We start from the raw sequence: 61697 nt of genomic DNA on the forward strand, positions 1-61697 counted from the left end.
AGAGAGAGAGTTCGGTGATGTTACTCTGTTTGGTGCTTGGCCCATTAACGACTACCATCTTCAATATGATACGATGATGCACATCTACCTCTCTCATATTCAATAAGAAATCCCCAAGTTTTCATATTTTCTCATGAATACGTTTTTATATTCAAATTTTACCACCACAGCGAGAAAGTTTAGCATAAAAAAAATCATTAAAAATGGTCGATCAAGTAAACAATAATTAAATAAAAAATTATTAATAAAATAATAATATTATTAAATTTAATATGACTACATATATATATATAGTCATATTAAATTTTAGTAGTAATACTTCAACCGGTTAGTCTACTATATGCTCTATTTTTTTTAGTTTTTTAGTAGTTATTTAATGTTAAATCGGTTATCTCTGACCGAACTAGCTATCTTTCTGCAAATTTAGAGAGGTTTCCATCTTAGAGAAGTTTGCAACTCAGAGAAATCTGCAACCCAGGGATCTGAACTTCAGAAAACCTTCATTTGGTTAATCTATTATCCCAACTATTAATGTTTTTTCCCATTTAAATTTCATCTAACCGAACTTTCAATGTTTCAGATCAGTCTACATCTTCAGAGAACTTTGCAACTTATACAAGTCTACAACTTAGAGAAGTTTGAAGTTCAGCAATACTTCAATTGGTTAGTTTACTATATACTCCATCTTTTTTTAGTTTTTTAGTAGATATTTAATGTTAAATCGGTTTGATCTGTTCAATAGATAGGGTTTAGTCAAACTAGTAAATTGGTTAGCTCTGTTCACCGCTTGCTGTTATCACAACTGAATTGTGTTTTCAATTCATAAATGTTTATAATTTATTAAACCACTAAACTGGTTTTAGTAAAACCAGTAATAGCAATAATGCTACTCATAAATGTTTATAATTTATTAGAACTTATTAATTGCTAAAAAATCACTGATAATATCAAAATTAATGTCAATATTAGAAAAATAAATTTAATTTTACTTGAATAAAATTCCCAACGAAAAGTTATCAATAATTTTTAATAGTGAAATTTATATTTATTAACATTTTAATTAATTATTAATTTTCCCATTATATTTGACCAAAATAACCGAAAATATTTATATATACTTATTGCTAAACAATTAATGCTCATATAAAAATTAATTAAATATATATGATTAAATATTAAAAATTACTTATATTACTGAAATTATAACATATATATTAATATTAATGATTTGAAAATCAATTATATTAATAATATATTAATTACTAAAAATAATATTAGTAATTATAATTACTGATATTAAATATTATTCATTATATATCTATAATGATACTAATATCAGTAATTAACATTATTAATAAATCTGAATATTAATAATAGAAATAATTATAATATTAAAATTACTGATTTTAATATCAGTTATGCTATTAATAATATTGAAAATAATAAATTACCAAAAGTGGCTTTTTTATTAATAAATTGACCAAAATTACTGTAAATATCAAGAACTAGTTATTGCCAAAATGTTACTGATAATATCAAAAATAAATTCAGTGTTAAAAAAATAATTTCAATTTTACAGAAATAAATTTTCCAATGATAATTATATATTTTGGTTAATTAATTACTGTTATTTACTGTTAAATGTATTTTTGGTAATTAATTTTAATTTTATGCTATTTATAATTTAAATTATAATTACTGTTAAAAATCATTTAGTTACAATTTTTAAAATATATTATTTTTACAATTAGTAAATTTTTTAAATAAAAAAATTACTGTTAATTGTTGTATGATGCAATGTTAATTAATTTTAATTAAGTGAAATTTTCTGCTAATTATAAAATAATTACTGTAAATTGTTGTATTAATTTTATTTAGATTAAATTTTCTGGTAATTATAAATTAATTACTGTAAATTTTTGTATGATGCACTGTTAAATAATAAATGCATTATTTTTATTGTATTTATAGTAAAATTTTAATTTATAGTTAATTATCATAAACATTAAGTGTATTTAATAAAATACGGTTAATTACAATTTTAAAATACCATTAATAGTTAATACAATGGTATTCGGTTATGTACCATTAAAAGCATTAATAATTATCAAAATACTGATATTTACATTTTAACATACCATTAATAATTATTTATCAATACCTATATCAGTTTAATTCTTTACATAATATTTTGTTACAATTTAATTACTGTTAATTATTTATAAATAAATGTAATTTTCTGTTAATTAATTAACACCAAAATTATAGATAAGCGCAGAAAATTCCGAATAAATAAAAAAACACAGGAAATTTTATAGATGGTAGAAAATAGAAAAATGTAATAATAATATAAATATGTAACAAAAACATAAATTATACAAACATAATATATATATATATATATTAAAACTTTCAATTATTCATTGTTTTTTTACTGAATGAATTATATTCTTTTTTACTAAATGAATTATTCATTACTGTAAAATGTAATTAAATGTATTTTTTGGTAATTAAGTTTACTTTTATGCTATTTATAACTTACATTATAATTAGTATTAAAAATCATTCAGTTACAATTTTAAAAATATATTCTTTTTACAAATAGTAAATTACTTAAGTTTGTTAATGGTTATTGAAATTACTTATTTTAATTATTGTTATGAGTAATTATTATTTTCAATTTATAACATTTTCAGAAATTAGAGTCATTAATTAATTACAAATTAATAAAACCAGAATAGGTTGATTTAAAATAATGTTTTCAAATCTGAAATTATTGAAAATAAAAAATGTTAATATCAAAATACAAAAAATTAAATAATTATTGGGAGAATTAGTTAGAGTAGTTCTATAATTGGTGAAATTAGTAGTATTAAGATCTGAAAGTTCTAATGATAATTGATTTTAAATATTGTTTTGAAATCTGAAATTATTGACACTAAAAATAATAATATCAAAATATAAAAAATCAAAATAATTACTGAATATTTATTACCATTTCAAGTATATTTTGGAATATTTATTATATTTCAAAATAACTAATAATTACCGAATATATTTATTATAACTAATATCAAAACTAAAAATTCAATATAATTATTAAAATTTTGTACTACTGAAAATATTATTACTGTTAATTAATAACTACATTATTTTTCATGTATTTATAGTAATGTATTAAAACACTGTAGTTATAAAATAACTTACTATATTATCAAAATACTGTTAATTACACTTTAAAATACCATAATTATAATTACTTCTACTTACAATTAAACAAATATAATTGAAATTGCATACAAAATGAAAAATTATTTTCAAATTATAGAAACTATAGAAGTTGAAAAACAAAATCATAAAATAAAAATTGTAGAATATCACCAAAATTATATAAGACCACAAAAACTTGCAAATAAATAAAAAGTATAGGAAATTATCCATTATTTTTACTAAATTAGTTACAAAAATTAATACTTCATTAAATATGTATATATATGATAAGTATATATCATTGTTAATTAATTACTGTTATTTACTGTTATTTACTATTAAATGTATTTTTTTGTTATTATTTTAATTTTATGCTATTTATAGCTTAAATTATAATTACTGTTAATTTTAATTTTATATATTATTATGATGCCTTCATTAATTTTTAATTTATACTATAATATTTACACTCATTGATTATTAATTGAAAACTAAAAGATGAAGCCAGAACACAACATGATGCAACATATAAGAACTGTTAGTAACATGTGCTAACAATTAAGTTGTAATAATATACATCTTCCCGATGAAAGGAGGATCCAAATACTTTTGAAATCTTTACGAGATGAATGGAAGCCAATAGCACAATCTATATAGGAAAAGTATAAGAAAAAAAAATACGAAAATTCTTTCAAGCTGCTTTTGAAATTGAACTGGCTGAAGAACAACACATTTTGCAAGGTATTAGGAAGACTGCCACACTTTTTCTCTTTCCAAATCTAAGTAGTGGAAGACATGTTGGCTATTGTAGCAATGGAAGACATGGTAGAGACAGATAGAATACTAGATGATGAATGGGCACTTGATGTGTGTAATGAGTTAATGTATCATCCCTATAGGAGATTAAGTAAAAACATGCCCGGTAATAAGGCAAAATGATATGAATAAATATCCTTCTTATTCTATAGGAGATTTTGTAAATATTGATTGTTGATATTTTTTTAGGGAAAGTATAAATGTTACTCTTATTGAATAGAACCATGTTTCTTGATCCTATTAATTAATATTATGTTTATATTTTCATATAATTTTACGTATTTGTTATTGTTTCTACTACAATTTATAAGAATACCATATCAAATTAATTGAACAATACTTTTTGTTGCCAAGTTATTTATGGAGTTGGAATTGAGATTAATGGGTGACAACCGTACTTTAATATAATAAATTCTTGGAATAATCAGTTAATTATATAATAAATATAATTAACAATATTTTAATTAAATCAATGCCAGTTAAACATTAATAATCACTAATGATTTCAAAATCAATAATGAAAGTTATATGATAACAATATGTATATACATATAAATATTAATTCTTTATTAATAATAATCATATAAATTCGTGTAAAATTATACACATGAACAAATAAACATTAGAACTTTCATTAATATTACAGATATACATTAATAAGTTTATATGCATATACATATAAACTCTTTCATGCATATAATTTTATTAATTATATCAATAATCATTCCAAAGATTAATAATTAACAATAATACTTATTACTGTAATTGTTAATGTATATTAATGATAATAATAACATTAACAATGATACATTAGTAATAATCATTAATAATATAAATATAATTTAATCACGTTATTACTCATGAATTAATTATAATGTAATCATTATATACAACAATTGTTATTAATAATAATGATAATAATTATTATTATAATTATTAACAATTATATAATCATTATTAATAATAATGCAACAATTGTACTAAGTATAATTAATGATAATATGCATATAATAATTAATGATTATTAATAAATTAATGATATTTTTGTTGTTATATTAATGATTAATGATTATTAATAATCAATAATTATTGTTATTAATCAATGATAATTATATAATGTTATTAATAATTAATTATCATTATAATTATATACATTAATTATCATTAATGATTAATTTATATAATCATTGATTAATTTATTATATAAAGATAATAAATGATTATCATTAATGATAATAATATTGTTATTGTTATATTATCATTTATATGATAATAAATCAAAATTAATCATTATATAATCATTACTAATAATCATAGCAATTAATATAATCAATAATCATTATTATTAATATAATTATCCAATGATTATATTAAAGTAATATAAATCAAAATTTATTGATAATTATAATAATCATTATATTAATGTTATTACTCTAATAACAACAATTAATTATTAATGATTTATATAATTAATAGTTATATTAATCATCAATAAATTATTATAATTATATAATAATTAAATTAGACAATTATATTAACATTAATATATAATCATTGATTAGTAATTACTAATATAATTATAATTATATCATTAATTTAATTATTTAATAATAATGTTTATTAGTTAATAATTAATATGATATAATGATTATTAATTTTTATTGATAATGATTAACAATCATTAAATTATAATGATATTATAATGATTTAATAATAAGAATCATATTAAATTATTATTATAATTTAATAATAATGATTGTTACTCAATCATTATTTAATTAAATTAATAATAATAATGATATAAATTATTATTTATTGGATATAATCAATCATATAATTATTATTATGATTGATTATTGTTAACAATAATGATTATTAATAAGTACGGTATTATTAATTATTAATGATAATAATTTCTATTGATATAATAACAACAATGATTATTAATTATTAATGACTATTATAATCATTACTATCATTAATATTTATTGTTATTATTAACAATAATAATATTATAATTGTTAATTATATCATTAACAATAATTGTTACTAATATTATTATTGTTAATAATAACAATCATTATTGATTAATAATTTTTTTTCAAAAAAAAGTTAATTTGAACAATAAATATAATAAATTTATTATTTTTATTACAATTGTTATTTTAATAATATTGTAATAAATAACAATAATGGTAGTAATGATTTATCATTATAATAGTTAAAATAAATATTAATTATTATTATTGTTAAATAACAATAATGATTATTTATTATTATAAAAGGAATACTCAAGGTAAGGGTAACCCATATCTCACCAGTTGCAATAAATTTGTTACGAAAAACACTAAGAGTTTAATTTTCAATCAAGGTTTTGGGTTATTGCCTGAGTGATACATTTCAGCAAAATCTAAGCACAGTTGATGATCCCTCATATCCCCCCATCCACCCCAACCCATGAATCCAGGTTGATGTAGTGTTTTATGCTTTACCAAATGTATTTCCCAATCTGAGTTGATGTTCACAATCTTATCCGCCTTTTCTAGTACTATGTTCACGGATCCATTATTAAAGCAAGCAGCCTTCTCCTCTTGTCCCAGATGCAAGCCACAAGTACCAAAGTGAAGTGCACTTGCCCTAGGTCCCCTCAAAGTATAAACAGGGCCACCAAAGGAGGGATAAACCTTAGCCCACAATGTTACGTCCCAGTTGTAATCATCAAATGAGCAGAAATCTCTTGCCTTTGAATGGATCTTCCTCCAAACAGTCCTGTTAAAAGCATAACCAACATTTCCAATCTTCTCTACAAACAGACTCGCCAAACCTTCTCCTCTTGAGCTCACATCAGCAGGAGCCAAATTTACAGCATAGCAATGAGGACATTTCTGAGGCTTTAACATGGTAAGTAGTTGGATGTTCCGGTATGCATTAGGAAGAATGAAGTGGTCTTCCTCTATGAAGAGGATATGACCCAAATGTTGCATAGTCTCATTCAACCCATCCCATACTGTGTTCATCATCCACCACCAATGATGCTTTAGCGACACAATTCTTGGAGACCTATAGTTCCAATACAGATCACGATCTCCCTTGCAGTTCTTCTTGGATGATAGATCATATTTACCTTCACAGTCTCCGGGGGAGACACCAGGAAAGCTATTGGAGAACAAGTGAGGTGAGTATGGGGCAAAAATTTGTTTTACTTGGCAGAACCGAATTCCTTCAACTATCTCATTCATTTCTTCAAAGTACCCATCATGGCTAACTATCAACAGAGTTTCACCTATACCCTCTACCTCAGACAGGCTTTTTACAACTATTTTTAGATACTGAGGTCGATTGTGAACGTACAGAACAATCACTATATGGTCTGTTACTAGATTTGGGAAAAGATCCAAGTTTCTAGGTGGCAACCCATTCCTTTTCTCCAATGAAATTGACAAATTGGTACGTTCAAGGAGCTTGGGTTTTTCTTTCAGATCATGGGTTCTATAGCTCAGCGCATAATTTTCATCAGAAACCCATGTGAAATGATAAATTTGATAGAGGAAAACCAGCAACAGAACTCCCCAGAGAGCAATCACAATGGGTGGTACTAATCGGCGGAAAGTCGCATGCTTGATGCGAGTTGTCCTACGCAAGATCATGAATTTATTTGTTTGAAGAGCCTCCAAAAGAATTCCAGTTACAAGACTAACTACACCATCCACGTCCTCACCACAGAGGGAAGCAAAAACTTGACAAATCAATGGCCAAACCCGATAAACTTATATCAAACGAGGCTATAAGGAGCAAGAGTCATCGATTTCCAATATCATTCATATTTACAAGAAGTATGACCAACCAAGGGCTCAGCAATGAAAGCCAAACCAAGATTTTTTGTTCTTGCCAAATTGCGAGAACCCATAAAGAGGGAGATGGCTAAAGACACTGAGTTTTTGATAAATATGTCAAAAATCTAAATCCAAGATAAAGATTATAAATGGTTTAATACACAGAGTAAATAGATGAGAGAACATAAACCCACCTGTTGAAGAACACAAAATCTACAATCCAAACATGAGATTTGTCCAATAACCTAGGAAATCAAGGTGTTTGTTTAGTTGCAGCGATCTGGAAATCATTTTTTATGCACTCGATGATCAGAACATGAAAACTAAAAAGCGAGAAAACTTTGGTTATCCATGTTGGACAGCCTAACAATAAGGCTCCTTTGTATACCACGTCTATCATAATCATGGCTATCCATGTTTGACGGTATGGTTAGGCCTCTTGCATGACACGTTGATCATCATCACAATAAATATTATTATTGACAATATAATAATGATAGATTTACTAGTAATTATTAAAATATTATGATAGTAATGATAGGCGTACTATCATCATAATTTAATATTAATTACTATCATTCCTAGTAATTATTAATTATTCTTAATACTAATCACAATATAAATAATATATGTTGTTAATGATAGTAATTGTTATCATATTGATAGTAATGATAGTAATTATTACAGGTAATGATAGTAATTAATATTCAGATTCATTAATAATGTTAGTTACTGATATTACTAACATTATCGATATATAATGAATAATATTTAATATCAGCAATTATAATTACTAATATTATTTTTAGTGATTAATATATTATTAGCATAGTTGCTATTCAAACCATTAATATTAATATCTATGTCATAATTTCAGTAATATAAGTAATTATTCCAGTAATCATTAATATTTATTCATATATATAATTAATTTTGATATGAGCATTAATTATTTAGCAATAAGTATATATAAATATTTTTCACTTACTTTGGTCAATTATTACTGGAAAATTAATAATTAATTAAATATTTTCATTGGAAAAATTATTGAAGTAAAATTAAATTTATTTTCTAATATTGACATTAATTTTGATATTATTAGTAATTTCTTAACAATTAATAAGTTCTAATAAATCATAAACTTTTATGAGTAGCAATATTTCTATTACTATTATTTTATGAATTATATTAATTATTTAAAATTAATATACATATTTTTATGAATTAATATACATATTTGTATGAATTATATTAATTAGTTATTTTTTGATAACCATAATCACTTATATTAATTATAAATAAATATTATGAACATATTAACAATTCATTTTAGTAAGTTTACTATTAATTATATTTTCTCACTACGAACTATCACAAGATTGGATCTTTATTACCATTGCATGGAAAAATGACCAAAATTTGTACAACTCTACATATATGATACATCCAATAAGGTATCAAATAGGATAAATGCAGTAAATGATAATGTGGGTACCAATGAGGGGTCCAGATGTAGTAAGCATATTAGGTAAGCACAATGAGTGAGTACATAATAGCTATGTGACACATGTCCTAGTTAATGCGCCTTTCATCCATACGTTTTTGCTCCGTTAGACAAAAATTATCCATTATTTTATTATATTTGTCGAAATAATTAAAAATAAAAAACAATGAAAAAGGGAAGCATAAATGAGTCCCAATTCTCAACACGTTTAGGTTTTCCTTTTTTATTGTTTTTATTTTTAATTATTTTGACAAAGATAATAAAATAATGGACAATTTTTGTCTAATGGAACAAAAATGTTTGGATGAAAGATGCATTAACTATTACGTGCTCACTCATTATGCTTACCTAACGTGCCTACTACATCTAGACCCATAAATGAGTTGGATAGAGAAATTGTTGAATGGTTGTTAAATAAGTTACATGTACATAATGCCCTTTCAAAGGTATTCAAAATGGCGTGAGATAGATTTAATGAAGAAAATCTAATTCCAATTCGATTAAAACTCATTGGTAATCGTCGAAAAGATGGTCGGTAATACAACTTACCTACTACATTTGAATTTGCAGCAATTATTGTTAGAAATGGAGATGAATACGATGCACACCGGGATGTTATTATTGAAGAAAGATCAGGTAGTCTCAGGAGAATTAATGAATTGCATCCAAGTTTTATGTGAATGCAATATCCATTATTATTTTCATATGCAAATGATGGATTTAAAGTTGATTCATTATTAACAAATCCTCAAAATGAGCGTGCAATGAAATACACAAAGATGAGCATGCATTAATATTATGCATTTAAATTGCAACAAAGGCATTTTGAATGACAAACATTAATTTGAGGTGGACATTTATTTCATGAATCTATTGTTGATGCACAGTCATATATAGAAGAGAACAGGTTGACTTATTTCAAGAATAACAGTCAAATGTTTGAGTAGGACTTTATAAGGGTATAAGAGATACAACTACCGTAGGAGACACTAATGCATCATTTGTAGGATGACACATCATATTGCCATCATATTCTACTGGAGGTCCAAGATATATGGTTCAAAATTATCAGGATGTAATGGCCATCTGTAAATGGGCTGAATCGCCTGATCTCTTTCTTACATTTACATATAACCCAAAATGGAATGAAGTAAATAAATTTGTAGAGATCATACCTAGGCTAAAAAAAATGAAGACAAGATATTGTTGCTCGCGTCTTCAAGATAAAATTGGACCAAATGATGAGAGATTTGAAGAAGAATTTCTTACATTTGGGAAGAGTCGTTGCATGTATTATAATTATTTGGTAATTCTATTCATAGATATTCAAAAGGTAAATTTCTTAAACTACCCTTATAGTTTAGCTAATTGATTAACTTTACCCTTATTGTTTATATATTGTCTTAGAATGGCCCTATGTTTTTGATAATTGTCTAAAACCTTTCACATCCTTAACTTTATGTCATATTCTGTCATGTAATTGATACTTTTTTCAAAAATTCAAATTATACCCTTTCGGCCTTTTTACCATTTTTGTAGTGATTTTTGGGAGAAAGTCTCCCTATTTGGAGTTAATGACGCTCTTCATCTCTCCCTCTATTTTCTATCCCTCTCTACAACTACTTCTGAGTTTGTTTTCTATTCCCAAATCGTTGTAAACTATAATTTTTTTGGTGGGAAAGATGTCGGGAAAAGGCAAAAGGTCCAATTACATCCTCAACTCTGAACACCAAAATGGACAAGAAGAAACATGCCTTTCGATCTTGTAGAGCAGGCTTGCAATTCCCTGTTGGCTGTATTCATTGCCTCTTGAAGTCCAGGCAGAATTGCAGCTAATGGAAGAGTAGGGGCAATAATCTTGGAGTATCTTATTGCAGAAGTCTTGGAACTAGAACTGTCAGGCAATGCCAACAAGGATCTGAAGGTTAAACGTATTACACAAAGGCATCTACAGCTTGCAATTTGAGGGGGTGATTCCTCACATCCACAAGTCCTTGATCAAAACATCATCCAAAGACTATACATTTGCAGATTGGTTGAATTCCTTTTCTACTGTTGAGGCTTTTAAATCCTGTGAACCATTCATGACTGACCCTCCCATGTATAAGTGTAATAGGAGTTGTACCTCCCAATCAGAAATAAACACGTTAACCATCCTTTGTACATGGGCTCAGAGCTGACAATTACAATAGCTCCATACATCAGCTATGGCACCACTTTTTCAGCCTTGTCCAATGATCAGAATCAGATAGTGTGATCAATAGCTACAGCTAATGATTCTGTATACCTCCCAACCAACATTGCAGCTGATGATTAAAAGTTTTATAAACAAATTAGAAACAAGATCGATTGATAGGGCAACAAAGGAGGAAGAGGACGAGGAGGCAATGAGGGATTTTTTATGGCGATCTCGATGGAGGAAACTTGTTCCTAGCTCCTTGAGGCAAAGATTCCAGTGTTACTAACCCAAAATCAATAGCCCTCTTCAGCTCCTTCAAACTCTTTACATCTCCAATACATTCTAGGTAATTGTAAATAAGAAAAATAGAGCCGACAGAGGGTAACAAAAGCCACCCATCTCACTTCAGTTTTATTTATGGGGTATAAGATTGCTTGTGAAGATGACTTATTGCCTGATAAACCTTGAGGTGGAATATGGCCTTGGGAATTAACTCTCTCAAAGAAGGATATTGAGTTGCCACAAGTACGAGCTGTCCCCCCAATCCAGAATAGAATATGTTCAATGGCAACGATTCCATTCAGATTCAAGGACACAATTCCATTTTCCGCTTTGATGAATGTAGCCAACAACAACTGCAGTGATGATTCCGTCAATTGGTGTTGTCAAACTATAATAAGCTGAGGCTTACAAATTTAAACTAAAACAATGGGTAAAATAGTCTTTTTCTTCTTTCCACTAACATACGTTAATGGTAAGGATGATTTAGTCAATTATCAGAAAACTTAGGGGTACCCTAAGACAATATGTAAACGGTAAGGGTAGAATTAGTTAATTAACTAAACCATAAGGATAGTTTAAGAAATTTGCCCATATTTAAATCATATAATTTTAGTAAGTATAATAATTTAATTTTTTTTTTATTTTTTAAGCAATTTATACCATTGAATTTAAAAAACATGGACTCTCACATGCACATGTTCTGTTATTCTTGCACCAAGATGATAAACTTTTAACACCAACAGAAGTTGCTATAATTATTTAAACTGAGCTTCCAGATAAGAATAAATATCTTTAGGCATATGAAACGGTGGTTCAGTATATGATTCATGGTCCATGTGGAGAATTAAACTCAAATGCTCATTGCATGATTAATGGAAAATTCTTTAAGCATTGTCCTAAATAATTTTGTAATAAGACAACATTTGATGGAAATGGTTATCCTATATATAGGAGAAGAAATAATGGACGTATTGTAATGAAGAATGAACATATTTTGGATAGTAGATGGGTCGTTTCATGCAATCATTCAAGATTTATTAAATACTTATTTAAGTACGTTAATAAATGACATAGGGCTACTGTTGTTATTGAGAATGATGCAGAAGATAATCACTGTAAAATTCATGAGGTAAGAGAAATTGATGAGATCAAAACTTATTTGGATTGCCACTATATTTTTACGTTAGAAACTTATTGGAGAATATTCATATTTGATATTCAATTTTGATTCTCAAGTGTTGAAAGATTATCATTTCATCTCCTTGATGAGCAAATTATTGCTTTTAAGGATAATAACAATTTAGTTTGGGTTTTGATAGGTCCGATTTGGAACACACTAAGTTTATTTAATGGATTTATACAAATAGTATATATGATGATGCAATGGAGTTAACATATGTTGATTTTCCTACAAAGTGGGTGTAGAATCAACAAAACAAAATTTAGGCCAAAAGAAAGTCGGGTAAATCAATTGGAGGAATCTACTATGTACACCCAACTTCAGGTGAATGATTTTATCTTATAATATTTTTAAATATTGTAAAATGTCCTAAGAGTTTTGAGAAAATCATAACAATGAATGGAATCGCCTACGCTACCTTTAAATCAACATGTTGAACACTTAGATTGTTAGATGATGATTATGAGTGGCAAAAAGCTATTGAACAAGCCAGGTTGTGGTCTACTTGTCAACAACTATGATAAATATTTGTTACAATTCTATTATTTTGTGAGGTTTTAGACCCTAACAAGTTGTGGAATAAATATTGAGAATTGCTTTCAAACGATATATTACATTGTCATAGAAGAATTTTAGAAAACAATTCAATTAATTTATCAGATGAACAATTAAAGAACTATGCATTACATGAAACTAAAAATATATTAAACAAGTGTAATAGTTCTCTTAGAGATTTTCCAACACTTTCATTTCCATATATGTCATTCTAAACTCGGGTTGAAAATAGACTAATTCGAGATGAAATGAATTATGATAGAATTTCTTAAGGATTCCATACATATTCATTGAATGTGGATCAAAACATTGTATTTGAAGCAATCTTACAAACAGTTCGTACAAATTTTAGATGATTATTTTTTGTGCATGAAAATAAAGGTATGGGAAAAACTTATGTTTGGAAAGCATTAATTGCACAGTTAAAGTTTGAACAAATGATTGTGTTTCCGTGTGTCTCATTGGGAATTGCAACGCTTTTACTACTTAGAGGAATAATTGTCCATTTAAGATTTAAAATTCCCCTTGAAATTGGGGACAACACATGTCCAATTGCACAAAGAACACATTTTGCTGAATTATCTACACATGTAAGTGTAGACACAATAAGTTATATCTCTAAATCAATTGGGAATCAATATATTTTATTCCCCATGGAGTTCTTAAATACATTGAAGTTTTCTGAAATTTCAAATCATGAACTAGAGTTAAAAGTTGGAATTCCAACCATTCTTCTACGAAATTTGAACCAAAGTGATTGGTTATGCAATGAAACAATGCTGATTGTTACTCAATTAGTAAGAAGAGTAATTGAAGCTGAAATAATTACAAGAAATAATGTGGGTAAAAATGTTTTCATTGCAAGGATGGTGATGACACTAACTAATTTGAATTAGCCATTTCTTCTTAAATGGAGGCAATTTCCTATGAAGGTCTGTTTTGCAATGACAATCAATAAAAGTGAATGACAATTTTTGAATTATGATGGAATTACTTGTCGCGTCTTGTATTTACTCATGGGCAATTATATGTGGCAATCTCCTGTATAACATCAAATAAGGGTTTAAGAATTTTGATTGAAAATAATGACAATGAAACCAGAATGATATATACAAAACATTGTCTATCATTTTGTATTTAGGTATATTGATTATTAATAGTTTTTTCTTACTAATTTTTATATTTTTTGTCTAATATATTTCTTAAACTAATGAACATGTATGTGATGATATGTTTTCAAGAGATTATCTATATATCAATGAAATAAAATTGAATTCTGATTCTTGGAAGATTAAAGTACGACTGTCACGTTTATGGAAAGCATTGGATTTTAAGAATATTGATGAGTCAAGGGGTTTTGGACATGTTATTAATTGATTAAAATGCAAGTATACATATTTTGCTATTTTTTCATTAAATTTGAAATTATTAACATATTTTTATTTGTTTAATTCTTTTGTAGGGAGAACAAATATATGTTGTTATAAGGAAAAGTTTGTTTTATAAATTTGAGAAATTGTTATGCGAGGGTTCTCTATATTTTTTCAAAACTTTTAATATTGTTCAAAGTAAATGGTCATACAGAACTGTGAAATATGCATTTGTCATATATTTTAAGTGGGCTATTCTGATTGAACCAGTTACTAAAGAAATTACAGAAATTCCGAAGCACATATTTGATTTCATTGATTTTGATAACGTCAACATAAACGAAGATACTAAATATCTTCATTCTTAGTAAATTTTTAACATTTTTTCACTTATATATGTATATATTTATTTATATATTAACTTTATATTTGCTGATGTTGTAAATGTAATTGGTAAATTACATGCCATATCTGGTGAAGAATCTATTCATAAAAAAACAGACAAACAATGAAGTAGAAGAGTATTGTTTTGGAAAAGGGTATGTTTCTTAAACTACCCTTATAGTTTAGCTAATTAACTAAATGTACCCTTACTATTTGAAAATTGACTAACACTATCCATATTGTTTTTAACAATTGACCCACTTTACCCTCATCGTTAACTTTCCGTTACATATAATATCATGTGACTAATATATTAAAAAATTCCAAAAACACCCTTCCCACCTCCATTCCTAAAAATGCCATCTTTAGCTGTTGTTGGAGTAGTTCCTGCCCATCTTTGTAGCTTAAACGAACTTGAAATTAAAGAGAGAAGAACCGGAGGATAGAGAATCATGGACAAAAAAACCGCACCGGCCATCAAACCAACTCTCCACGAAGACGATGAGAACTGTTTAAACAATACTTTTTTCACCAATAAAGACCATGGCTAGTAGAAGGTTACCTACGCCAAACGCCAACAAAAGAACAAACCCTCTAACTCCGCCGGTGATCCCGACAAATTCTGCCCCAACGTAGTCGCCATCGGCAACAACCCCAACACTTTTTAGTCTCGAAGAAAAATCCAAGGAGCGCCGCCGCCATATCGAGGCTCAAAAGGTGGCCGCTACTACAACTCTTTTGAGCTCATTCCCAAACTGAAACACCATCCCGACGATGATGGCGATGATAGAGATGGTGAGGTTACTAGTGGTGGCGAGAATGTGGCCAATGAAGTGAAAAAAAGTCAAAGTAGAAAAAAGCCCAAGAAGCCTAAGGTTATTGTGACCGAGGTGGCTTCCAAGATCGATGCTTCTGATCTAGCAGCATACATTCTAATAGGGAGGTGAGAGGGAGATGCAAAGTGGCAAGAGAGTACCAAATCTGTCACTACAAGTTGCAACAACAGTGGTGGAATAGAAAGTGAAAGAGGAGGGGATAGAGAAAAATAGAGGAGAGAGAAATAACGAAAATATAGAGAATGCGAGATAGGGACGATAGGTGGTGAGAGAGTACCAGATCTGCTACTGCAACTTGTAGTGGTAGTGGCGGAACAAAGAGTGAAAGAGGAGGGGAGAGAGAAAAAGAGATGAGAGAGAAATAACGAGAAGAGAGAGAATGAGAGATAGGGATGAGAGGTGGTGAGAGAGTACCAAATCCGCCATTGCAAGTTGTAGCAGTGATGGCGGAATAGAGAGTGAAAGAGGAGGGGAGAGAGAATGAGTACCAAATCCGCCATTGCAACTATACTTTGGAGCCACCGATTTTTAAGGCAGAGAATTTAATTTAAAAAGGCAGAGAATTTGTCTACGGAGCCAGTGCTGGATGCTAGCGCCGCCACCGCCTCTGCCTCCTCCCACCTCTAACAATGTTGCCAGAAATGGCAGCACGTGACAGCGAGCGGGTGGAGCTGATGAATGGTTTGGAGGAAGAAGATGAACAGTGTTTTTGCCCTTATTTGATATTATTTAAAAAAAAATTAACTTAATTTTGAATTTTTATTAAAAATATTACTTTTATTGATATTAGAGCCCAAAAATTGCCCTATAATCCTCCAAAAAAATCACATATCCCTTTCCACATTATTTGTAGTAATTTATCTATTTTCCTATGTACAACACCTATGCTGATACGCATGCATATGGCTAGGATCGGGCTTGGGCTCCCTGAGTCCTCCTCAATTGAAGCCAAACAGAACTTGGCGAGGCCCGACTTCCAAAACCAGGACTGAATTGAAGCCCATAAAAAGGCCCAACAGTGATGGGCCATTTGTCATCGCAGATTTGGGTCAGGTCATCGTAGCTTGGAGCCTTGGACTTGTATGTTCACTTTAGTTCGGATCTGCTCATGACATTTCGCGCCTCACACCGATCTTACAGATCGCACATCGAGAATATTTCCTGTCATTTATTATTCAAAAGGAAATGTTATTAATACAAGGTGAAATGCATCTGTGAGGTCGGTGTGAGGAGCAGATCCGAATTCGTTTACCTGCGGAATAGAAAACTTCAGAGACGGCACAACCTATACGATTAATGAAAAGATTCCAATCCAATGATTTTTGCAACGAGATGTTCAATCCTCAGGAATCTGCAATGGCCCATCACGAAACGAAATGGAATCGTAACGGGCGCCTCTCTCTCTGTGCGACGAACCGACGATTGTCGAATTCGAACTTCCAACTCAACGAAACAAATTTCCATCTTACGTGCTAAACGGAGGAGACTAGGCTTCTGCTTGAGTACGTCTGTATTCGTATGCTGTAAGTAAGCTCAGACGTTTTATTGATAATCATTGTTTTTTTTCTTCCTTTTCTTCCTTCTGTTTTTCTTCTTCGTTTCTTGAATGTCCAAATTGTGAATTTTGGTGATCATCTTTATGGAATCTGTCATTGCTTGAAAAGAAAACCTAGAATGGAAACAGCGAATTTATTGTTGCGTTTCGTGAGCCTTGGCGTTCGCTACAACCCTAAATACTTTCTGCAATCGAAACTGGGAATCTGTTTCCTAGCTTTCTAAGTATTTCGTCGAAATTCAATTGGTTTGTAGTAGAAATCAATATATGAATCACGGAAGGTTGTGATTCTAGTTGAAGAGATTTCGGTTAAGTAGGTATTTTTAACCTTTTTCTTAATATTTAGTGATTTGTTGCAATGTTTCAGACAAAGATTGATTTTTTTTTTCTTCTTTTGGTTTAGTGGTTCTTATTTAGTATTTTTATTTTCGTTCCTGAGGGATTTTGTTCCAAACTACTAATTTGTCTTCTAGGTTTTAAGGAAAGTGTAGTAAAACCAGACAATGACCAGAAGAGCCAGTAGCTGTGCTATATGCGAGAATTCAAATCACGCTTCAATATGTGCTATGTGCGTTAATTACAGGTAAGATTTCTCGAATCATGTATTTAGTGCTGTTTGATGGTTCACATCATTGAATATTACTTTTTGACGCCACCATTGAATAAAGTTTATTAGCTTGGAGTTGAGATGAATACAATGAGGAATGCTTATCTTGTCATTGTGAGACATGTTATCGCAATTCACAGACCGGATATTGGCCGGTTTTGCATGGATTCTTCTAACCGGCACTCCATCAATTCTTGATTAACACTTTTGACATAACTTGCTTATTTCAATTATCAAAAAAATAAAAAAAAACATAACTTGCCTATTTCTCATAAGTCATAAATGAACGGCTAAAATGCACAATTATGCCATTTTTTTCTATAAACTGTTATTAGGAAACAAATACAAAGTTGTAGACATTCTATATAAAAGTATAAAATGTTAGAACTTGAAAAAATATGAAGTATTTCAATAGTTTATACTTTTATATGGATGTTTCTGTGAGTCATTTTTATTTCATCTTGCCGAGTCAGACTCCTGAACATGTGTTGGCTTCTAATTACCATGTCTGTGTCCATGCAAAGGTGATAGATCATAGATCTATGGATCTCAAACTGAACTAAATGTTAAATAAGATTTTAACATTGAAGTTGTGAAATCATTTGTAATCCTTTTGGCACTGATACAAAAGAAAGAGATAAAATTGGAAGAAGCCTTATTTAATGGTCCCCTATATTGGGCTATTTTTATGCTAATAATGGAATGTGCTCAGATACTTTATTTCTGTCAATTGTTTAATGTTATTTTTTCCTTCCACACAAGTAAAGTTCTAACGAGATACAAGAACAAAAGGCACTTTTTTGTCAGTGTCTACTGACTACTTTTAAAATGCTCTCTTATTTGCAGATTAAATGAGTACAATACAGCATTAAAATCATTGAGGAGTGTCCGCGACTCCCTGTATTTGCGATTGAGTGCAGAACTTGAGGCAAAGGTTAGGCATATATTTTACTGCATACAAGTATCTTGACTCACTTTTCCTCCTTGTTATGCATTAGTTTTATTGCTATTACCTCTTATCCAGTTATGGATTATGTGTTAATGAAACAAAGCATGTAAGTATGTAACAAGGTCCAGACGGTTCTCTTGTGTAATGTGTTTAAAGTCAGAGGGTCTCTATCTGCTGGTTAGATTGTTTAGCAAAGAAGGCTAACTGAAGAAGGAATATTCCAGTGCAAGATTGGACTGGGACCCAAATTGACTCCAGACTTTTCTCTTGCTATCTTTATTAACGGGAAAAATTTGAGCCCAAAAACTGTTGCTACATGATCAGAATAAAGCCTTATTTTTGGGTAAGTATTAAAAATATAAAAAATTTTAACAACTAATATTATTTGTCAAGGACACTGAAAAAAGGTGGTGTGCGGAGCTGGTTTGAATTGGAGGATGGAATGGGTGGCCAATCTAAAGGGTCTCCTATTCAATGAATGGCTTGGATTGGCTGCATCATGTTTCCACATGGAAGAAACATTACAGGTCACATTGGGAAGCTCCCTACTTGACCTAACTAATAAATTTTTTTATTGGTAACCAGAAGCTTTATTAAATTAAAAAAATAAAAGAAAATAATGATTTACAGTAGCCTGTGCCAAGCACCCCTCTTCCATTGTTACTTTGTTAGCCTAGTCCCTAAGTTTAAGCAACATTTTCTTGCTTATATTTCATCCCTTTTGGGGAATAACCACCCAATGCATATTTTTCATGTTTATTTTTATCCCTTACCTTAGCGGCTTAGCTAGTGCATCAGATAGGAATACATTTTGTGTTTTAAAAGCTGGAAATTCAGATAAATTTCCAATGGTTCTCAAAACTTGAGGCACAAAGTGAGGTTCATGCTTGAACGAATTGAGGTGCTGCTTATAAAAAAGAAGTAAAGAAACCGTAATATATAACAATATGCAATTCTAACTTCTAAAAGAAATAAAATCTTGTTTTGTTGCCTTGTAGGTTTAAGTCCTATATAGTCTAGTCTTAGGGGTAGATTCGAGCTGATCCAAGCCGAATAGTATGAGGTTCGAGCTCGGTTCGCCAAGGTAGTACGAGGCTTGAGCTCGGTTCGAGCTAGAACTTTGTGCTTGAGCTCGGTTCGAGTCAAAAACTCGTAAGCTTGAGCTCGACTTAAGAAAAATGTTTTATAAAAATAAAAAAGTTATATATTTTTATTTGATATTTAAAAAATTAAGAATTATAATAATTAGTTATTATTATATATAAAAATAAAAATTATATATATAATATTTATAGGCTCGAGCTTGGCTCGAAGCTCGGTTGAAATCGAGCAAAGCTCGAGTAGCTCGTGAAGAGATCAGCTTGTGGCCACCCCTATCTAGGTCATTTAAACCCTAAGAAATCAAACAACAATGTAGTAAATTACTTATTCAAACATGAAGTTTAGGGGGTTAATTTATCAAAACATAGAAAAAGTCTAGGATAGGCACACCTAGAAAGTGAGTCTTGCTTGTGACTTTTTACAGCGCTAATATATGTGTTTGTCACTGTGTATTTAGCAAAAGATGTAGATCTTAATATTTGAGTGTTTATTTTTTTGCATATTGTGCATTTAGTGCGTGTCTCTTTAAAGCCCAATATCAATTTGAGTTTCTAGTTGGGTGATTGTGGATCTCTCTTATTTCCTCAACAAAGTTTACTGAGTCCAGCATTGAATTCTCACCAATGATTAGTGAAAACATCATTAAACCAATAAAGGTCTAGGGCCAAGTTTGGGAGTGCTTAAAAATAAGTGCTTATTTGAATAAGCACTTATTTTGGGCCAAGACCACACCGATAAGCACTTATTGGCATTTGGGAAATAAGCCTGAAATCAGTGCTTATTCAAGATGCCCAAAATTCTAGCTTATTTTTAAGTGCCTATACAATAAGCACATATTTGAATTTTCCTTCCAAAACACTCCCTGATTATATTTCAAAATGCCAATAAATAGTGCCCTTTGCTCCATAGTTTTCAAGGTGCCTAGGTGAGGCTAGGCAACAGGGGGTGCCTTGTCGCCTAGTCGCCTAGGCAATGGATTTTTTTAAGTGAAAAATACATATTCTAGGTAGTTCCCTAGGTTCCATAACCATCTTTCCTTAATAACTATTCATAATTTTCATAAAAAAATTATAAACTTCATGTTTATGTCTAGAAAATCAACATATTTATGAGAACTGAACCATCTTTCCTTAATAACTATCCAGAAATTTCAAAAAATATGGGGACTGAACCCCTATTTTTTGTTATAGGAAAAGAAGAAGAGATGTGTTGATTAGACGAAACTTTAAGTTTTTCCCTTACTTATTGGTTCAAATTCTGAAGCCTTTGAGGGTTCAATACAGCAGTTAGCAATGTTTGTGTTGATTAAACCCTAACAAATAAGAAAATAATAAAAAGAAAATAGTTTATAAACACAAAAAATGAATACTTTTGTTTAATAATGTCTATTTTATAATTATAATCTCAAAATAGTAACAATATAAAAGTATTTTATAAGACAGTATACAAAACTGCTAGGCGACTGGGCGAGGCGAGCCTCCAAGGGCGCCTTGTCACCTAGGTGTTGCCTTGACAACTATGGTTTGCTCGAACAACATAGAGTTTTCTTTCTCTATTCGGTGAAACTTTCTTCTCTACTCCATGTCACAACCAGGTTGGTTAACATTCGTATCTACTCTATTTTTTCTCCATTTTCTAATCTTCAACTGAACAACCACTACATTTTCTCAAAAAAAAAAAAGAGCAACCACTACGTTCATTTTTTCATGACTACATTCGTTCAGCTCTGTTTTTTTTTCTTTTTTTCTTGAAAGAAGGTAAAGTATGATTGTATTAATATACGGTCCTGTGTACAAAGAGAAGCTGTACAAAATGAAGGACCTCAAAAAAAAGGCCATCCTCAAAAAAGTATGATGAGATATACTATCTGTAAAATCATTATGTATAGACATCCAACTTCTCAAAACCTCTATTGCCAAGTTAATGACCTCAGCTTCAGTAGTAGATTTTTCCTCAAAAATCATGTTGTTCCTTTCTGACCACACAGCCCACATAACTGGCAACTGCCAGAGGGATGGAAGCCCAGCATAACTTTCCTTTCTTCGACAGCCCCTGAATATGCCACTCCTCTAGCAGAGCTCTAGCTGAGGCTTGCATGCACCAGCTTAGATTTAGGGATTTGCAGAAGTGTGACCATACTACAGAACCTAACTTGCAATGAAGGAAGAGATGCCCAGAGGATTCCATTTGCATATTGCAAAAACAGCATCTCCAATCTGGCAGATTAAGACCTTTATTTAGCAGAATTTCTTTGGACAGACACCTCGTTTTTTTCCCCCTGTAAATACCAGTTTCTTCTTCTTCCTAAACGTTGGGGATTTTCCAAGCTTGTACATCCAGTTGGTGAACATTCTTCTTGATGCGACACTCTTTAAATTTGTATTTTTAAATGAATTAGTGCTCATTGGAGAAAAAAAAACACTACCAAACACCCAATATAAATAAGTGCTTATTTTTTAAAACAAGCACTTGAAAAAGCTGGGTGCCAAGTGCAAATAAGTGTTTAGTTGAATGAGCACTTGTTTTGAAGCACTTATTTTTCAAGTAAGCACTCCCAAACTTGGCCTAGATTTGATCCTAAGTACATTCTATTATGAAGTTCCCCAATATTCAGAATTTCCTAATTCAATAGTTTGTCCTTTTGTGCCAACTGCCAAACCACATGCTAAAATACCTTAACATTAAGTTTCCCTGAACAAGTCTTCATCTCTTTCTTTTTGACAAGTAAAAGGAAAATTATATTTGAGAAAAAGAAAAACTTGATACAACCTCCATCAACAAGTTTTCATCTTTCATCATACCAAATTCCATCCCAAAACTCCACTTAGAGCCATTGCTTCCTGAATTTTCATGATTTTTTCCCACTAAGTAGTCTTTTTGTCCTTAAGTCAAACCTACTAAGAATTCTATTAGTTGCCCTTTAAATCCATTATAACCTACTTACAAACGTCCACTGAAAACTTCCAACCGAGGACCTACTTTTCTCAATTTGAAACTTTTCATGGTCTTGGGACAAGTTTATAGTGTTTGTAGTGAAGCCCCAAGAACCTTCATAAGACAACCTATCATACCTTTTCACATTTATCAGTAAACCTATTTAACCCTTATTCCTAACTTTACAAACCCATCTTGAGTTAATGTACCCATATTAAAATTGTGTTGATGTCCATACTGCTCATCAGTTTCCTTCTTTTTACTCAATAGGCTTTAGATTATCCCCTGTTTAGAGACCTACAATTGCTAAACAAGAAAACATTTTTAGAGTTACTGTTCTCATTTTTGTCATTTTGATTGATGAACCTCATATTATTAAAATCTTGCTGAAAAGTTTAACAATGAGAATTTATTAGGAGTTCCATCGCTATTGAAAAATTAGTTAATGTAGTATAAGGTGAAGAAAAAGTAATATATCTATTTTATCTCTTTAGTAAAAAGTTTATGTGTTAGCTGATCTCAATCTTTCAGTCCATTAGATTCATGTTTGTTGGTCTTCTTCTAGTTTGTTCTCCTTAGTCCTTACCTATTTCCTGGTTGCTGCTGCTACCATGCCATTCTGTATAACTTATAGAAAAGCTATTTTATTCTTTATTATTTTTTATATTCCAAGGTTGTCATTTTTATTATTAATGTTACTGTTTCCCTGCTTCACTCACCAGGGTAAAACGGATGACCAGATCAATTGGAGAGTTCTTCAGAATGAGAAACTTGCAAGATTGAGGGAGAAGCTCCATCTTGCAGAGAAACAACTACTGCAAAGTTGGTTTCCTTATAAGCGTTGTTCTTTGTTGTCTAGTTGTACATTAGCACAAGTTTTACCAGTTGATAATTTTTGTAGGGAAGGCTATGCTTCAAAATATGTCTAATGATTTAAAGGTTAGATATGAGATGCTTGAATCAGCTCAGTGCACGGTAGTACAATTTCTGACCTTACCATTTTCAATAGACTTTAGAGTTTTTAGTTATAATCTCCAAGAGGTTGTTTTATTGTGTAACTTACATATGTTGGTCATTTTCAATGCAGTTGGAAAAGAATCGTGTGGAGCAGATAGAGAAGTTCTACCCAAACCTTATTTGCACTCAAAGCCTAGGTCATGTAAGAATACTTTTCATATTAAGCTCTTTTTTTATGTCTCTTCTTTGGAATTGAAAGTTAATAAATTTGTCAATTTTTTTTTATCCCATTTGTCCTGTCTGACTGTTGTTTTCTGAGGCTCATATAAACCATGACTTGTCTATCATTGTTAATGTTTGAACAATTGGATGCACTGCAGATTAATACTTAAATTTTTGAATGCATTGCAGATGGCCATTACCTCTGAACGCCTTCACAAACAGTCAGTAGTTATAAAACAGATTTGCAAATTGTTTCCACAACGCCGGGTAAGCACTTAGTGAACTCTTAATGTATCTTCAATTTAACATGAAACCGTCTTTTTTATTTTTTTATCATCAACCATATTTTCTATATAAACCCCAGTGATGACATAATTATGTAGATATATTCTTTTTAAATGCTATTTCATATTGATCTCAGCATGATCTGCATTCGTCTTCCTCTATATTTGAGGTGGATTGGCTGATTCTGATGGTTGTTATATAGGAAACCCAAACCATTATGGGATTGGGTTGGTCATTTTGGATAGGAACAGAATTAACAAAAAAATTAATTTTTTTTCTTTGTAATAAAATTTAAAATTTTATTCGTAAAATTCTATTGCCTAGGCAACTAGGTGCTCACAGTCACCCAGAATTGCCTATATGCCTTGACAACTATGTATTAACTTGGGATTTTCTGATTACCCTTACACTGATACTTATTAAACTTTTAGTCATAGATCCAGTACCAAAGTATATTTACTCATAGATCAAAGAGGCCTTCAAGGACCTTGACAAATAACTCATAATGATATATGATTGCTATGTTTACCAGACTATGTAGTGGCATATCTTTTCCTGTTTTCATCAAGCATAGGTGGTTGTCCCTTTAATATTATGTGCTCTTACAAGTTAATGTTGAGCCATTGTTGCATGGTTTAGATGGCATAAGGAGCTATGTGGAAGTCATTGCTGCTAGGTATCTTTGAGTAAGATGTGATTCTGTTTCCAGGTGAATATTGATGGAGAGAGAAAAGATGGATCTAGTGGTCAATATGATCAAATATGCAATGCTCGCTTACCAAGAGGTCTTGATCCCCATTCTGTTCCACCTCAAGAGCTTGCAGCCTCCCTTGGGTAATTTCGCTTACTTGAAATCTGGTCATCCCTTTTTCTGAAAATATAACTTTTAAGTTTCTTGGGGAGGCCTTAGAGTTTCCTAAGTCATGCACCGATGTGTTCTTTCATGCATTTCCTGTGCATCTTTTGGTTAATTTCAAAATTTTATGCCTTAATATTGGTAAAATGGATTGGTAGTCTGGTGGTGAGATTTTTGTGTGATCCACTGATTGGACATATGCAGATATTTTCTACATTATTACTGTCTGGGTTCTGCTAACAGAAGCCCAAAGGTTAATACATGCTTGATGTCATTACTCATTATCAACAATGGATATTTCTTCTTTATTAGTATGGAAAAAGATATTTCTTCCTATTGAGATTCGGGAGTTGCATCTTTTTGAGAAAATTTAACCAAGATTTATTGAGAATAAAAGGGGGGGGGGAACCCCTGCAAGTTACAAAGGAGGAAGCTTGCCACTATATAGATGCTCCAAATACACACCAAATTTAGCTAGGCCATCTGCGGTATGATTGCAATCCCTAGGAATCCAAACTAAGTTAACATTCAATCCATCCAAAGAATCCCAAGCTTCAGTCGGATAGTGATAAAGTCTCCAAGGGCCCCCTTTTTTGTCTCTTAACCATTTTATTGTATTTTTTGAATCACCTGCAATGATCAAATTCTGAATACCCAATTTCTTAATTATCCTGATTCCGGTGAGAGCAGCCGTCACTTCAGCCTTTGTGGAGTCGGCCTAACCGATTGGGCCACTAAAAGTCCAGCAGATATTGCTCCTTTCGTCCCTTACTGTACCACCAATACCTGCAAAGCCTGGATTGCCTAAGGCACAACCATCAAAATTAAGGATTATCACACCTTCACTGATGGAAACGGGATGCCTCAAGGGAGTTTGCTGAGGATGACGCAGAAACAGAAAGGGGTGAATATTTCTGATAATATCATTGACTGAAAGTCCTTTAAATAGATCTGAATTCACCGACCAAAGGATGCAAAGATAGGTAATATCTGAGATTAACTCCTCCAAGGTTCTGTTTTTATTGTCAAAGATACGGGTGTTTCTTTCACCCCAAATGCCCCACATTACTGCATGAGGCACTGGTTGCCAAAATACCTTACCCCTTTTTGCTAAGCCCTATTCCTTGCCATTGGTTCAAGTTGTCCATAATGTGTTTTGGAAAAGCCCAGCTGTACCCTGCCATATTCAAGAAATGGGGCCATATCCTTTGAGTGAAGCTGCAATGAATAGGGATTTGATCTGCAGATTCACCCTCGCTGAGACATAAAATACAAACATGAGGAGAAATGGAGTGTCTTCCCGAAAGCTTTTTTTGAAGGAGATCACAGGTATTAATTTTCTGGAGACAGGCTTCCCATACAAAGAAGCAAATTCTTGAGGGGATGTGGCTGCACCAAATTTTCTTGTAAGGAAAAGAGGGATGCTGATCTTCAGCAGTCAAAGCCCTGAACATAGACTTAGAAGAGAATTCGCCATTTGGGTGAAGGGTCCATATACTTTTTTTTGATAGATAATGATAATGAAAATTTTATTAAATAAAGAACTAAGTATTCATCATACAATTCCCCACAAAGAGGTGCGAGGTGCAGCCTCCAAACTACATCATAAAGCTTACAATTGAGCCCAAAAGAGTTGATTCCTATGTACTCCTTGTTTAGCTAGAAGGTCTGCCAGCCCATTTGCCGATCTTCTTTCCCATTGAACTGTGACTGAAATATTTGAAGTCAGCCACTTAAATCTTCTCAAAGCCCCCTTGTATGGCTAGGCTGCCGTCTCTGGTTCTTTTAGCCATCCAATAACCAATTTGGAATCACCTTCAATCATTAAATGCTCCACTGCCAACTCTCTTGCATATTCTGCTCCTTGTAACACAGCTTGGAGTTCTGCATTTACAGTCTCCCCACCCTATAGGACCAGAAAATAGAGCTACAATCTGACCCTCATCATTTCTGAAGACTCCCCCTATTCCAGATGGCCCCAGGTTGCCCAAACTACTACCATCAAAATTTATCTTAATGACACCTGCATTAGGAGGCTTCCAATCCACCACCGGCTTGCTTCTGATTGCAGAACTTTTAGCTAGTTGTTCCCAATTTCTCCTTATGTAATCGAAAGTGTAGGTGGAAAACAGATCCAAGGATTTTACCCAACTTATGGCCCTGCATAAGATACTTTCTAACACACATGTTTGATCCCTCTCCTTGTCATTAAAGATTCTAGCATTTCGTTCCTCCCACACAGTCCACACCAAAGCAGCTCTAACACACCTCCACAAAACTCTTCCTCATCTCTTTAGCCACCTGAAAGTTGTAGGATAAAAAAGATTGCAAATCTACACCGGTTCTGTCCACCTGCACCCAAAAAGATCAAAAAGCTTTTCCCAAAGGCCTACAACAAAAGGGCAAGTGATTAGAATATAGTAGCAACTTTCCTCGTTAACTTTGCATAGGGTGCACCAGTTAGGAGAGATACAAAGACTAGGTCTTCTTTTTTGCAAAACATCCAAAGTGTTGATTTTCCCGAGGGAGACTTCCCAACAAAGGGCTCCAACTTTAGGAGGGACAGGTTTAGACCAAACTTCCTTGTTATGAAAAGGTTGAGGCAATGGAGAGGAGCACAAGGAAGCAAAGGAGGCACAAAACAGGAAGAATACTATGAATAACCTTCCATGGGGATTTCAGCGTAGCATGCTGAGATACACCAGCATCCCATCCATTGTCTGCAACACCATGCACACTCCTTACCACTTTATGCCAAAGTCTCTCCCTTTCTAGAGGTCACCTCCATAGCCATTTACCTAATAATGTTGTATTTTTCTTCCATAGATTGCCTAATCTCAATCCCCCTGCTCTTTCCTCCTACACACTAATTTCCACCTAACCACATGATCCTTCCTCCCTTCTCCTGACTCCCACAAGAAATCCCTCATGACTTTCTCTACCTTCAAAATCACCTTTTGTGGCATTCTAAAGACAGATAGAAGGTAAGTTGGCAAGTTCGCAAGAGTAGCTCTAATTAAAGTGATCCGACCTCCAAGGGAAATGTAGTTTCTCTTCCAAACTGCCAGCTTCTTTGTGCATTTTACTACGATCGAATTCCAAAAACTTCCTTCTCTTGGATTATCTCCTAGAGGCATACCCAAGTACTTCAAGGGCCAACTAGATATAAGGCAACCTAAGGACTTTGCTACCTCACTCAATTCCTCCATCTCCAAATTTACCCCCACTACACAACTCTTTTCAAAATTGACCTTCATCTTCGACATACATTCAAACAACTTTATTACTCCTTTCAAGTTTCTAGCCTTTGAAGGATCTCCAGACTCACAAAAAATGGTTGTCATCCGCAAATTGCAAGTGTGACACCACAATACCCTCTCTTCCTACCCTCCATCCTCTAAACATATCCAACCCATCAGCTCTCGAAATGAACCTACTAAATACATCAGCTACCAAGGTGAAAAGGAAAGGAGAAAGAGGATCCCCTTGTCTCAACCCTCTAGAGGCTGGAAAGAAGTCTCTAACCACTCCATTAACTAAAACTGAAAAATGACAAGTTTCTAAACAAGCCTCAATCCAGCCACACCATTTCTCTCCAAACCCAAAATTCCTCAGGGCTTTCAATAGAAAAGACCAATTGACCATGTCATACGCTTTCTCCAAGTTCAGTTTACATACAAAACCTTTCTTCCCCCTTCTCTTGAGGTCCTCCACACATTCATTTGCTATCAAGATTTGATCTATGATCTGTCTACCTTGAATAATGGCCCCTTGTGATTGGCTTATTAAAGTTGGCAGGGCTAATTTTAACCTTAACGACAACACTTTGGCCAAAATTTTATAAATGCTAGTCACTAGACTGATGGGTCTAAAGTCTTTCGGTTGAACAACCTCTCCCTTTTTAGGGTTCAAAGCCAGGAAGGTGGAGATGATCCCTGGACTTATAAAGTGAGACTCCGCAAACTCCTCAAATACTGCCAACATATCTAACTTGATGATATCTCAACAATTCTGAAAGAAAGCCATAGTGAAACCGTCAGGTCCAGGAGCTTTAGGTCTATCCATTGAAAACACAACTCCCTTTATTTCTTCCAATTCAAACTCCTTTTCCAACTGATTTGCCACCTCTGAGTCTAATCTAGGCCACTCTAACCCGTCCACTCTAAGCCTCACATCCCCCTGTCTTTTGTAAACTGCCTTGAAATGATTCGTGAAAACATTAGCAGTCTCCTCTTGATCATCCACTACTTCATCATTAATCTCTAACTTTTCCACGAAGTTTTTTCTCCTTCTTCCATTAGCGATTGTGTGGAAAAATTTAGTATTACCATCCCCTTCCTTAATCCATTGATGCCTTGATTTTTGTCTCCAACACATCTCTTCTTTTAGCACTATCTCTTCCAATTCCTTCTTTAGATTCCATCTTAAGGTCCTTTCTTCTTCTGAGAGAGAGTTTTGTCCTTTTTCATCTAAAAGTTCAATATGGGAAATAACACTTAATTTCTTCTCCTCCACTCTCCCGAAATGCTCCCTATTCCACTCTTTAATTTTACATTTTAGCCTATGAATTTTCTTGTGAAATTTGACACCCCTCCCAAGGGTACCCACCACTTCTTCACTCCACCACTTTGACCTTTTGGGTAAAGTCTGGATGTGTTAACCACATATGTTATAATCTGAAAGGTTTAGGCCCACTCAGGAAATTCCTAGTTCCAATGCTTATCGGCCAATGGTCTGAAGTGACTCTTGGCAAGGCCCTAGCTGATAGACCTAACCAATGCTCTCCCCAATCTGAACTAAAGATGAACCTATCCAGCTTAGAGCATCTCAGGTTAGATTATAGGTTGGACCAAGTAAAAACAGCTTGTTGGAGGGGGATTTCTAACAAACCACACTCATTAATAAACTCATTGAATTTTCTCATGCTAATTGTGATCACTTGATTGGGGTTATTGGTCTCATTTGTAAACCTAATCACATTAAAATCCCCACCTAAACACCACGTACCCTCCCACAAACCCCTTATTATCATAGAGCTCTTCCCACATTTCGCCTCTCTCTCCATATCTATTCGGGCCATAGACATTCGTCATCACCTAGGTAAACTCTTCTCCTACACCCTTAAATTTCAAAGAAACCGTAAACCGACCTATTAGCTCTTCCATTGGCTCCACTACCTCTTTCCTCCACAAAGTCACTAAACCTCCTGAAGCCCCGCTGGATGGCAAAAAAGACCATCCTACTCCTCTAGAATACCACACACTTCTTACCCATTAACTGCCTCTTTTGTTTCTTGAAGCAAGACTATATCTGGGTTTTCCTTTCTAATCAAATCCTTTATTATCCTCCTTTTCCTAGCACTACCCAACCCTCTGACATTCTAGCTCAGTATCTTCATTGGATTACTTAGATTTCCACCCTAGACACCACCATCCCTTACTTGGTTCCTTTCCTTCTTTCCCCCCTTGTACTGAATTCTAAGTCTGCTGCCACATCTGATTTTAATCATTCTACCTCCGAAAGCTTCCTCTTTCTTGGATGATCTTTTTCCTTCTTTCCCTTCTTTCTGGAATATACTATGACACTCACTACTTCTTTCAACTTCAAGCCCATCTCTTCAGCCACTTGATTCATTGGTCACTTCCCTATTCCCTCACCCTCATTCCTTTCCTTCCCTTTTCTCTGGCTAGCCTCCTGTAGATTCACATCTTCTTCAATGTATCCAACTTCTGCATCCCTCCTAGTCAGCTCCTCAAAGGAATCAAAGATTAAATCCCAAATTTTATCACCTTGTGCCTTCCATTCAGCTTCCATACTCCCTCCATTAAACCAATTTTCCTTATCTCTAACCAGAACCTGCTGGATTGTGGCAGACAATGGAAGGGTCTGGATGAAATCTGTTGCACTCAAAGAAGGCCCATTAGTATTCTTAAAATCAAAGACTAACATACCTGGAGAGGATGGTTTTGCTGAAGGACTTCCAAAGAAAGTTTTTGTCTTGGGACTAAACCTACAAGAACCGGTTTCCGGAGGTTCGGTGTTAGACCGAAGTTGAATGGGCGGCTGAACTTGAGAAATCGGTGCCCCCTTACTGGTTACACCCCTACTTTGCTTAGAAGAACAGTTAGAAACCAAAACCGCAACACCCTGCACCTGTTGAGACCTCGAGATAGCTTCCGGATCCCCCAGGCTGTGTCCAATACCTAGGCTGGTTGGCATTTCTTCTTCCCTACCCGCCTACAAGGCGGCTTCAGAGGTGATGATAACAGTCCCACCGTCATCTTTTTTGCCTTCATCTTCTTCCAAGAAAAGCAGCTTTGTGTCAAAACTTTCATCCCCTCGAAACCCAAGGGATTTCTCTGGCTGAATACTCCCAATACTTGAAGTTTCAGATTCGTCAAACTCAGAATCTTCCTCACTGAGTTCCAGAAAATCGTCCTCCTTTGCTACACCCTCTGTTAAACTGGCTCTCTTGTTTCTTGGATTACGTCTTTCCGGCGAGCCTAGCTCCGGCGCTGACACAGGTCTCCACTGCAAAGAGCTGAAACTCCCATGACCTCCCCTCCCCGCGTCCTTTCGAATTGGAGAGGTCCATCATCTGTCCCTTTAGTTGGCCCACGTGACCACTTAAGTGGTTACATGACTTAATTTTAAGGGCTGGCTGGGCCAGACCCAAACACTCCTTTAAGGACCTGTTGACAGTCAGCCTTTGAAATGACTCGGCCCACCCCAACTGCCCTCTTCTGGGCTGCAATAATCCCTTGTGCCCACGTGGGCCCACCCCACTTGCCCTCTTTAGGTTCATTAGAACAACTTTCCCTGTGGCTAAGACAAGTTCCCTCTCTACTTGTGCCCATGTGTCCCTTTACTCTTACCACCTTACCCCCTTGCTTTTTTAAAGAATGTTTTAGTCCTTTCTCTCCACCTTGACTAGAACCACTCTTATTTGGTGAAACCTGTCGAATAGCCTTCTCCCTCCTCCCTCTTTCTGTCAGAACCTGAGCATAAGACCTATAGCTCACCACCTTTTCCTCTTCTCCTAATGGCTCTTTCCCCTTGGTTGCTGGTAACTTTCCTTTTGAGTTATCCTTTCCCAAGAATACCATTTTAGTGTAAGTGTTTGCCAGATTTGAATACTCCAATCCCTCACTTTCTCATAGCCTTTCTTCTTCAACCTTCTCATCCTCCTTCCTTCTCCCCTCACTCCACAAGGCAACTTCAATGGCTGTAACCAGCCAGGCTACATAGAACACTCCATCAACCATCAGCTTTACTGAACGAGGGATATCTTCCTGATGCGCATTACTCAAGCAAATTGCAGCTGAATGGAGGTCTTCCACAAAGGAACCGGCCAGTCTTGCCTTACACAGAGCAGCTATAGAATCAAACAGCTCTGAGGTCCAAAGATGAAACGACAGACCCAATATCCAAACTATTACTTTGTCCCTTGCATTGCAGATCCTTAGAGTTTGAATGAGGGGTCCATTTGTGATAGATACAGAAGTTGAGTGCAATTTACAACACAAAGCATATAGTTGTAACTCCTCTCCAACTACCTCAAGCAAGGCCTTACAAGACTCAAAGGGGGTTAAGATGGTAGTACAGTTCAAGTTTAACTTCTTTAATAACTCTTCTCCAACTGTCCTCCAGTTTTTTGGAGGTACTATAGAAGTTACTATAAACTTTTTTCTCCCACTCATTCTTGAGCTCATAGCATACTATTCTGCTATCTTTTGCTGCTTTACCCAGAATTTGTACACTTCCAACCTCTTTCTGGAACTCTTGTTTCCTAGCTCCACCAACTCCATTCACTACCTGTAACTGTTCTTCCTTCTCAGAGCTGCTACCTTCTCCAAATCCCTCTCGGGCATAGAAGTCCTTCAAAACAGTTGACACTTCTTTCCATTCAATCCCCAACTTTCCTTTAGGGTAACAAACCATTTGTTTTTTTTCCTACCCCAAAAAACTCCAACAAAGCCACAAACCTTCCTCTAGAGTTCTTACTCCTCTCTGCTACAAATCTCCTATCATTAACCTCATTTGATTCTTTGCACTCTTTCTACTCACCTGAACTGCTTTCTCCAAGAATGTCCGAAACCATACTACAGCTTCTTTCCCGACCAGTAATACCATTGCCTTGTTTAGTTCTCTGATTTTCAGAGCTTTCTTCCCTTTCACCCAAAAGCTTTCAAAAAGAAACTGCTTAGCCTCAACCTTCAGGGTCCTTCTCCAGCTTGTTGCCATGATAAAACTCCTTCCTCCAATCCTCCCCTAGCCATCTCCTTCCTTTTTGATATTACTGCTTGGGTGAAGGGTCCATATTCGGGTGTCAGAATGAGAGGAGGATATATAGGCATCTTTGAGGGTTTGGGTTGAAGATGCCTATATATCCTCAGTCCATATTCGGGTGTCAGAATGCAATCCCCCTATGCTAGTTTCATGAAATGTTCCCTTAGATCCTTACTGAGTGATAGATGACAAATGTGGATGCTGGTAAACAAATCGAATGCAGTCACAAGCTTAATATGAAAAAAAAGGTAAATATGCACTCACCATCTCAGTCATCTGGTATATGGATTGCATAAGCAAGTGTAACTTAATCAACCCAGTTTTGTCTTGTGCTGCATGCATGCATGACTTATCCTCCTCATCCAGTCACTCTAAGAGTTTTTGGTATAACCAATTTAAGCAAGCAATTGTACATATGTTGGGACTTGGGAGCTTCTGTGTTTTTTGTTTGCTCTTTCATTTTAATGCAGCGATTTGCTACTAGAGATAAAACTATAGCACTACATAAGACCTAAATATTTGATTTTTCAATATATTTTAGGTTCAGTCACTATATCTACGAGTTAGCTTACTTCCTTTTGATCCTCACGTCCTGCTTACCTTAAACTTTCACTAAGCCACTTATTGCTGAGGTGATTGATATTTATTTCACAAGTCCAAACCTCCTAGCTGGCTTCCTCTTCTCACCAAGAGGGCAGGATTCCTCCAATTTCTAAATTTAAATCTCCTAGTCTTCTCATTCATTATTCTCAAAATTGTCATTGCTGCTATGTTCTTCTCCATACAGCATGCCAGTCATATTTGTCATTCCTACAATGGCTTTACATATCTTTGATTACCATGTATCCAAAAGTCATAAAACAGTAGAAATGTGTATTTGTATTCCATACAATTAACTCTGAGTAATATCCCGTTCAATCTCTCTCATTGTAGTTTATCCTATGGGTCCCATACTAAGTAGGGAAATACTTTTTTGAGCTATTTTAAAAGAAATGTATATTTAGGCTGTGTTTGGTTTGAAAGAAATACCTTGTACAGGTTTCCACACCTTCCCCTTCTTTCCTTACCTTTTTTCCTTCAAACCAAACACAGCCTTAGGGTGCAGGTGGCATTGAGATATTTAAACATCTATGGCATATGAATCTAAATGAGGAGGCATTCAGATATTCCATGATCATGGTCGACATATGTTACCATATGTTCTGCAAGGTGCCAACTGGCTGGTTGGTAAGGTCTCCTTTTGGTTGTAGTGGAGACTAGGGATCAAATCCCGCCTGCACCATGGTTGGGGATCTTGGGTTTGGGGGATGGGCTACCCTCCGTTGTGTAGCCCCATGGAGAAAAAAAACATATGTTACCATTTGTTCTTTTCTGTTCTGTTGTGCCTTGAATTCCTTTATTGCAGCCCACTCCATGACCCAACTCGACTTTTGTGGAGAAGAACCAAAGGGGAAATTTCATTGAGGTTTGTGATGTTTGCAGAGGCATGGACCTGATCCGTTTTCTGTTTATGGGCCTGACCAGAATATGTTGAGTTGTTGGGTTTTCTCAAATATGTATCTCATTGTATTTGAGCGCAAAGGGAACACTTAGAGAATGAGAACTCTGGTGTATTTGGGGTTTAGGCCTTTAGGGTTTCTATGAGAGGTTTCTCATGTACCCTCCATTTCTGTTTTCTATAGTGGATTTCTACTCCTCCATTTCTCATGGGCATAGGCTAAAGGCTGAACCACATACACGTAAACAATTGTGTGTGCTTTCTTCTCTTCTCTTGCTTCTCATATCTCTGTTTTACTTCATTGTTTTGTGCCAATCAAATCTGCTGTTTCTGGGTTTTGAGTAACATTTTTCTTCATTTTTGCTTAAAATAATATGACCACAGTTCTTAGGTGGATTTAAATTTTGTCCAGCTTGTTTATATTCATATAAATTATTCCTTGTGGATTTAATGTATTTCAGATTAATACCTAATGGTTGCAAAACAGGTACATGGTGCAACTTCTAAATGTTGTAGTTCAGAACTTGGCTGCACCTGCACTTCATAATTCAGGTTTTGCGGTAAGTTTTGATGCATGCCGCATGTAAGACATGATTGTTCTCTCAGATAGTAGAATTCATTGTCCTAATTTGTTTAAAAAATTGAGGGTTGACCCATATTCACATTATTATATTTGCTATAAAATTCCGAAATTTGATTTAGGGTTCATGCTCACGTATATGGCAAAGGAATTCATATTGGGATGCTCGGCCATCTTCTCGGAGGTATTTTTGCCTAGAATTTTATATCATCTTGCTATCTTATCTTTTGCAAGAAAAGTTACATGATAAGACATGTGCCCTGCAGCAATGAATATCCCCTTTTTATACCCCGTGAGAACTGTTGCTCCACAAGTGCAGAGAATTCATGGTCTGATAAAAGTTCAAGTAATTTTGGTGTTGCTTCAATACAGTCAGAAAAGAAACCTCATCTGGATTCTGCTGGAAGCAGTAGCATTAATTATTCTTCTGCTTCTGTGCATTCAGTTGAAACTCACAAGGACCTGCAGAAAGGGATATCACTTCTCAAGAAAAGTGTAGCATGCATTACAGCATATTGTTACAACTCACTGTGTTTAGATGTCCCATCTGAGGCATCCACTTTTGAAGCATTTGCAAGGTTGTTAGCCACACTGTCTTCCTCCAAGGAAGTTCGATCAGTTGTTTCCTTGAAAATGGCAGGTTCAAGGTATATCCTCTTTTTTTTTCCTCTGTTTTATATTGTTATTTTTCCATGTGTTGAACATTAGTGGCTAAAATTGTTTTTGGCTGGTAACATTGAATTTTACTAATAACTAGAAAATATGGTGTAAATTTACACCAGCGCTCACCTTTACCCTGTCAGAGTTGCCAATAATCATCATGGATGTTCCAAACCATATATGTTGGTAGAAGAAACTGACTACCATCAAGAATACCCTGAAGTCAAACTGTCAAAGAGCTTCAATAGAAATATCTCTTCCCTACACTTACTTTGTCAAGGTTGTCTAAGTGAGCTGAACTGTCTCAAACTGCACCTTCTCCTATTGAATTACAGAACACAGTCTCTCCCGTTTGTCCCTTTAACTACCACACTTATTTCCAAGGGGCCTGATACCCACCAAACTTCAGCTCGATAGGTCCTCAGCTAGGAGGAAACCATTTTCACGTATCTTGCATGTTGCTGATTGATGAGCATAGCATGGCAGTAATCTCCAATGGATTTATAATTTATTGCATTCGATCAATTACGATGCAGAACTGATATTTTCTTTTGATACAAGTTTTAACTTTCAAAAGCCCATCTAATTCCTCAAATGAGTACCACTTGATGCCACAAGTCCCGCAAAGTTCAAATCACCATCATAATTTATTGCATTCGATCATTTATAATGCAGAATTAATATCTACTTTTGATACAAGGTTCAGATCCCCATCTAATCCCTCAAATGAGCCCCCACTTGATGAACATAACATGGCAGTATCAGTAATATCCGATGGATTTTTTATCAGTAAAGCTTTAATTATATTAACTATATGTGAAAAGACAATACAACCTTGATTTCATGACCATGATATCAATCCCAAAATCAACTCTATGTTAATAAGATGCCCAAAACAATTGTTCCCTTTCTACCCCTTGTTTAGCAAGGGAGTCAGCTAACCCATTTGCACTCCTAACCCAGATCTTTTGCAATCCTTTCTACTCCCCTATAAACATTCTTGAGGGTCCAAGAAGTATTTCTGTTACATATTGCCCAAGAAATGATTACTTTTGAGTCGCCTTCCACCTCCAATTGACTGAAGCCCAATTGCTTAGCTAACCTGAGACCTTATAGTGAAGCGACCAATTCGGATTTTATGGAGTTAGCCACACCAACTGGTCCAGAGTAAAGAGCCAACAATCTGCCCTCCGAATTTCTTATTGCCCCACCAATACCTCCCATGCTGGGGTTACCAAAAGAGTTTCCATCAAAATTCAGCTTTACTACTTTGTGGAGGTTTCAATTCCATTTTTATTCTGTCTTTGTCTCTAGAGGAAAGTGCTATCTCCTTCCAAGCCCTTAGAATATAGTCACTGTTAAACTCCGAAAGCAATCCAAAGTTTTAATCCAAAATGCTACCTTCACTTTTATTGTCTCTATTATGGAGTTAGCCACACCAATTGGTCCATAGTAAAAAGCCAACAATCTGTCTTCCAAATTTCTTATTGCTCCACCAATACCTCCCATGCTGGGGTTACCAAAAGAGCTTCCATCAAAATTCAGCTTTACTTTACTGCCTTGTGGAGGTTTGCATTGCATTTTTATTCTTTGTCTCTAGAGGAAAGTGCTATCTCCTTCTAAGCCCTTAGAGTATCAGTCTCTGTGAAACTCTGAAAGCAATCCAAAACCTTCACTGTTAAACTCCGAAAGCAATCCAAAGTTTTAATCCAAAATGCTACCTTCACTTTTATTGTCTCTATTATGGAGTTAGCCACACCAATTGGTCCATAGTAAAAAGCCAACAATCTGTCTTCCAAATTTCTTATTGCTCCACCAATGCCTCCCATGTTGGGGTTACCAAAAGAGCTTCCATCAAAATTCAGCTTTACTTTACTGCCTTGTGGAGGTTTGCATTGCATTTTTATTCTGTCTTTGTCTCTAGAGGAAAGTGCTATCTCCTTCTAAGCCCTTAGAGTATCAGTCTCTGTGAAACTCTGAAAGCAATCCAAAACCTTCACTTTTATTGTCTCTATTACCTCCTCCACAGGTCTACTTTTGCCATTAAAAATTATGTTGTTCCTCTCCTCCCGAACCACCCAAATAGTTGCAGCCTTAGTAACTTTCCACATCAATCTTCCTCTTTTCTTTGGGTGCCTTAGGAGATTGGGCCTGAAAATGTATGCCGCCTCTTGGGGAAGGATCCACCTACAACCATAAAGATCATAGAAAATCTCCCAGATATGTCGAACAAAGGAGCAGGATATTAATAAGTAGGGTAGGGTTTCTCCACTTTTCCTACACAAAAAGCACATATGTGGAGAGAGGCAACAAAAAGGCCTTCTTAACAGAAAGCTTGAACTTTTGGTGGGATAGGCCTAGATCACACTTCTTTCACCAAGAAGTCCACTCCTTGTAAAGCATGTAAGGTTAAGAAATTAAAAAGAGAAGAGCAAGAGTCCATTAGGTACCCAAATTCTAGAACCATCCAAGAGAAGGTCCAAAAAAGAAGTCTTCAAGATATTAAGAAGGTTAATCACAGGAAAAAAAAACTTGCTCTCCCTTAGGCCTCTTCTAAAACCCAAGTCCTAGTTGTTGCCTGAGGGGGAAGGGGTGCCCAAAGAGGATACTAGTGCACCTTTATGGTTAGAAAGGGCAAACAGGTCAGGTAACTGGTCTTTGAAAGGATATTCCCCTATCCAAAGGTCTTTCTACATCAGAATTTTATCACCCCTTCCCAAATCAAAGCTTGTAGAATTGAGGAACAAAGGGTATACCTCATGAATTGCTTTCTAAGGGGAGGCTAAAGTTGAATGAGGGTTGAGTTTAGCATCCCAGCCATTACCTTCCACACAAATGCTTGCTATAACTTTGTGCCATAGCTTATCTTCAAAGGGGAACCTCCATAACCATTTGTTCAAGAGAGCAATATTTTTGAGAGTGATATTTCCTAACCCTAGACCCCCCTAGTTCTTTTGGCTTACATGCATGTTCCTACTTAACCAAGTGATCCTTTTTTCATTGTTTGGTTCCCACAAGAAATCCCTCGTATATTTCTCTATTTGTCTTGCAATCCTTGCTGGCACATGGAAAGTGGATAGGAAATAAAGGTAGGTTTGCTAGAGTGGCTCTAATTAGAGTTATTCTTCTCCTAGGGAGATATAGTTTCTTTTCCACAGAGCTAGTTTTTTAGCAAACTCTAGTACTGGCTTCCAAAAACCGTTGGCTCTTGGGTTTCCCCCAAAAGTTAATCCTTGGTAGATTATAGGCCAGCTCATCACCTTACATCCCAACACATTCATTTGCTATTAGGATTTGGTCCACAATCTGCCTTCTACAAAAGCCCTTTAAAACATGAAATGACAGAAGGTAGAGCCTGCTTAATCCTTTCAGCGAAAACCTTTTATATGATCTTGTGGAGACACCTTATCAAGCTTATGGGCCCGAAATCCAATGGATTTATAATTTATTGCATTTGATCAATTATGATGCAGAACTAATAATTACTTTTGATTCAAGGTTCAAATCCCCATCTAATCCCTCAAATGAGCCCCACTTGAAGTGACAAGTCCCACAGAGTGTGCCAACCTTGATTGATTTCTTTTTTTTTTCTTCGCTGCAGGGGAGGGGACTCTTCCTACATCCTTACCCACAAGACACTACCACCATGTATGGGCCTGAAATCCAATGGATTTATAATTTATTGCATTCGGCCAATAATGACACAGAACTAATATTTACTTTTGATACAAGGTTCAAATCCCCATCTAATCCCTCAAATGAGACCCACTTGAAGCAACAAGTTCCACAAAGTGTGCCAACCTTGACTGGTTTCTTTGTTTTTTTCTTCGCTGGGGGGGGGAGGACTCTTCCCACATCCTTACCTACAAGACACTACCACCATGTATTGGGAACGTCTCCTCATAAGTCATAAATGACAAGGGAGATATTTCCAATGCATAACTATATTGTCCTGTGGATAGGGATGTGAGAAGAGTTTGTGGATAGGAGATCCAATCTCAATATATAAATGGTACACGCCTGAGAAATGTAGTAGATGACTTTGTTTGGAGACTCAAATTGTTCCAACCATACTTGCTTCCCCTTACTTTACACTAATGGTGGAAGCTTTGAAGCCTAAAGTACAATAAATGAATAATGCAGTTGTTAGAGATGTGTCTCTTTGGACAATTCATCTTCTTGTAGATGAGGTCACCACATTTGCCCAAATGAATGTGGATCAGTATCCTCATAGCTGTACTTTAGGAGTCCTTGTTTTTCTTTATACATGTTTACCCTTCCATGGGCCCAATATTCAAATAAAAGTTGATAAGTACAATCTAATATCCATAGCAATGGGGATCCATTCAAGGGTATGTTTTGTGGCAGAAGTTATCTTCTTTCTTTTTTGTTTATTTTCTTTTTTGATTGGTTGCAGTTGTAGTTATTTCCAGCTCTAGCGCAATCTATACGAGTTATTGAAGCTAAAAATAAAAGCTAAAAGAAGATTCAATTTTTTTTTAAGAATACATTGTAAAATATCTCTTTATCAAGAGATATTTTATTGATGGCCTCTATAAAATCATTGATAAAGTCTTAGTAGGCAGGTTGAAGACAACTTTGCCTTTAGTAGAAGGGAGACAAATAACAGACCAAATACTAGTGGCAAATGGTGCATGGTGGATAAGAAGAAACAAGGAGGGAGAGGTCTAATTTGCAAGCTAGATTTGGAAAAAGCTTATGATATGATATTTGGTCTTTCCTTCTAGTTCTTTGGGAAAAAAATGGTTTGAGAGAGGTGGAGAAAGTGGATCAAAGGGTGCATTAATTCAGTACACGTCTTGATTCTGGTAACTAGAATAGGTAAGGACTTATTCCTAGCATAAAAAAGGCAGGGAGATCCATGTCCCCTTTCATGTTTACTTTTGTTGCTGAGGTTCTCAAACAGACTAATTTTTAAGGCCAATCAAGACAATTTAGTTGATGGTTTTCAAAGGATCTCAACATTGAAAGTGAACTGGGGGAAGAGCTAGGTGGCAGGATTTAATATGGGGTAACAAGATATTCAACCGGTGGGAGGAATACTAGGTTGTGAGGTTAAAAGTTGGCCCTTAGAGTATCTTGTATGCCTTTGGGGGTAATCCGAGATTAGAAAGTTTTTTGGAAACTGGTTGTAGAGAGATTTACGAAAAAATTAACTGTGGAAATGGAATTACATCTCTATGGGAGGAAGAATACCGGGTAGAATAGCAAGGCAATTTGAGAAAATTATGATCGCTTGGTCAAATGGGAATAGGTTTGCAAGTCTAAAGAACAGGGCGGACTTGGTATTGGGAATTTGATTAAGAGAAATACAACTCTGCTCAGAAAATGGCTTTGGAGGTTTTCTCTAGAAGAAGATAGATTGTGGCATAAGGTCATTGGAAGTATTCATGGTGTGGCAGAAAATAGCTGGGATGCAAAGTTGGCAACTCATGCTTCATCAAAATCCCTTTGGAAAGCAATAATAGAGGTATTGCCAACCTATCTCAACTTCATTCGTTTTGATATGGGATGTGTGGAGAGAGTATTATTTTGGGAGGATCTTTGGAGCGGGGACCTTCCCCTTAAAATACAAATCCCTTACTCTACTCTTTATCCAATGACTAGGCTGAGCCATTGAACCTATCTCTAAATTTGGTTTGTCCTTGGAACATGGGTTGAACTGGGATTTTGGATTTAAGAGAGATCTGAAAGATAGTGAGTGTGACTCCCTTGTTCTCTTACTTTTTTTTTGATGAATGAGTGAAAAATTTATTAATCTCAGAGAGTTGCAAGCATCCCAAGGAGAGGCATGAGATGTGACCCCTCAAGGAAAAAACTAATTACAGCCTTTCAGACTCAGCTAGAACAAGATACAAAGTAGCCCAATAAAGACAGTCCCAAGAAGCCCCTTGTTTGGGTAATGAATCAGCTACAGGATTTGCCAATCTGCTCACCCATTGAACACTAACTATCATACTGCTATTAGCCATTTCACTTTTTTGAGGTCTCTCTGGCCCCAAATGACAGCATCCAGGTTCAAGAGCCACCCCACAACCGCCTGATAATCACCTTCAATTGGTAAATGCTCCGCCCCTATCCGATCCACAATCTAGATCCCTTGTACAGCAGCTAGTATCTCTGCCCTTGTAGAGTCTCCCACTCCCACTGGTCCTGGAGATAAGGAAATAATGTAGCTGTCCATATTTCTTAGAACCCCTCTTATACCTGAAGATCTGGGATTATCCTGGCTACTCAAATCAAAATTTAGCTTAATGACACCCTTCGGAGGACGTATCCATTCTACTAAACTTCTATTCTTCGTAGTAGCAGTATTAGCCACTCCTAGTTTCTCCAAGGATCATCAGAGGAATAGTCAACAGAGAAGTTTAAGGTTTTCAACCAATGGGTTGCCCTTGTTCTCTTACTTTTAAAATTGGAAAATGCTTCTTTGAATGAAAACATTTCAGATGGTAGAATTTGGTCTCTCTCACCTGATGGTCTCTTCTCTTGTGCTTCCTTTTTTTAACCTTCTTGCCATGTCAGAACCTTCAGGGGTAAACTTCCTGGTAAAAGAAATCTGGTGCAAACCTATCCCTCCTAAAGTATAAGCTTTGTGTTAGGAAGTGTTCCTTGGAAAGATCAACACTTGTGACATGCTACGGAAGAAAGGCCAAATAAGTGCTTCTCTCATGTGTGCATCCCTTGCAAGGAAAGTAGTGAGACTCTCATTTATTGATCTCCTGCTCCTTTGTGCCTAGCATTTGAGAATACTTTGTTCTCTTTTTGGTTGCAGATGGGTTCCCCCACATGATATTGGTAGGTTTGTTCAACTCCAGATTCTTAAGGCAACAGAAAAAGAGAGGAAGACTGAAGTGGAGGGAAGTAAGAGCAACCTTGGTGTGGACTGTTTGGGAAGAAAGGAATAAAAAAATCTTCAATGAGAATAGTATATAAAAGGTGGGATTGATTGAAGCCATAACAGTAAGGACTGCACATTGGGTTAAAACTTTGGTCCTTTTTCGAGAATTCTCAACCAATGACATAATAAGGTCTTGGATTGAAGTGGCGCAAATAGGTAGACATGCAGAAAATGTAAGAATGGAATGGAAACCTCCAGCTACAAATAGGCTAAAGTTGAACTTTGATGGTAGCTCGTTTAGTAATCCAGGAAGAGTAGGAATAGGGGATCTTTTTAGAAACCACCAAGGAGTGGTAGTGGCCTTGTTTTCATGGTCAATTGGCTTTGGAGACTCGATTCAAGCTGCAATATGGGCTCTTTTACAAGGAATGAGATTTGCAGTACAGATTGGAGTTAGGGAATTGGAAATTGAAGGAGATTCATAATAAGCCGTCTCATGGACCAAGAAAATCAGTTCAGCTCCTTAGAAATACAGACGTGCTTTTAGGGAAATCAATCCCCTAGTGCAGAGATTTAATTCTAAGTTTAGCTGGATAAGGACTGCAAATGGGATGGCAGTTAGGCAAAGTTGTAATATGATGCAATTTGGGTGGTGGATTGCCTAATGATTGTACTAAATTTTTCGAAATTATTAATAAAATCTCTTGATAAAAGAGGGTTGTGAAAGCTGTATATTAGTACTCCTTAGATATGGCTCTATTCGGGATCTTTTATGAGATGCCATATCCTTAATCTTTTAAAGAGTTAGAATGTTGATGACTGGTAACTAGAGGCTGGATTTATCTTTTTCTCCTACTGATTGATGATTGGAGGCTTGAAATGATCAGCATCATTTATGCTTTTTATGATATCATGTCAAGGCACTAATATGAATGACAAAGTATGTGCTAGTTGAGGTACAACCACATTCTTTTTTTTCCTTCTTCAACACTGCTTAGGCGTATCTAATTTTCTAAAGTTAATAAATAATATTAAAATTTGGTAGCGTATGAGACTCCATATTTACCTATGCAAAGTGTGCAAATTGACCATGCAAGTTGTAGGTTGGTAACACAGATATTCTTACTTTATTTTACATGACAATTTTCTGTTTCATTTTTTTTCCAGGTCTTGTAAGCAAGTCCAACAATTGAATAAATCTGTATGGCATGTGAATTCAGCCATCTCATCAAGCAGTTTATTGGAGAGTGCACATTCGACACCTACAATGGTAAGACTCTGGGTCCTTGTGTCTATTTTAGAAAGGACTTAAAATATATGAAAATTAGTGCTCGAATGATATGAAAATAGCTTCCAGATTCCATGGCATTCATCTATTTGATTGTGAAGTACTTCCACAAAGGAGATATTTTTTTTTTGGTTTTCTGAAATTTGTTAAATTTTTTGATGTGCTTCCTTTTTTCTAATTTGAAATTAAAATAATATACCTTGAGAAAATCAAAGAAAACCATTTCCGGATATGGGTTATAAGTTTGTTCATTTTTTTGGCTACAATAATGAAACAAAGGCATCTTATTTTCCTCTGTAGAGAACACTGATGTGGACCCCACTGATTTGGTCCCCACTATGTTTGTATGGCAGCATATTTCTGTTAGTTATGTCAGTGTTAGTTGGTAGTTATTTCAGTTTGTTATTTCAGCTTTATTATTAGTTTATTTGCCACGTAAGCAATAAGGGCAATTTGGACCTTTTACAATTAGTCAACATATATAAATGTTAAGAGTGGGTCGGCAGATGTTAAAATCAACCCTCTTTTTTTTCAATATCTCTTCGTATGCTTCTTATCTTCTCTCCTCTTCTTTTCTGAAATTTCTTCATTATTTTTTTTTGAATTCAAGACTGATTGTAGTCTTGATCGGCTACTTGGTATCAGAGCTGACCTAGGAGCTCTTATGTTAGTTTAATTAGATTGACTACATGAGAATCTCTTAGGTTTAGAAGTTTTTCAACAAAGAAGGAGGATTGGCTGATTCTTGGAGGTTATTAGTAGAGTGCGGCTGCTACTAAGAAGATTGTAGAAGGCTGGGAGAGTTCCAGTAGTCAGGAAGAATCAGAAAAGGCTTCGGATCCTCAAGATTAGGGTTTTGCATCAGACAGAAGGTGGCGGCCAGAGATTTTCTTTCATAAAGTAAGTATTTCTTGAGAATAACTTTGAACAAAACCATCTTGGTCTATTCTGAGAGGTACGACTGGAAAATCTGTTTTTTTTTTCCTTTGGGGTTTTGAGGGAAAACCCTAAAATTCAGAACTGTTGTTGGTTTCATATCAGATTTTGAACTGATTTCATACAGAATTCTGTTTTCTTTGTTTCTTGGAAGACCTAGGCCAGTTGTTATCAGTTGTTCGGGTGCTGTTTTTTCTATTACAGTAGTTTAAATTTCTTTTTTATTAATTCTTGACTAAGAATGGAGTTCAAGAATCAGGGGGGAGGTGTTTTGGGGACTAAAAATTTTGGTAACATGTCTGAGAATGCCTTTCAGATTACAATTATGAAGTTTGATGGATCAAACTACTTAGAATGGGCTCAATCGGCCATGATGACCATTGAGGGTAGAGGAAAACTCAACTACTTGTTGGGAGATGTGAAAGAACCAACTAAGGAGGACCAAACTTATACCAAATGGGTTCAGGAGAACTATTTGGTTATGACATGGCTGTGCAACTCTATGCAGCCACATATCAACCGGAACTATTTGTGGGCCAAAACAGCTAAGGAAATCTGGGATGTCATGAAAGAGACTTACTCCCAACCCTTTAATGTTGTTAGGGCTTATGAATTGAAGTGTGAGGTTAACAACCTTAAGCAAGGAGAGAAACCAGTCTCGGTTTACTTCTCTACCTTGAAATCTTTGTGGCATGAAATTGACCACCTAGAAACACTTGAGTGGGAAAGTCAGAAGGATGCACAGATTCATAGAAAACAAGTTGAAACTAATAGGGTTTTTGAATTCTTAGATGGTCTGAATTCTGACTATGATATTGTAAAACAACAACTACTAACAAGGGACAATGTGACCTTATCTCAAGCCTACTCATTAGTGCATAGTGAAGAGACTAAGAGAAAGGTTATGATGCAGCACCAGTCCTTACCACCAGCCTTGGCAACAGTTAAACCTAATTTTGGGGGTGATACGGAGAGGGATATAAAGAAGGAAGATAAGTGGGATCTAGTGTGTGGACATTGCAAGAAACCTAGGCATACTAAAGACGCATGTTGGAAGCTGCACCCTCATCTAGTTCCAGCAAAACTCAGGAACAAAAGGGGTAATGCTAATATGGCTGTTAATACTAATTCTGCATCCTCATTGAGCACAAAAGGCACGCCTCTAGACACCCTAGCTGCTGTCCGGGCCTGACTCAGTTGGAAAAGGAAGTTGGGAATTCAGCTCAGTCATCTCAACCGCCATCAGCTCCTCCCACATCAGCCTTTGCTCATTCAGGTACTCAGGCCTTAGCTTATCATGCTTCAGTTTCAGGTAACACTGAACATTGTTGGGTAATAGACTCAGGTGCATCTGACCATATGACTGGCTTGCCATCACTATTCATTACCTATCACTTATCTTCTAGCAGAGATAAAGTGTCCATTGTTGATGGTTCCCTTGTTCCCATTTCTGGCAAGGAAGACATTAAGTTGTCTAATACCATTTCCTTATCTTCAGTTCTGCATGTTCCTAAGCTTAGTACTAACTTGCTTTCAGTCAATAGCATTACAAAACATCAGAATTGTTCAGTAACTTTTTTCCCTGACCGATGTGTTTTTCAGGACTTAGAGACAAGGGAGTGATTGGGACTGGCCGTGAGACGAATGGGATCTATCTGCTTGGAGAGAGTTCTCATTGGGAAGATAGTGAAGATTGAAAGTCTTTTGTTTCTCAGTTTGTTAGTCAGGTTATACTTTGGCATAATCAGTTGGGTCATTTATCCTTTCGGTCTTTGAAGAGTTTGTTTCCAAATTTATTTGAGTCTATTCAGATGTCCAATTTGAGATGTGAGAGTTGTGAGCTTGCAAAGTATTGTAGAACATCTTATTCATTGAGTAATAAAAGAAGTAGTAATTCTTTTGATGTTGTGCATACCAATGTTTGGGGCCCGTATCACATCACTGCTATGGGGGATACAGATATTTCTTGTTGCTTGCTGATGACTATACCCGTTTTTCTTGGGTTTACCTTATGTGTTCTCGAGATGATGTTCCTACTTTGACCTCATCAGATGATTTTAACCCAGTTTGGGGTCAAAATCAAAATCTTTAGATCTGATAATGCGAAATAATACTTTACCAACTCATTAGCCTCTTATTTGCTTGATCATGGGATTATTCACCCGAGTATTTGTCCTTATACACCACAACAGAATGGGGTTGCTAAGAGGAAGAATAGGCACATATTGGAGGTGGCTAGAAGCATTATGTTTAACTCCAATGTGCCTATTCGTTTATGGGGAGATACTATTCTTACAGTAGTGTATCTCATTAATCGGGTTCCTTCATAGGTTCTTGACATGAAGCCTGAATTTCCCCTTCTATACCCCGAAAAAGAATTGTTTATTGTTCTCTTTAAAACCTTTGGTTGCATTTGCTTTGTTTAGATTCTTGGTCCTCATCATTCCAAATTTGATCCTAAGGCCTCTAAATGTATTTTTCTCGGTTATGCACAAATTCAAAAGGGTTATTGTTGCTATGAACCTACTTTTGGGAGGAGATTTGTCTCGATGAATGTTACTTTCTTTGAGGAGGTACCCTATTATCCTAGGGTTTCTCCTCAGGGGGAGAGTAGTGAGAGTGGGGTTAACTCATTAGAAGTTCCTTTACCTGTTCCAATGAGTGATGAGGGATGTAATGGGGAGGGTTGTCAGAGGTGTCTGGATTTGAGAGTCTATCACAAGCGATGGAGGCAAGTTGATTTCAGTCATTAGCAGTCCAGGCCAGCCCCAGTTCCTTTTGCGGGTCCAGATCCAGGTACCACAATCCCTTTATCTGATCTAGGTCCCACTGAGATACCTTCCACTGTTGCACCCTTACCTCCTTTGGATGACCTTGACCTCCACATTGCAGTTCGTAAAGGCAAATGACGTTGCACCACATCCACAGCTCACTGCATTTCCCAGTTCCTATCCTACGATCGCCTTTCCCCCTTTTACAGGTCTTTTCTCACATCCATTGCTGATATTCCTATCTTTAGAACAATACAGGAAGCCTTGTTAGTTCCTGAGTGGAAAGATGCAATGAAGGTTGAAATGGGTGCTCTTCTAAGGAATAATACTTGGGAGCTAGTTGATTAGCCTAAAGGGAAGAAACCGGTTGGATGTAGATGGGTATTTACTGTGAAACATAATGTTGATGGTTCCATTGAAAGGTATAAGACCCAGTTAGTTGCAAAGGGATTTACTCAGACTTATGGTATAGACTACTTGGAGACTTTTGCTCAAGTAGCAAAGATGACCACTATTAAAGTTTTGTTATCCCTTGCAGCCAGTTACTCTTGACCCTTGTTCCAGATGGATGTTAAAAACGCCTTCCTCAATGGAGATTTACAGGAAGAAGTCTACATGCAGTTACCTCCTAGATTTTATGATGCAGAGACAGGAAAGAAGGTTTGCTGGTTGAATGAAGCCTTATAGGACTAAAGCAGTCTCCCAGAGCTTGGTTTGATAGATTCAGATAAGCCCTTGAAAAATTTGGCTATGTATAGGCCCAGTCAGACCATACATTGTTCATTAAGAGAGTGGACTCTTCCTTGAATTTGCTTGCTATATATGTGGATGATATTGTAGTGACAGGGAATGATAACAGTGAGATTGAATCTCTTAAACAACTCCATCAAGAGTTTGAGGTGAAAGATCTGAGAGAGTTACGGTACTTCTTGGGTATTGAGGTAGTTAGATCTAAACATAGGATTTTTGTTTCTCAAAGAAAGTTTGTTCTAGATCTATTGGAAGAAACTGGAAAGTTGGGTGTTAAGCCTGCAGATACACCTATTGAACAGAATCACAAGATCAGTGCAGAGGGTGGAGAGCCACTTGAAGATAAAGCTATGTTCCAATGGTTAGTTGGAAAACTCCTCTATCTTTGTGTCACACGACCGAGCATCAGTTATGCATTCAGTGTTGTCAGTCAATATATGCACTCTCCTAGAACTACACACCTCCTTGCAGTTGAGAGGATATTAGCATACTTGAAGAGGTGTCCAGGTAGAGGTATATTATTCAAGAATAATGATCACATGAAGATAGAGGTTTATATAGATGCTGATTGGGCTGGGAGTGTTGATGATAGAAGGTCTACCTCTGGCTATTGTGCTTTTGTAGGAGGTAACCTTGTCTCCTGGAGGAGTAAGAAACAAAGTGTTGTTTTTCGTTCTAGTGCTGAAGCTGAATATAGATCTATGGCTAATGGTGTGGCTGAAATCCTATGGCTGAAGTCATTATTTGAGGAGTTGGGTATTACTTATGAGAAGCCCTTAATGTTGTATTGTGACAATCAGGCTGCCATTAATATAGCTTATAATCCAGTACAACATGACAGAACTAAGCATATTGAAGTAGACCGACATTTTGTCAGAGAAAGGGTTTCGTCTCAAGAAGTGTGTCTCCCGCATATCACCTCCAGCATGCAGCTCGCAGATCTTCTCACCAAGGCTGTTCCAAGGAAGAAGTTAGAGTTAGACCTATGCAAGTTGGGAATGACAAATATTTATTCCCAACTTGAGGGGGAGTGTAGAGAACACTGATGTGGACCCCACTATGTTCGTATGGCAGTATATTTCTGTTAGTTATGTCAGTGTTAGTTGGTAGTTATTTCAGTTTGTTATTTCAGCTTTATTATTAGTTTATTTGCCATGTAAGCAATAAGGGAAAATCAGCCCTTTTACAATTAGTCAACATATATAAATATTAAGAGTGGGTCGGCAGATGTTAAGATCAACCCTCTCTTTTTTCAAAATCTCTTCGTGTGCTTCTTCTCTTCTCTCCTCTTCTTCTTCTCTTCTGAAATTTCTTCATTCTTTTCTGTTGAATTCAAAAGTGATTGTAGTCTTGATCGCGACTACTTCCTTAAAGATCTAATGGGCATAATTTAATAAGTTTTTTCATGGTATGCTAAAGGCTCCATTCATTGATCGTATATTAGCTGTGCTTCTGTTTATGAAATTATGTTGATTCTGCCATTTTAACAGTTATTTTTGTATCCTGTAAATTTTCTATTAAAATGATTTTGGCTTTCTTGTAAAACAGTGTTGTTAGTCTTTTTAAGGATGTCAGTCTTTTAATATTCTTTTCTTCCTAATATTTGTTCTCTACTGTTTGGCAGCGTAACACTTGTGAAAATAACCTTTCAAATTCTGCTGCTAGTTTTCTTTATGCTCCTGAGATGTCTGATATTGGAAAAGTGGAAAGCCTTGTTGAAGGGTGGGATATTGTGGAGCATCCCACTTTGCCCCCTCCACCATCACAGACCGAGGACATCGAGCATTGGACAAGGGCTATGTTTATTGATGCTACAAAGAGATGATGATGCTGAGAAATATAGTATTTTGCAAGTAAATATTTACTTGGAACTCATCTTTCTGTTCTTTCAGAGAAGGTAAAGTATATGATACATTGTGTCAAAAGCTTTATGCATTTATACATATAGCTCATGTACAACAGTGTGTTATAAATGAGATGATATATATTTCCCAAAACGAAAAGGATAAAAGACCTGTTTGTCTCCCTCCCTTCACCAATTTTGAATTGATCAATTTCATGTGGACAATTTTCTTCACATTCCATTTGGCTGGTGCAACCTTTGTTTCTGTACTTCCTGTAGGTGAAATTCCATTATTTTATGTGCTACACATCTGAGTTTTAAATCAAGATAAACAACCGCATTGTAACAACAAAGTCTATTGCAAAAGGCAGACTATTAAATACTTTGTCTTATGGTTATCTTGTGGCAAGATTAGAAGCCTCAAGTATTTTTTGGAAGAATAGATTTGTCACCAACATCTATACACTAGGATCTGACATGGAAGAGTTTTTCTTTCTTGTGAAGTGTTACAGTCACAAAGGAAAAGTAGAAAATAGAAGCAAGCAGACATTGCTAGGGCTTAGGAGTTTTCCAAATACTTGCAGTTAATTTTCTTTTTGATAAACAAACTAAATGAAGATAGATTTGTTAGACTTTTCATCTTGCTTGGAGATCTAAAATCCCAGCAATTTTCTACATGTAGTGCTGGTTGCAGAAAAAGGGCTTTACATGTTTGCAACACCACGTCTCTCTCTATAAGTACTAAAAGGAACATGATAACAAATTAAATTTCTCTCCTTCTCCCCTTCCCTCTCTCCCCCTGCCCCAAGAAAAAAAGGAAAAAAAAATGGTTTTCCTTCTACCTTGAGTTTATTTCTTTGGTCTTTGGTACTGTATTGTATGCTTATTAATTTTACCTTGCAAATTCTAGTATTCTTTCTTTGCAGTGAGTCATGTGGTTCTATTTTATTTGCTCTGACCCAGTAAATATAATTTGTTTAGTTCTTTTGGAAGGTTTCTTGAAGGATGGAATAGAGGCCTATGAAGCAACATATATGGGCAAGCTTCTGATCATGAATTTTCTTCTGTTTTGTAGGACAGGTTTCTCCAATTATGTAGATAAAAAACAGTTAGAGAAGTTCGCATATGTAAATATATATGGGTTTTAAGGTTTGCCTATCTCCATTTGCTTCCAAGTCCCTGCAATTAAAATTCAAAAGAAAGTATTTTCTTCTATATTTGAATATTTTTTGGTTTGAAATGTAGGATAGGAAAATGCGTTGAAAGAGTATGGAGAAAATCTTGAATTATACCATGTTACATCAATGGCAATTTACAAAAGTCATTAGAGAAGTTTTAGAATTTTGTAAAGCATCAATATACAACCCATGATACTTTTCTTTTTACCAGATGATCCATTTCTCTTTTCTTTTATCCTGCTTATAGTAGTTAAAAGCATCTCATCAGATTCGCAAATAATTCAACAATAGATACGGCATTAAATAGAATGGAATGACAAAATAGGATTTATGTAGCCAACCCTTTACAGTTTTCTTATTTATCCAATGAAATCAAGATCATGTAAATGCTATATGCTTTAACTTGAGTAATAAAGTTTGTACCAGTGATTTATAGTTGCATCTCATTGCACTCCACGACCATTTGCAATTTCACAAGTTGGTATTGTAAATATATTGCTGCAACATTATATAGCTCTTTGTTTCAAATCTACAATTTAAGTGTTTTCATCTATTACCAAAAAAGATAAACATAAGGTGTTTTCATGGTACTAGTATTGAAAAAAAAATGGCTGAGCTAAAAATACTGAAAAAAAAGAAGCATCAATGTATAAATATTTATTGTTTACCATCCCCTTCTCCTCTCTCTCTCTCTCTCATGCCAAAACCGGATTTTATTTTATTATAATGACTATTAACAGTTTGATAGCTTTATTTGAGTGGAGTCAATTTTGAAAAAAAAAAAAAAGTTAAACCTAGTATAAATTGCTCATCCTCGTCATAATGTAACTTCACATTTGCTTAAAAATGTGGTCTTTCTTCATCAGCTAAGTGAGTTTGCACAACCACACATGTTCCCAGAACATTTGTTTTAATAGGGAGATCATGTGGCACGGTTGTCTACCTATGCTATTTAATTAAGTCTCCATACACCATAACTCATGGAATGTGCATCAAAACACATTGTCATACTTTAATTGCATAATTTTCCAATCCTTTCCATTATATTTACAATATTTTCATGAAGTTTTATGACTTGTTTTGTCCATGCCAATTTTGTTGGATATCAAACTAAAATTTTAAGTTTTGGAAATTTTAGACTTTGGTCGAATTTGAGTGTTTTATATTTATATTTACTGACTTTTATTATATTAATATTATATCCAAATTTCCAGGCAGAATAAGTGAGAAAATCCCAATATTTTGGATGCGATTTCAAAATTATATTCGAAATTCATTAATTAAGCATTTAACCCTGCATTTTTCATACTTAGCATTTGTGGCTGTATCAACCTAAATTCTCAAAATTTCACCGACATAAAAACCATGGTCAACCCATTAGGAGTGAAAAAGAGCGAATGGACAGAAAAGAAAATAGAAAGATTGAGAAAATATCTGTTTCAATCAAAATAGCTATTTTCTAAACAATTGTGAATGGTTTATATATTGTATAACCAGACACTTCTTAACGCAATTGGATTGTATTGCATTCAGAAGTTGATTCCAGACTTGTTGATAACTGACCATGCACCAATAATCCCCATCTGGTTTCTACAATATTGGTTCGTGGACATTGTTAATAGTTGCACTGTTGCAGTCCAAACTCCAAACAAATCAGCCATCGCTGTCCAGATTTCACAAGATTAGTAATTGAATTAAATATTTGGGGTCAAGAAAAGGCACTTCAGCGTCTCTCGCTTTCGTTGGCTTGCTGTGATCAGTAATTCTGATTAAGAAAAACGATTACGCAAGACCATCATTGAAGTAAAGATTCAAAGCCGATCAATGGAAGGTTCATGCCGATATTGATGGTGGTTGACCTGGTGCTTTTTGGGTATCCATTGTCAAAAGAGAAAATTTTCCGTTTCAAAGAGCTAGAACTCGGTCGTGTCTGAGGGTCACTTATCAATGAAATAACTGGACACCACTATTAGTCTACAACCCAAGCTTAAGCTCCTGTTTGGGAGTGCTTTTTGTAAACGTTTATTGGGGAAAGTATTTAGAAGCTTTCAAGAAGGAACCGAAAAAGCACTTACGGGAGTTTGATTAAAAAAAACTATAAGCAATTCTTCAACAAAATAAACCCATTTTGAAGAACAGAAGAAGCCCAAATTTTAGGCTTTTCTTATTGTGTTTCTGGCCCATCTTGATCCACCACCTAATAATCCCAATACCTATATTACTCCCCTTTTTTTGGTAGTCCATGCTACTCCCCACTTGAAAGAAGTGTTTTTTCATCAAACACTCATAAGCTGTTTATTTAATAAGCAACTACCCAAAAAATACCCGTTTAGAAACAATAAGCATTCCCAAACATTACCTAACTACTAGCAGAGAAAATGGAATAAAAAAAAAAGAAAAAAAAAAGAGGAAAGAAACATTGATTCGGCATACAATATAATATAAAATGGAACAAACTATGGTATATAGACTGCAAAATCAAATTTAGTTTTGAAACTAACACAACAGACCCACAAGTATGTGAAGACTGAACAATACAGATACCTCTGGCTCTCTTTGAAAGAGAATTAAAATCAAAACTCATGGCTCCCACTGTGAAAGGGTAATGTGAACAATATTATTAAACATATGTATACACGGTATAGCTTCCAGAAATTACAGTCAGATGGGATCTACTGAGCTGCATATGTGATTGTCGGTAGGAATTGGCCAGTTCAACCAGCTAGGGAAAAAAAAGCAAAATGTTGAATGGTCCACTCCACCAACTTGGAAAAGTTTCAGACGCGTACTTGGACAAGGTTCTGCAACGACGAAGTTTGCGTAAATATGGTTCTTTTTCAAATTGACATTTTCTTATGTAGAAGTTCTGAGTTAGGAAAGAAGAAAATTTTGATTATTTAGGCATGTTAATACTTGAATATTATTCTCCGGAGCAAAGAAGTCATTATTCCTAATAAAAATAAAATGAACTATATATATGATTGACTCTATACAACATTCAAACCAACTCTACCAATATATATACATACTGATTTTATGCAATTAAGTATTTAAATACTATGAGATCATATCTGATTGGGGTGCTTCCAATTCAATTACTTGCGGAGTATTAATTGAATTTGCATTATTTTGGGTTGGACTGGAATTCGAACTCCAATTTAATCTACCCCAGTCCAATATAAATCTATTACAAATGGACCAGGTCCATTCCAATTTCGACTACTAATCTGAACTGGCCCAATTCAAAATTGGTTTGCCCAATCCATTTAAATTGATTTTGAGTCGAATTGGTACAACCCAAACCCGGTCCGGTCCATCGACACCCCAACCTGAAAGCCTCTGGTGTCTTTAATTCTTACGGATTCAGATTTCCCCAACTTTGGAAATTAAAATAGTTCACACAAGGTGAGACATAGAAGTTCTATATTGGATTGATGAAGGACCAATTAAGGGGAATATTATTAAAATCCCATTTACAAAATAAAATTTTCAATTAATTGGTGAAGGCGAAATCAGACCTACTTATAGATCTAGCATTGAACCCTGGCAATCCATCTTTCTTGTCTGCTCACCAAATTCGTTTTCATTTTTTTTTCATTTTTTTTTTCTTGGGGGGGGCTTTAAAGTTCAGACAGACCACCAAATTAACGATTTGCTTCTTTTGGTGCCGCCGTTGTTTCATAAACCAGTTTCGGCACGATTAGATGATATATCATATTGATACCAAAAGGTGGTGAGAGAATGAAATGTACCTAACCCACAACTTCTCCCACCACCCCATTTCATCTTTATAACCTGAAACCACGCTTCCATTAATTTACTTGCAACCGGAATTTGCTCCAGTTTAGTCGCTGAAGTTGTGCTCTCTAAAGTTTAATACGAATCAAAGTGTTAAATTTAAACAGTTGTTGACTTGTCGAGGTCTTAATTTCAATAAACTTCCATATATTTCCAACTAGGAGGTGGAAGAAAGAAGACTCTTGGGACCCATAATTAATTCAAACATCAGCATCATCAAATAACGACTGTCTGAGACCAAGAACCAGTCAGACAATGGTTTACCTCTGGTGGGTAGACGACAATGAGGAAGGTTATCCAACCATGGCAGAGTAAGACTTCCTCCTCTTCTACGATTTCCTCTCTCTTAATTAAAAACTTACTTTTTCTCGTCAAGACAAGAAGCACGCTAACGTGTGAAAACAGAAAACTACCCGAGATTTGTCTATCGATCAGTTGTCCCCCACAAAGCCTGAGTTCAATGCTGGTTAGAACTTAGACCAAGCTCTGAAATAACTTAACATAACACAGATAATGACTGCAGGGATCACTAGCTTCGACAGTTACAACGACTGTATCAACCCTTTTAACAGCTTGAATGATTTATATATAAGAAGTTAGTAATGCATTTTGATAAATTAACTAGCTATTAGTTAGAGTCCAGGGTGATAGTTCTAGTAAAACAGAAACCTTGCTATAGAAGCGAAACAAGCATCTAGAGATTTCCATTCATTATACGTATGAACTATGAAGTAATTAATAATAAGACCTCTGTTTGTTCTCTCTTTGTGGACCCCTTAATTGACTTATATCAGTCCAGCTTGTAAATTCTTAATTAATTCTGCGCTTGATGTTCAAGTAATCTGATTAAATGGCTCCATTGTTTTTCTGGGTACCACTTCAAATTTCAACCTGAATCAGACCAAATCTCTTGCGGCCGGCTTTTCCTTCTTCTTTTTTTATGCCACGCGGTATTGGCCATTTGGCAGGGTTTTCATCAGCCCCACCTCTTTCCATTTTAGAGAGGAGCCATGAGATTAACGTAGGCCATGATTTCTATATATAGCTGACTTGGTGCTTGTGTGCATGCCACACGCTTCCTGTTTCTTCCTCCTCCTGGCATACTCTCTCTCTCCTCCTCTGAGAATCGTAGGTATGTCAGTCTGTCTCAGTTTCTCAGCTGCTAAGGCTTCCATTTCTTCTCTCTTTTAGTCTTAGCAATAAACTAATGGTGATGAAGATGATGATCCTGGTGGTGAAGTTGGGTTTCATCAGGGAGTCACAGTAAGGAAGTAGCCTCTCGAGACCTGCCCTCCACAGTTTGAGGCTCGAATTAACTTATCTGTTGGCGCTAAGACTACTATACTTTCGCCATCTTCACCACCACCACCACCATCTTCATCTGAGTCTAAGTTAGCTTAATGATCGATAACCCTTTGCTGTTTTGCATGCAGAATTGATACAGGCAGAGAAATGGCGATGGATAGAGTATTATTGGCTTCCATTTTGTTACTCCTGACGATTTGCAGCGGAGCCCTGGCACGAGATCCGCCTCCGGTAACCGATGCGGTTCTTACTCAAGTGGCCAGTTCTCTGCAAATGTTCGTCGATGAACTGCCGGTGATGCCCAAACTCCATGGCTATTCCAACGGACCCAACTCGCCTAAGCCCGGCAATCTCGTCATTGGCATGTTTGAGAAGAAATGGGTTTGTATCGACCACCGTACCCTAAATTCCTTCATGAAATGAGTAGTTAGCTTAGTTATTTCTGTATATGTACGTAGTCAGTCAGTCAGTCACCACTTGTTCAAACTTTTACGCAGAAATTCCACCGGGATTTGCCAGTGACGACGGTCTTCGCATTTGGCACTTGCCCAGAGGAGGCAACCGTACCGGGTCCCACAATCGAGGCCATCCAAGGTGTACAGACATCCGTGACGTGGCAAAATCATCTCCCTGAAAGCCACATCCTCCCGTGGGACCCGACTATCCCCACCGCCATCCCTAAAAACGGTGGGGTCCCAACGGTCGTTCATCTCCACGGTGGCATCCACGAATCACAAGACGACGGCCACCCCGACGCCTGGTTCACCTCCAACTTCAGGGAGACCGGGCCCACGTGGTCCAAGGCCACCTACACGTATCCAAACATTCACCACGCTGGAAACTTCTGGTACCATGATCACGCAAAGGGGTTGACACGTGCCAACTTGCTAGCTGGCTTGATTGGTGCTTACGTCATCAGAAACCCCGCCCTGGACGCGAAACTGAACCTCCCCTCCGGGCCGGAGTTCGACCGGCACCTGATGATCTTCGACCGGAGCTTCAGTAGGGACGGCTCCCTCTACATGAACTACACCGGCGTCGTGCCGTCCATTCACCCGCAGTGGCAGCCGGAATACTTTGGCCACGCCATCGTCGTCAACGGCAAGGCCTGGCCCTACCTGAAGGTCCAACAGCGGAAGTACCGGTTCAGAATCATCAACGCCTGCAATGCTCGATATGTGTCGCTGTTCCTGAGCAACGGGCTCTCGTTTACCCAAGTCGGATCCGACGGGTCCTATCTGCCCGCACCCGTACAGACACAAACTGTTGTGTTGGCACCCGCCGAGATTGCTGATGTGATTATTGACTTCTCAACTTCAAGCACCACCGAGGCTGTTCTGAAGAACGACGCACCGTACCCGTACCCGGTCGGTAGCTCCGTGGATCAGCTGAACTCGGTGGTGATGAAGTTCATAATTCCGCCAGGGAACCCGACCGAACCAGATACCTCCAAGATCCCAAGCAGTCTGGTGAGTTACCGAGCAACGGCGACAGTAGATGGGGCGGCCAAGAGAAGGTATATCGTGTTCTACGAGTACACCACCCCGTCGGGAGACCCGACGCACTTCCTAATAAACGGTAAGAAGTTCACCGACCCGGTGACGGAGACGCCGAAGTCCGGCAGCACAGAGGTGTGGGACGTGATCAACTTGACCAACGACGATCACCCGCTGCACATGCACTTGGCCACGTTTCAGGCAATCAAAGTGCAGGAGCTGGTGAACTTGGCCCAGTTCAACAGTTGTATGACGACCAACAACGACGCCGTGGCATGCAACGTGGCATCCTATGTAACAGGGAAATTGACTGAAATACCCCTTACAGAGAAAACGTGGAAGAACGTGGTGAAGATACCCCCTGGAAACCAGACGACCGTGGTGGTCAAGTTCAATCTGGTGGACACCAACTCCCCGTATCCGTTCGACCCGACTGGAGAACCGGGCTACGTCTACCATTGTCACGTAAGTCCGAATTCTGTTCTTTAGGGTTTGGATTTGGGTTTGGGTCGCTTTAATTTTTTACTAAGTAATTAATTCTGTTTGGTTGTTACTGTATGTGCAGATTCTGGAACACGAAGATAACGTGATGATACGACCACTGAAGTTGGTTTGGTGATAAAAGAAAGAGATGGAGAAGGGTTTGATGTTTTGATTTAATGATTTTGTTGTATTGGTCATGGACTCATGGTTCTATACTTCTATTGTATTGTACCAGAATTGAACTGAGAAAGGATTTTGTTTTATGATAAAACCAGGAGCATAACAATAAAATGCGTTGCCCTTCAGCTGGTTGTGATTTAGATAGATCAAAATACTGCATTGAACCAATAATTCTTTGTCAAGTTAACATATAGATGAATATTAATTATGGATCGTATTGTAGATCAATCAAATTCGAATTATGACAAATGGATGCCATTTACAATTACAACCCCTAAAATAATCATAATTACCCGAACCCTACTTGCTTGCCATTACCCAATGGAATCGGGTCAGCGTCGGTTTACCACTTAACCCGATCAAATGGCATCCCTAGAATGACCACTGAAACATCAAATTGAATAAGGGCAGCTTTTTAGATCATATTATTAATAAAAATAATATTTTTTACATAAGTTTTAAAAGAAAGTAACTTTTATAAAAAAAATATAAAAAATACTGTTCATTTCCTTCTTCCTTTAGATAACTGATCACCGCTAATTTTCCTCCTTTCTTTTGTTTCTCCCCATCGCTTATTCTCCACGGTCGACGAACCAGAATCAAACCAGCTCAGCCCACCGTCCCCTTCTCTTACTTTTCTCCTTCCCCTTCTTCTTCCTCCCCTTCTCTTCTTCGTTCGTCTTCTTCTTCTTCCCTTTTTCTCCCCTGCTTCCGCAGGGATATGATAGTGACCAGGAGATAAGCAGCTGACTCAACACTTTTCATGTAGGGTCGTAGGGACCACTATCTCTGATGTCAGAAAAGCCTCCTCTTCCTCTTTTTTATCAAATATATTTTATTTGTCAAGAGCCAGACCTAGAGAAGGCCTTCTCTGAATCAGATTATTTCTCCCCTATTCGGTCGCCAGACCCAGAGTTTTTGTGTAAAATTCTAATGAATTCGGTTGACACGCCATCTTTCTCCGTCATAGGAACACGCGGGGCACCACCGAATCAGTTGCAGCACCGAACATTTCAATGAAGACCACATTGACTAAGGTCGAGACCTCCCTCATTCAAAATCTTTTCCTATTTTTGTTAGGTGTGGATAAATAGCGAGAAACGCAGTATATTTATTGGAAAACAGAACTCTCTCTTGTTAATCGTAAAAACCCAAAGTGTGTGACGGACGGTTGATTTTCAAGAGAAAAAGAGATTATAGCTGAAGGAAGAAGGAGATGGATAGTATTTTACTATTTTTTTTTCTACATTTAAAAAAAAAAGTTACTTTATTTTAAAAATTATGTAAAACGTATTTCTTTTATTGATAATAAGATCCAAAAGCCTTTTATCAACTATAATACTTTTTCTTTTCATTGGATTGAATCCCTTGTATAATTTGACAACTCATCCTTCTCCTCAATTTTTATTCATAAACCTCTGAGCGTTTCATGAAGAAACTGCAATGATGCCAAACACAACCTTTGATTTGCCCGACGATTTGATTTGTATATGAGTGCAATAACTCAGTCAAGGAAATCCTCTATATGTACTTTGTAAGATTTTGCACTTTATATATTTGTATTTGTTTATGCTACTTTTACATGAAATCAACACAGATAAAGAGACAAAATCACATCTTCTTGACTTAAAATTGAGGCATTTGTAATTGTAATAATACAAAAATATTCTATTATGGACATGCTACCTTGTACAACTATACTCACAATACAATTTAATCACCACTCTTTTGCATGAAAAAAATAAATAAAACATGAGGAATCTTTGCCAGTTGTTAGGCTTGATTTGTAATTCAGTTGTTTACACACCGAATAAGGAAAATAACAATTTGATAGCAATTTCAGGTACATATTTTCATATTTTACATAGGTTACAAGGCAGATCATAAAAAGCGTTGTTAAGTGTAAGACATTTCACAAGCTGAAAATAGCACACCAGGGCACACAGTAAAGTGTAAAACACATTGCATCACAATATTGCATCACTGCCCCCACATTGCATTTAGTAGGTGTTTGGCATCGGTGTTGGGAATATTGCATTTTTTCATAAAAACTGTGTTGTGCATGTGAAGTTATAAGCACAGCTTTATGATAAAACGATGTTTTTTTTTTTTTTTGGAACGGGTGCTGTCATATATGTATTTTCTTAGAAAACAACACTTGTTTT

General features: G+C 35.5%; 2 protein-coding genes and 1 pseudogene across 25 annotated transcripts; 2 read left to right on the top strand and 1 right to left on the bottom strand.

The window, feature by feature from the left end:
• Nucleotides 1-6200: 6200 nt before the first annotated feature.
• Nucleotides 6201-8182, bottom strand: LOC148851400 (alpha-1,6-mannosyl-glycoprotein 2-beta-N-acetylglucosaminyltransferase pseudogene; annotated as a pseudogene). The gene has a single exon (XR_016099729.1). The product of XR_016099729.1 is annotated as an alpha-1,6-mannosyl-glycoprotein 2-beta-N-acetylglucosaminyltransferase pseudogene (transcript).
• Nucleotides 8183-17440: 9258 nt separating this feature from the next.
• Nucleotides 17441-52503, top strand: LOC148851401 (uncharacterized). 23 transcript variants are annotated; one of them, XM_088947114.1, is made up of 16 exons: nucleotides 17445-17672; nucleotides 18178-18287; nucleotides 19158-19245; nucleotides 24018-24117; nucleotides 24197-24270; nucleotides 24383-24454; nucleotides 24664-24741; nucleotides 25469-25593; nucleotides 35890-35962; nucleotides 36105-36166; nucleotides 36249-36328; nucleotides 36428-36629; nucleotides 44672-44774; nucleotides 50874-51146; nucleotides 52173-52241; nucleotides 52338-52503. In XM_088947114.1, the coding sequence occupies exons 2-14, from the start codon at nucleotides 18208-18210 to the stop codon at nucleotides 51072-51074; spliced, it is 1338 nt and encodes a 445-aa protein (XP_088803240.1). In that variant the 5' UTR covers nucleotides 17445-17672; nucleotides 18178-18207; the 3' UTR covers nucleotides 51075-51146; nucleotides 52173-52241; nucleotides 52338-52503. The 23 variants fall into 23 exon arrangements, with proteins under 23 accessions (XP_088803223.1, XP_088803224.1, XP_088803226.1 ...); XM_088947115.1 differs by lacking the exon at nucleotides 17445-17672 and adding an exon at nucleotides 17700-18017 and having other exon boundaries at nucleotides 52168-52241; XM_088947116.1 differs by lacking the exon at nucleotides 17445-17672 and adding an exon at nucleotides 17700-18017.
• A 4558-nt stretch (nucleotides 52504-57061) lies between these two features.
• Nucleotides 57062-59593, top strand: LOC148851402 (multicopper oxidase LPR1 homolog 1-like). The gene is made up of 4 exons (XM_088947046.1): nucleotides 57062-57200; nucleotides 57502-57754; nucleotides 57871-59334; nucleotides 59435-59593. Exons 2-4 carry the CDS (start codon nucleotides 57521-57523, stop codon nucleotides 59486-59488), a joined length of 1752 nt encoding a protein of 583 aa, XP_088803172.1. The 5' UTR covers nucleotides 57062-57200; nucleotides 57502-57520; the 3' UTR covers nucleotides 59489-59593.
• Nucleotides 59594-61697: the final 2104 nt, after the last annotated feature.

Source organism: Nelumbo lutea, chromosome 5 (assembly GCF_056320005.1).
Source record: "Nelumbo lutea isolate HS-2025 chromosome 5, American lotus-T2T, whole genome shotgun sequence".
Lineage (NCBI taxonomy): Eukaryota > Viridiplantae > Streptophyta > Magnoliopsida > Proteales > Nelumbonaceae > Nelumbo > Nelumbo lutea.

Coding starts and splice junctions, on each gene's coding strand:
- LOC148851401 (XM_088947100.1), top strand. CDS start 18,208: ATGACCAGAAGAGCCAGTAGCTGTGCTATATGCGAGAATTCAAATCAC. Junction 35,963..36,104: donor TTCATAATTCAGGTTTTGCG/GTAAGTTTTGAT, acceptor AATTTGATTTAG/GGTTCATGCTCACGTATATG. Junction 36,630..44,671: donor TTGAAAATGGCAGGTTCAAG/GTATATCCTCTT, acceptor TTTTTTTTCCAG/GTCTTGTAAGCAAGTCCAAC.
- LOC148851402 (XM_088947046.1), top strand. CDS start 57,521: ATGGCGATGGATAGAGTATTATTGGCTTCCATTTTGTTACTCCTGACG. Junction 57,755..57,870: donor GCATGTTTGAGAAGAAATGG/GTTTGTATCGAC, acceptor ACTTTTACGCAG/AAATTCCACCGGGATTTGCC. Junction 59,335..59,434: donor GCTACGTCTACCATTGTCAC/GTAAGTCCGAAT, acceptor CTGTATGTGCAG/ATTCTGGAACACGAAGATAA.